Below are 72,089 nucleotides of genomic sequence, written 5' to 3' on the forward strand. Positions count from 1 at the left end.
ACCAGGTTGAGATTCATTGGGGGAGTCCTTCGAAAATGTAGTCCATCAACAAAGGAGGTAGCTTACAAAACACTCGTTCGACCTATACTTGAGTATTGCTCATCAGTGTGGGATCCGTAGCAGATCGGGTTGACGGAGGAGATAGAGAAGATCCAAAGAAGAGCGGCGCGTTTCGTCACAGGGTTATTTGGTAACCGTGATAGCGTTACGGAGATGTTTAACAAACTCAAGTGGCAGACTCTGCAAGAGAGGCGCTCTGCATCGCGGTGTAGCTTGCTGTCCAGGTTTCGAGAGGATGCGGTTCTGGATGAGGTATCGAATATATTGCTTCCCCCTACTTATACCTCCCGAGGAGATCACGAATGTAAAATTAGGGAGATTAGAGCGCGCACGGAGGCTTTCAGACAGTCGTTCTTCCCGTGAACCATACGCGACTGGAACAGGAAAGGGAGGTAATGACAGTGGCACGTAAAGTGCCCTCCGCCACACACCGTTGGGTGGCTTGCGGAGTATAAATGTAGATGTAGATGTAGATGTTCTTCCTATTTATTTCATTGCTCAGCGACCTGTATTTCTGTATTCCTGATTTTGCCGGAACATGTTTGTACTTCCTTCTTTCATCAATCAACTGAAGTATTTCTTCTGTTACCCATGGTTTCTTCGCAGCTACCTTCTTTGTACCTATGTTTTCCTTCCCAACTTCTGTGAAGGCCCTTTTTAGAGATGTCCATTCCTCTTCGACTGTACTGCCTACTGCGCTATTCCTTATTGCTGTATCTATAGCGTTAGAGAACTTCAAACGTATCTCGTCATTCCTTAGTACTTCCTCCCACTTCTTAGCGTATTGATTCTTCCTGACAAATGTCTTGAAATTCAGCCTACTCTTCATCACTACTATATTGTGATCTGAGTCTATATCTGCTCCTGGGTACGCCTTACAATCCAGTATCTGATTTCGGAATCTCTGTCTGACCATGATGTAATCTAACTGAAATCTTCCCGTATCTCCCGGCCTTTTCCAAGTATACCTCCTTCTCTTGTGATTCTTGAACAGGATATTCGCTATTACCAGCTGAAACTTGTTACAGAACTCAATTAGTCTTTCTCCTCTTTCATTCCTTGTCCCAAGCCCATATTCTCCTGTAACCTTTTCTTCTACTCCTTCCCCTACAACTGCATTCCAGTCGCCCATGACTATTAGATTTTCGTCCCCCTTTACATATGTAAGTAGGCTGTTTAGGTTTTTTTATTGGTAACGCCACCTCTGTATGAAAATCACTGGCTGTGCTGTGTGCAGTCTGTGGCTGCTTTGCATTGTTGTCTGCCATTGTAGTGTTGGGCAGCGGCAGCTGGATGTGAACAGCGCGTAGCGTTGGGCAGTTGGAGGTGAGCCGCCAGCAGTGGTGGATGTGGGAGAGAGATGGCGGAGTTTTGTAATTTGTCATGAACTGCTATATTTATATATGATGATATCAAGGTAAATACATTGTTTGTTCTCTATTAATATCTTTCATTTGCTAACTATCCCTATCAGTAGTTAGTGCCTTCCATAGTTTGAATCTTTTATTTAGCTGGCAGTAGTGGCGCTCGCTGTATTGCAGTAGCTTGAGCAGCGAAGATTTTTGTGAGGTAAGTGATTTGTGAAAGGTATAGTTTAATGTTAGTCAGGGCCATTCTTTTGTAGGGATTTCTGAAAGTCAGATTGCGTTGCGCTAAAAATATTGTGTGTCAGTTTAAGGACAGTCGTGTATAAATGTTCAAAGGGGACGTTTCATATGTCGATCCTTAGCCTAGGATACCTCACTGGAATCTTCTGATTTTTTTCTTGTAGTTTGTGTAATTAGTGCAGATTTTGTTTATTGCTAGCGCGTAACTGTAGAGAGAATCTCCTTTGTAGTTGCAGTCTTTCATTGTTGTACAGTAAAACAGTTGTGTCATGCATTTAGATTTGCACCAAGTATTTCGCAGCTGCAATTAACTAGATATTATTTTCAGTGCTATTTTAATGTGTTCTCTTATTTTTGATCTTCAAATTGTGTTTTTCTGTGTTGTCGTGTGAAATACTGTGACAATAATGGCGTGTGAAAAACGTAATACTAGGCTCCAAAGTAAACTGAGAAATGACAGTGAAAATGAAAGCAGTATGTTAGCGCCGCAGAGTAATGAATTAACTAATGTTCAAAGTAGTAATTTGGTAATTGCGCATAGGGAAATGGAGCGGGCGGCAAACAATGGTGTAGACAGTGAAACAGGTAGTGAACAGGGAAGCGTTATCGATCGATTGGTCGGCAACAGCTCGCCTCAGGAATCGGGAATGATAGAACACAATATTGCAAATACTGCAGACTCAGGTTTTGGGTTCTCACCGTTTTCTCAAATGAGTCAAGACACATTTTCCGCTTGTCAAAATGTGAATGTTGCCGGTGCAACTTCACTGCCGAAAAGCACTGAGGAACATTTTTCAGACACCAGTGCATTGTTATTACAATTAATGCAACAAATGGGACAAAAGCTTGAAAAGTTAGACACAATGGAACAACACCAGAGACAAACACAGCAACAGTTAGACACAGTGGAACAAAATCTCAAAAAGTTAGACACAATGGAACAAAATCAGAGACAAACACAGCAACAGCTTCAAAAGTTAGACTCATTGGAACAAACTCTTGAACAAACGCGTGAAGATTTAACTACTGAGTTACATAACATTGAATCGAAATGTCAAAAAGTCTGTAATGACGTAAAAACTCAAATTCGTGAGCATTTTCAACCTATTTTTTCGCGGCATGAAAATGCATTACAGAATCACGAAGCAGCCATAAAAGAACTGCAAATTATTGTTCATGAAAATCATGAGACCTTGCAAGCTAAATTTGACTCAGTTGCATCTACCGATTCGGTTACGCAACTTGCAAAAACTCAGGAAAACTTTAAGGACACAGTAGATACTCTGAAACTTGGTTCAGAAAAACACACTGAGGAAATAAGTACACTATCGGAGAAAGTAACCGAACTTTTGGATCAGTTCACTAATTTATCTACGAAGGTAGATGATAATCTGATTGACGCAAGACCGGTAGTCTTTAATGACACAGAAGAGTACGAACAAATTAGGAAATTCAAACTAAATCAGAATCAAATTAATACACAACACCAAAGAGAAATCCGGGAAGTACAAGATCAGCTGACACAGGTAATACAAGAATTACGTATTTCAGAGGACACTCGCGCTCCAACACGGGAAGAGGGACTTAGAAATACGGAAAAGCCGCAAAATAATAACACAGGGCATTTCGGAAGTTATGAAAGAAATTGGCAATGTGCACCGAATTTTGAGATGGAACGGCCGACACGACCTAACAACGATCGATATGCGACTCGCCGACATGATGATTTTGACTATAAGCTGTTCATTACTACACGTAAATTCAAAACATTTAAGAATTCTGCCAACGACATTCATCCACAAGCGTGGCTCCATCAATTCTCTCATTGTTTTCCTCCCAACTGGTCATTAGAGCACAGATTAGAATTTATGTGTGGCTACTTAGAGAATGAACCAGCTGTAAGAATGCGATCGGTAATTCACGATTGCCACAGTGAAGGAGAGTTTTACCATGCCTTCCTCTCAGCATATTGGTCTCAAGCCACACAGGACCGAGTAAAACATAGCATCATGATGATGAAACACTTTGAACAATCTGAATTTTCCAGTCTTGTCAAATATTTTGAAGACATGTTGCATAAGAATCAATATCTTTCAAACCCATACAGCCCTTCAGAACTCATCCGCATTTGCTTAATCAAATTACCTGAACATTTACGACATATTATTTTGGCAGGGCGTTGCAAAGACGACATTGAAGCTTTTCAGGGACTCCTACAAGAATTAGAAATTGACACAGACACTCGCCGGATGCGAAAACAGGAAAACAATCACTACAGGTCACATACGTCACAATTCTGTGACGACAGAAACAATAACTGGACACGACAAGGCTATTCTTACAACGCAAATCGTGACCAAAACAGACACCACCCATATGACAACCGCTGGCAGAGTAATAATAGTTACAGAGAAAGATCGCATTTCCGTAGTAATGACTATCACAGAGACAATCAGAGAAACAGACAATATGGGAACCAAAACAATTATTATCAAGGGAGACAGAATAACTTCAGACGCAACAGTTCAGCGCGCAGGTACGATTCAGGAAGAAATTCTCCACCACATGACCGACAAGAAAGAAATTATGAAATCTACCGACATGACGACAGACGAGATAATCATAACAACAGACCTGAATTGCGTCAGAACTGGCGGGACTCAAACAGGGCAGGGCCTTCTCGTCAGAGTGAATTTGTAGAAGTTAGGTCTCCTAATCCCAATAACGGCGCGCGCCAACAAAGAGACAGACAATGACTCGCACAGCAGGCAGCCGCGTGCGCCCGCTGGCTCCGAGAAAAATAACGTAAGACGCTAGCCTTGAGAAAAATTTTAGCATTCTTTACCGACGTATACCACATGATAATTGCGTTGAAGTTGAAACTCTTCGTACTAGGAAGAGTAAAGGTTTACACCACATTTCACATGTAAAACCGTTTATTGAAAGATAATCTACTTTTTAACTTTGTCTTTGCCATAAAACTTTTCACTTCACATTTCTAGTATGCTTTGTCAGACTTAGAATCTGTTAACATACAACAATGTTTGAAGTTAAATATCCAATCAAGAACCAAGAGAACTTATTTAAACAGAAATGACGAATGCATTGTTATAGTGAACAGACGCCGCAGTGTTATTGTGTGTGTACATTCTTGCTTGTTTGTTGCACGATTACGTAACGACTATAAGGCTCACATACTTAGAACATTTACCAGTACTGCTAATGAGATTTTAATGCAACATTTTGGTTTATTTGAAAATACATTCTGAATTTAAAGTGCTTTCTGAGAGATACCAGATGACACAGAGGTTAGTTTATGTGACAGCTACACGATTTTTATCACGACGCTACTAATGAGTGACAATTTACAATGTTGCTTTTGCGGTGTATCTGTTTTATATCTGCACGGTTTTCTGAATTCTTCTGGAAAGAAAAACATGTTTTAGTAGTAACTTTTGTGGTATAGCAACAATGAGACAGTTTTTTTCGTGGCACAACAATACGTTACTGTACAGTACTTTCTTCATCATTCCAATAAGCATAATAACTACGATATCTATATGCAAAGCATTTCACTTTTGTTTATCATGAGGTAAGTACATTGACTTCTGCAGAACTTAGCTTTCGGAGGACGATAACTACGACACTTCCACAGAGATTATGTTACAAGACGCACAGTTTAGCGCTACAGCACACGTATTTGAGTGATCAACTTTATACTTAAAACATTTATTTTTAAAGATTTTTGAATTACAAAGAAAGTTTTCCGTGATATATTTCATTCCATTGGTGTAATCTGTAACACCTGAGGGTATAATTACATTAATCCTCAGGGGGGTACACGCCTACTTTGTGTACCATGTGTTTGGCAAGCACAAGGAACCCTAGCTAATATGGTATTTGCTTATACAACTTTACAGATCGGTACCATATTTCTCTAACACACAAATTACACAGCTATCTGATCATTTAACTGAGAGTGACAAACATTTTTTTTACTACGTCAGTGACAGATGTTTACGCAATTACACAACTGGATAACTTCACACTTATGAAATTGTATTTTGTCTGTACTGTGTGAACCCTTCATATTTTTCGGACCCATTGTGATATTATGAGAGCTTTGAATCATGTATTTGGTATGAGATCATGATTTTTAAAGTACGTTTGAGGCAGATGACGCTTTTGACATGAGCAGAGAATTTTTTTAGGTTTTGACATTAATGCAGAAAGCTACGACGTTTTTGAGATTTAACTGAGGTGTTATGATGTTATTATTACGACGACGATGTGTACTATGCTGTTGAGATATGTTTATGATCAATAAGATGATGCTACTGTATATGAGGAATAAGAAGTATGTTGGAAACCAAGAATCGTACTTTAAGAGTTATGAAATGTGCGTAAATGCGTGACTGTATCACAATGCTGACGAATATTTTATTTGGACACTTATATTTATAGGATTTTCTTTCTACAGATTTGCAACGCTAATTCTTGACCTGTGAAATATTTTTATATGAGACTGTCACTGTAGCGGAAACTGTTGTCGTAAATATTTCCGTAAGAAAATTAAGTGACCACCTGCACGTAATGCGTCGTGGGCACCCAGCTGTGTCAGACGCCTGGAGAAAAAGCCATTAGTGCGTGCCTTTCAGAGCACAGGAAAAAAAAAAGGGAGGCCATTATCCTGGCCATTGTCATTCCTTTAGAGAAAGCATCGCAAATCCGACACGCTGATTACTTGGAAACATATCGTAGTTTCTGATATTTACTGAAATGCCTAATGAAATGACAAGAAATAGTTTGTCTACACACCTGACTATGACTACTGTCTTTCTAGATGAGAGATTTTTTTACTACTTATGAAATGCCACATGACTATTGAACGATGTTCTTATGCTTTGCTTTGTACATAGTTGCTTATTTCATTTGATATCTAGTTTCTAGCTGCATTTGATATCTAGTTTCTAGCTGCATTTGATATCTAGTTTCTAGCTGCACTGCAGCATTGGTTAAAATAAAATTTTATAGATGTACTAATATAAATATTTTCTGTCTACAGATCGAGTAAATAATAATTTTTTTACAAAAAGGAGGGAGCACAAAATGACATTTACCTTCACAGGAACTGCATTCATAATTTTCTTTTCAAGTAATTGGTAACTTTTTGGTAGAATAACTTCTTGTGGTGCACCACTTTAATTACTTGGACATTAAGATGTGATTATACATTTCCCTTATCTGCATTGTTGTTTTTACTGTAATATTTTTTCTGCTTGATCTATGTCATGTTTAAGTATAAGTTACTGCTGTTTGCCAGGCGTAGTGTTACTGAATTTCACTTTGTGTTACTCTGTTAAGCTAGTTTTACTACTGATTTATTTTTCTTGCACATTGGCTCATATTAGTTGTAATGTTGCATTGCTTGGTAATTTAGATTTACTGTAGCTTGCTTTGCAATTTTCCAATTTTTTGGTCATTGCTGTTTGTGTTACTTATTTTGTGCTGCTGCATTGCCTCGTCCCTTAGTTTAGCATCTGAGCTCAGTAGATTTAAGTTAGCTTAAGAGGGGGTAGACTATAGAAGAGAATGAGTTGCGATGAATTGGAAGAAATGCATTGAGAATCTATACGAAAAACGTACAGAAAGCAGGTAGAGGTAGGATTTTCTTGGAAATAAATAATGAGGTAAGAAATATGTGAAATAAATACAGAAAGCATGCTTGGATAGAATTTTTTTGGTGGGAACAAAGGATGAAATAAGAGGAAAGATGTATGAAGTTTTGGGTTGGACTGCAGCACCAAATGTTACACTGAAAACGAACCCTGTCCTTTCCTATTGGTGTTATCCCACTATATGTTTGTGTACCCTTGTGTATTTGTTTTCTTCCTGTCTCTGTGTAGTTTCATAGAATTTTTTCTTCTTTTAATATTAAGCTACATTCACTATGATGAGGAATACTGTTATCCTCAAATATAATTGGCATTAATAATATGTTATTTACCTTATAAATATGCTTACACATTATTTATTCTGTTTAATGCTCATGTGTGAAGTTGATGTTTCAAAAGTTATTGTGATCTTTTATGTATGTACTCATGTCATAATTCCACTGATGTATATGTTATTTCGATTCTGTTGTAAAGCCTGTACTACAAATGTTATCTGTATTGTTATGTTCTTTAATGATGTATTTGGAACCTTTGTAATTGTATTCTTATGTTATAAAATTGTAATTGACACCAGTTCATCTTATTATTAACTTGTAAGTTACATTTCACTGCACACGTTTCTGTTGGTCATAGTATATGGACAATATGTGAGAAGTAGGGATTGTTAGTGTTTGCACGTGTGTTAATAATTCAGCAAGGGACTGGATAACAGCATTGTTGGTTCTAAGGACAGTTCCGAAAACTTTGTGAGTGCACAAGTGGTGGTTTATGGACTTGCTATATTATCCGCAAGACTCTTCAATGGTGATTGTGCACCTGCACAGTCACAACATATGGCTGCTGGCTATCTCTACAAGGACTACAGTGGGTCTACAACTTTGATGATCCATCAATACCATTATTTCTACAAGGACTGTAGTGGGTCTGCACCTCTGGTGGCCCACCAATACCATACTCTCTACCAGGACTACAGTGGGTCTGCTCTGTGATGACCTACCTACCAATATTCTTCAAAACTTCGAATGACTCTGCTGTGGGTTTGCTCCATTGTGGCCCATTACCTGTCAGCATGTCAAGAGTCAGCACTGTCTTTCCGTTGGAAGGACAACACTACTTCTTCAAGACGGCATGGAAATCCACTACTTCTGTGTGCATTGTCTTTTACTGCTCAGACTTTGAGAAAAGAAACGGCAGTTTCACTGTGATGAATGATCAGGACTGTCTTTATAGACTGTGAGAAAATTTGAGCTTTTGACCAACATAATATCAATAAGTGTGTGCATTTGATTTCTTTGTTATTGTAATTATGAAAAATTTTATCAAATCATTATTGGCCACTGCCCAAAAAAATTTGTAAAATTTTTTTTGTGGGGAGCGTGGGGGCTATGTAAGTAGGCTGTTTAGGTTTTTTTATTGGTAACGCCACCTCTGTATGAAAATCACTGGCTGTGCTGTGTGCAGTCTGTGGCTGCTTTGCATTGTTGTCTGCCATTGTAGTGTTGGGCAGCAGCAGCTGGATGTGAACAGCGCGTAGCGTTGGGCAGTTGGAGGTGAGCCGCCAGCAGTGGTGGATGTGGGAGAGAGATGGCGGAGTTTTGTAATTTGTCATGAACTGCTATATTTATATATGATGATATCAAGGTAAATACATTGTTTGTTCTCTATTAATATCTTTCATTTGCTAACTATCCCTATCAGTAGTTAGTGCCTTCCATAGTTTGAATCTTTTATTTAGCTGGCAGTAGTGGCGCTCGCTGTATTGCAGTAGCTTCAGCAGCGAAGATTTTTGTGAGGTAAGTGATTTGTGAAAGGTATAGTTTAATGTTAGTCAGGGCCATTCTTTTGTAGGGATTTCTGAAAGTCAGATTGCGTTGCGCTAAAAATATTGTGTGTCAGTTTAAGGACAGTCGTGTATAAATGTTCAAAGGGGACGTTTCACATACTGCATTACCCTTTCAATATCCTCGTACACTTTCTCTATCTGTTCATCTTCAGCTTGCGACGTCGGCATGTATACCTGAACTATCATTGTCGGTGTTGGTCTGCTGTCGATTCTGATTAGAACAACCCGGTCACTGCCCTGCCTTCCTATTCACAACGAATCCTACACCTGTTATACCATTTTCTGCTGCTGTTGATATTACCCGATACTCATCTGACCAGAAATCCTTGTCTTCCTTCCACTTCACTTCACTGACCCCTACTATATCTAGATTGAGCCTTTGCATTTCCCTTTTCAGATTTTCTATTTTCCCTACCACGTTCAAGCTTCTGACATTCCACGCCCCGACTCGTAGAACCTTGTCACACAACAAACTTCTGCCACCGCTCAGCCAGCACACTGGCTAGTTTGCTATTCAGCAAACCAGAGTGATGCCACTGGCTCTTGTCCCCTTGTCTCCGGGGAAGGCCTGACTAGTCGGAATCTTTCTTTGTACCCGCCGGTCATGCGAGGCTAAGCAACGGCCTCTGGTTGACCCTAACTGATTGCACACTCCTGCCTTTGGTAGCGGTACACTGTGAAACAAGCAGGCGCGACTTGGACAATAGTTTTAACTGCAATCCCACCCCCGACAGACTCTCCAATTTAAAAAATATATTTTACCCAATCAGAAATGCGGATGTTGTTGTCGAGACACCTAGAATTTCTGACGCAAAATGTGTATTTCTCCCTGAGTCGTTGCGCTATCGGTATCTCGCTCCACACCACCTGGAACATAATCTTTGATATGAAGGGGGCGTGGCAGGTTTGTCGTGAATGCCGTTGAGGCCGGTTCTCTGCAATGGATAGTGCAGATCTGCGGGGCAATGGGCCGACTGTTTGTTATGCCGAACGAGTGACTTCCAACTTCGTCTGCCCGAGCATCTGTCGGGCACGAGGGGCGCGTGCACTGGAAACGGGAGAGGACACATTAATACTTTGGCCGACCAGGTCTGGAGTCGAGCGGTGGTCATCATCATCTTTACACCTGACGGTTTCAAATCTTTACACTGTTTGTCATCGTACAGTGGCTTTGTCCGCTCGGTGAGCTGTTTATAGTTCATTGTTTCGGTGCTGTGACTACACGTCATTCATAAAGTCTTATCTCGCTTCCTGCTGCGAGTGTTATGATTGTGACTGGTTCACTTCCTGCAAGTGCCTGTCCCCTTCTTCCTCTATATCAATCTCCGTTCATCCTCCTGTTGTTCTTACTCTCTGTTCCCGTGTTTGGCTAGGCGATTTGAGGAGCGTGTTACTTGTATCAAAACGTAATAGATTCAATTTGGTAACAGTGACAGAGTTGTCATTTCATTGTGTGTTTTAGATTTTTGCGGTTTTGTAAATTTCTTTATGTTAAATGTGTCATTATTTGTGATGTTAAAATATTTTTCTTGCCTAGTATTTTGCGCAGTAAATCGCCAAGCCGCTTTGTTTAGGTATTTGGAGCCCTCAAGCTTATGCGCCGTACCGCGGCAAATCTTGTTGCACGTATTTTGGTGGGTTATACTTCCAAGCCAAGCTTGAGTTTACGTAGATGAGGTTCATCAATCAACCACTCGCAAATTCCTTCCACCTTTGTCTGCATCCCACATCACAGTTACGAATGCATCGTGTCCGCCTCGTGGCGTGACCTGAAGCTGAAGTGTAAGTGGGAGTGGTTGCCATGGTCAGTTAGATTATTATCTTTTAGCAACTCTTCACAACTGTTTTGTCTATGCTGCCAGAACGTACTCTGATGACGTAAGTTCTTACTCGTTTTACTTAAAAATTACTTCCCTGTTTATCAGGCTTTCGTTGAATGTTTGTCCCTTTGGAATTGTTCCCACTAGCTGCTTAGGAAAGAAGGATTATAGTCAAAAGCGTCTTCGGCCTGCGATAAGAAATTTCGGGTCTGTTAGTCTGGAACACATTAACCAACATGTGGTGGTTTCGTAACAAGTAGCTTCAACTGTTTTTCTTTCCTTTTAGTGAACTTCTTTTTAGGTAAACCTGAGTTATTTATTGTACTTTAGTCAAAAGCACCCTACATATGATTGTGGCCTGCCTGTTTTGAAGTTGTTTTCCTAGAATAGTAAACAATAGCACGAAAATTTGTATATTTTTGGAAAACGAAAATCGTTTATTGTAAGTTTATGTTTTGGTACTTTATGTTCCCATGGATGACTTCTGGAGAGTTGAGAGCATGTGTTTGAAATGACACTATAAGTTTTTTGTTATTTGATCTTATTGATATGTTTTATAACATTTCTAATCGATTATTAGTAGTGCTCTTAAATTATTTTACCTAATTCAAGGTCTAGTTGCCCTAATTAGTAAAATTATTTTTCATATATATATATATGTATATGTATATATGTATATGTATATGTATATGTATATATGTAGGGTGTCCCAGCTATCTTGTCCACCCAAAATATCTCTGGAACAATAACAGCTATTGGAAAACGACTTTCACCGGTATCAATGTAGGGCTGGGGCCCATGAATGTACATATTTGGAGACATTCTAAAACGAAAGCATATGTGTTTTTTAACACAAACTTATGTTTTTTTTTAATGGACCTCCTATATTTTTTCTTCAGCAATCCATAGCATGACAAGGCACATACACAATGGCTTTGATTGCATCGCAATATTCCCATTACATCCCGAGATATTAAGACTCGAAGTTTACGCTTGAAACAACCGACATGCGCTGCTAGCGCACGTCCTGAGGCTCAGGCGTGAACCCCATGCTGCCCGTAATCGCGATGTGATTGACATGCGTAATCACACTTCCATACTTATCAAGAGGTCCGAAACGAATAATACGGACTGCTGCCATCCTGCATTAACGTCGTACGTTCCAGCAGGTATTTATCCCATAGGCTAGGGGTGAGCGGTTCTGTAACATATCTGTGTACCGCAACGTTAGTCACAAAGTTAACTTCGCTTATCGTTAATCCGCTACTAAAAAGGTAATGCCGTTCAACGTTAAAACTTGACATTACTGTAGATCTAGCGCAAGTGACAGTTAATCATTCATTCGTAATAGTAAAATTCATGTTGATGGTTTTAGTGAAACGAGCAAGTGGACTAAAAGTTGTACCGTTGTTTAGGTAACAATGTTTTGATTTGGGAAGTTCAGGTAGGACATAGAAGATGAATGTAAACATGTTTAACCAATTAGTTTTCCTGTCACATAATTATCAATGTTATGTTTATCTAATGCGTTAAATGACAAATTGTTGCAGACAAATGTTTCTTAACGTCACTGGGTAAAATGGCCCTTTGTAGAAACTTCCACTGTGATACCAGCACTACATACTAAACGTAGTGTTCACATCTCATGCTCAAGTGATGCCCATTGGCTTGCATACATAGGGTCACTCTGCGGATGAAGGATGCCCTACTTCGTTTCCTCTTTGATGGCTGTATAAGCATCAATAATGCGTTGCTTCATGTCCTCTGGTGTTGTTGGTTCATGTTGGTTCACTGCTCCCCAAAGAAAATAATCTAGCGGTGTAAGGTCCGGAGATCCGGCAGGCCACCTAACTGGGTCACCTCGTCCAATCCACCTACCAGTGAACTTACGGTTCAGAAGTCCTCGTGCTCGTAAGGCGTTATGTGCAGGGCATCCGTCATGCTGATACCACATGACCATTCTCCGGTTCAGAGGCACGGTGTCCAAGAGAACAGGAAGATTGTGTCGTATAAATCTGGAGTATTGTCTGCCATTTTGGATGCCATTTATAAAGAAAGGTCCGATAATGGTATCTCCAATAATCCCACACCAAACATTAACTTTCCACGGACGTTCATACTCTACCTGACGGAGCCATTTTGGATTGTCTGCGGACCAATAATGCATATTCCTCATATTGACAATTCCTTTGTTGGAGAATGATGCCTCGTCGGTAAAGATAACATTTGCAAAAAAATTTGGATTAGCCGGTAGTTTTTGCTGAGCCCACCGACAAAATGTTACCCTATTGCGGAAGTCATTTTCATGAAGATCCAAGTGTAAATGAACATGGTAAGGATGAAATTTATGACGTTTAAGAATACGCTGTGCACTTGATTTCGACACACCAACTTCACGTTCAATTTGACGTGTGCTGATTTGAGGATTCACAGCTATGGTAGCGAGCACAGCAACTTCAGCACGTTCATCTGTGCGTGTTCTAGGACGATGTCGAGGTCTTGGATTTAAGCTTCCCGTTTCACGTAGACGAGATGTGAGACGACCAAACATCCGGTGCGAAGGCGATGGCTTGTCAGGGAATCGTCTTCTGTACAGTCGTTCTGCCTGAACAGCATTTCGTCCACCTACAACAGGGTACAGTACAGGTATGTAGAGTAGGGTAGAAAACAGACATATTAACTTAATAATCATAATGTTCGCTAACAGTACTATCAACAAACAAGCAATCTCATAACGTATTTCCCATCAACGTACATTCTCCATAGATCAGCAGCATTTCTACCATATCTTCATGTGTGTACGGTATACTGTATAGTATAAGTTCCACAACACAACGTTTATTCACAATGTGTACTACCCCCGTGCTGTCACTAGATTACTCTGATGCACGACTTCACTGGCAAGCGGTGTACTGCACGCCAAAGCAACAACAAATGGGATGCTCGGAGGGTGGTGGAGTACAGGAGTTTGCATGGATCGCAAATCATAAACAAGGCGAAGTGGTAACTGTGGCAGTAGTGGGAACTACGTTGGACACTTGACTAGGTAGAGCCAGGCCCTGCGCGACAGGCACAATGGGTCATATAACGCATTAGATAAACCTTATTTTGGGTGTGCAGGATAAATAAGACAACCTGACGGGTGTATACCGATCGGTACAGGTTCATATGGCGTACGTAGATACGTAAAACGTGCAAGAGGGAAACCATTATGTGCTTATGAGAGTTGATGACAGCAGACCGTATTATTCGTTTCGGACCTCTTGATAAGTATGGAGGTGTGATTACACATGTCAATCACATCGCGATTACGAGCAGCATTGGGTTCACGTCTGAGACTCAGGACGTGCGCTAGCAGCGCATGTCGGGTGTTTCAAGCGTCAACTTCGCGTCTCAATATCTCGGGATATAATGGGAATATTGCGATGCAATCAACGCCATTGTGTATGTGCTTTGTCATGCTATGGATTGCTGAAGAAAAAATATAGGAGGTCCATTAAAAAAACATAAGTTTGTGTTAAAAAACACATATGCTTCCGTTTTAGAATGTTTTCAAATATGTACATTCATGGGACCCAGCCCTACATTGATACCAGTGAAAGTCGTTTTCCAATAGCTGTTATTGTTCCAGAGATATTTTGGTGGACAAGATAGCTGGGACACCCTGTATATATATACTTGTATTGCGACTGGCTAGGCACAGTCTGTTGCGTTTTGGCTTTGTGTTTCTGGTGCATTCGTCTGTTTTGGAGACTCGAGTGCTGATGGTCCCTTCCGAAGGACCAGTTGAGATACGATAATAGAATCCGAGGATTGGCAGAGGATGGGAACATTGCAGAGCTACCGGCGCGTCTTCACGCAGCTATGGAGGCTCCGGTGCAGGTGACAGCGGAGTGCATTGGCCAAGTGACGGCGTTCATCGAGCACAGAATCGCTTCTCTGTCAGAGATAGAACATACCTTGAAATTTCTTTGGTTTAAACCCCTTCGCGCGCTCAGCTGTACCGCATGCAGACGCAAATTACACACTGGTTGCTTAGAGTTGACACCTTGCTTCTGTAGTCTCAGTTCAAACCTGAGGTCGATCACGTACAGGGCATAACAGAGTGACGCCTTTGCAAATTAATTTGAGTGCCTCAGAGAGGGAGAGTGATCAGGGACTATGCGAATGGCAAAATTCGGTGTTTACCGAAAACGGAACAATTTCTCTGGGCCCAGAAGTGGCGAAGTAGAGAACCCATAGTCGATATTCTTCACGGGTTTACAGCCGACCATGTCGTCGTTCAGACACAATATTTCGGCGGACCACCTGGCCGCCATCTTCAGGTGAGTTACTGCTAGTGACTACCTCGCCTGAACTGAATTCTAGCCACTACGACGGAAACCTTTATATACCATGAACAGAGCACCGCGCGTGCGTAAGATGATGGGCAGCGCCTCCAGGCGGCAAGTAGACACGCAGCGCGCCGGTGGGAGAAGACGGCAGAAACGATAAATCTCAACAGCACTAGCTGGAAGAATGCAATGATCGAAAAGAAGACCGTTGTTGTTTAATGTCGGACAAAATCGGATTCCATATGTTACTTAGAGGAAAGCCTTTATCCCTGTTAATAATATTACTGGATAATCTAATTTCAATGGATTCTTTAAGACCACATTCCCAATAGCGAGAAGCAGGAGAGATCAATTGTGTCTTGTCATACATCATCCTGTGTCCTTCGTTAAGGCAATGTTCCGCCACTGACGACTTCTCCGGCTGGAACAACCGAGTGTGCCGATGATGTTCCACGCACCGGTCCTGAATGGTTCGAAAAACACTTTTAATATTGTATTTTCTTATTTCTATTTTAATATTATGTTTTCTTATTTCTATTTTCATATTATATTTTAAGAAAATATAATATTAAAAGTGTTTTTACGCCGGTGGCCAAGACTAGAGCCCTTCTTGGCTCAGTTAAAGATAATTTGGGCTTGAGGAGAAGCGGGGTTTATGAAATGCAGTGTCACTGTGGAAAGAAGTATATTGGTCAAACTATTCGAACCATTCAGGACCGGTGCGTAGAACATCATCGGCACACTCGGTTGTTCCAGCCGGAGAAGTCGTCAGTGGCGGAATATTGCCTTAAAGAAGGACACAGGATGATGTATGACAAGACACAATTGATCTCTCCTGCTTCTCGCTATCGGGAATGTGTTCTTAAAGAATCCACTGAAATTAGATTATCCAGTAATATTATTAACAGGGATAAAGGTTTTCCTCTAAGTAACATATGGAATCCGACTTTGTCCGAGATTAAACAACAACGGTCTTCTTTTCGATCATTGGATTCTTCCAACTAGTGCTATTGCGATTTATCGTTTCTGCCGTCTTCTCCCACTGGCGCACTGCGTGTCTACTTGCCGCCTGAAGGCGCTGCCCATCATCTCACGCACGCGCGGTGCTCTGTCCGTGGTGTATAAAGGTTTCCGTCGTTGTGACTGGAAGCGGCTAAGAAACGCCGGGACTGGCGACAGACATGCACCCGTTTAAATGCTACCGTACCTATCAACGCGTCCAAGTTCTGGTCAACCTTCCGTCGCCTTACCGGAACTAAACCCTCCCCCTACTATCCTCTTCTCCATGATGATCACCCCTTCCCTGACTCCCTTAATAAGGTCAATCACTTTGCCTCTTACCTCTCCGATGTCTTTTCCATCCCCGATGATCCCCAGTTCGATTACTCCCTCTTCCAAGATGTCCGCGATCGAACTGATACCTCTGTCCCTCCCCTCGCTCCTGGTTTCCAGTACTTGGACAACATTGCACACACGGAACTCAGTGCCCCTATCACTACATAGGATCTCATTGCTACACTCCGCACCAAACGCAACACCACTCCTGGTCACGATCGTGTCACCTACCGTAACCTTCGTGAAGCTCCTGTCTCTTTCCTCTCCACACTGGCCAGGCTCTACGATGTAGTCCTGTCCACCAGTTACTTCCCCGACCTGTGGAAAACCTCCCGTATCCTGATGTTCCTTAAACCTGGTAAACCGCCGTCCGCCGTCTCCTCCTACCGTCCCATCAGCCTTACCTTGACCTTCAGCAAGGTCCTGGAATCTATCCTCACCCGACGCATCCACCAGCATCTCCGCCAGCACCGCCTCCTTCCCGTTACCCAGTGTGGCTTTCGGCCGTCCTTCTCTTCCGACGATCTTCTCCTCCACCTCACTCATCTCCTTTCCGACCAGCTTAATTCCCGTCGCTCCGCAATCTTCCTCTCCCTGGACCTCGAACGAGTTTATGACCGCGTATGGCGTTCCGGTCTCCTCTTCAAGCTCCAAACCTTCGCACTTCCCATTAACTACGTCCGTCTGATCGGCTCCTTTCTCTCCCACCGTCCTTCCTACGTCACCATCCATAACACCGACTCCTACACCTTTTTCCCCTCCACTGGTGTGCCCCAAGGCTCCGTCCTCTCCCCTCTTCTGTACCTTTTGTATACGGCGGACATGCCGCCGCCGTCACCCCCCGTCCACCTCCTCCAGTTTACCGATGACACCGCCTTCCGTGCCATTGCCCCAACCCTACAGCACTCCCAACACCTTCTCCAATCCCATCTTGACCGGTTCACCACTTGGTGCAACCAGTGGTAGCTCAAGGTCAATCCCTCCAAAACCCAGGCGATCATTGTAGGCAAAACCACCCCTTCCTTCCGCCTCATTGATTTCTATCTCAACATCTATGGCCATCCTATCGCCCTCACTCCCACCCTTAAGTACCTTGGCATCACCCTCGACCGTCGCCTCTCCTGGACTCCCCATCTCCGGACAATCCAAGCCAAGGCACGCTCCTGACTCCATCTCCTCAAGCTCCTTTCCGGCCGTACGTGGGGTCTGGACCCCTCCACCATCCTCCACACCTGTAAATCCCTCATCTGCCCTATCCCTTGTTACGCCCATGCGGCCTGGATCTCCGCCCCCCCTTCCTTTTATAAATCCCTCCAAATCCTTGAACGCCATGCTCTCCACCTCGCCTATCGCATCCATCTCCCCTCCCCCACGTGGATCCTGTATGATCTCATCCCCTTCCTCCGCCTCCTCCTCTTCCTTGAAAGAATACCGATCCTGTACACCTACCGCAAACACGATCCTCCTCTTCCGCTTGTCTCACCAATCCTCTCCCACCCCCGCCCACTGCCGCGCCTGTATTCCTACGTCCCACCCAGTCTCCACCCCTCCTTACCCTCTCCCGAAGTGGCTTCCGCCAGCTCCCCCTCCCTGATGACGTCCTCCTCCCCTCCATCTACCCATCCTATCAACTTTGATCCTCCCCCTCCACTTCCTGTGTCCTTTCCTTTAGGCACCCTCCCTCCCTTCTCTTCCCTTCCCTTCTCTTCCCTTCCCTTCTCTTTCCTTTTCCCCCCGTCCCCTCCCTCCTCCCCTCTTCCCCCGGGCTTCCCCTTCCTCCCTCCCCCTCTCTCCTTTGCCCATGGCATCTCTGCTCTCCCCTCTCCCTCTCCCATTCCCCTTCCTCATCCTCTCTTGGCAGGTCCACGGACTCGCACACGCTCAGTGAACATTCGCGCGCCGGAGATCACTGCTATCAGTGTTTCGTGTGTGTGCCTTCGTTTGTGTGTAGTGTTGTTCGCCGTCACGCCACCACCGTTCACGTGCCGTTGCCATCATCCATGTTATGTGCACCGTGTCACCTAGTGTTAGTGCTGTTTCTCGTCCAGCGTGAACGGCTCCATCTTTTTTCGATTTTTAGTGTCTACATTTTTGCCCACCGTTTTGACTGTCTTCTCTGTGCCACCTTTATGTACTACCTGTTGTCAAACTCAAGGCTGAAGAGCGGCTTTGCATAAGGTGTTTAAAATCACAATAAAGAAAAAAAAAAGTGACTGGAATTCAGTTCCGGCGAGGCAGTGCACTAGCATTAACTCACCCGATGATGGCGGCCAGGTGGTCCGCCGAAATATTGTGTCTGGACGACGACATGATCCGGCTGAAAACCCGTGAAGAATATGAGAAGTTATTACGCCGGGAAAGTCTACGAAATCACAAACCCACAGTCGAGTTTTGCTAAATTACCTAATCCCTTTTTGAATGAGTTGCGCGAGATAGAATGCCTTCCTATCGATACTCAAGAGGAACGGGTTAAATTTTTGTGCTTTACTGTTACTTTAGAAGAACATGTTAACATTTTTGAAATATCATGGGCATCTATTTTTAGTTGATTTATCCTTTGTGTCAAGGGTCCTTGGCCGAAATGGTTAGTGAGTTTCTAGCGAGGAAGGGCTGTTTAAGGGGATTGCTTACCAGTGCTAAGGGATCGCCAGTCTGCCAGAGTTAAGAGCGACCTCATTGATCAATATTTTTTTCGTTTACAACACGATTACAAGAACCTAGTTGAGTTTATTGGTGAAGTACGCATGACAGCTGTGGATTTTGATCTAGAGTTGGCTGAGCACAAGATTGTTGCCACTGTTTTGCACGAGATTTAGCCGGAGGTTCGTTCCAGGGTCTTATTTCTCAAGACTACCTATCGTTTGTTGGGTAACTTATGACAGTCTTGTGGTGGGGGTTATACAAGCCAATCAAAGGAGAGGCTGACAGAAGGCGTTAACTCAATCTTATGCCAAATCCACCACAGGCGCCATTTTCACTAACAGCTGACGCCATAGGCAGGGAGAGCGTGGAACCTTCTCACGTTACCGAATGCATGTGGTAAAGTAAAAGGGATGACACACAACCGCCTTCTGTTTGTGTGCATGTACGTCAATCGTGAGCTGCTCTGTGCGGTATCGGATTCCGGCAGCAGTCTTTCCTTTATGAGTCGTAGGTGGTTCTCCCTATATTGGATCATTTATAAGTTTCCCAACTGAAAGTCCGTGTATAGCCTTGTAGAACTTTTGATAGCTAAGCTCTTTCTTAGGATCCATGCGCATTTCTTGTCATGTCGGAGAATTTTCTTGGTCCATGGAGGTTTAGGTGATAGAGGCTTTAAGTACCAATCTCCTCCTGTGGTGTGGTTTTCTACGTAAAATGGGATTAGTTTTGGATTATGACCTTGGGAAATTTTGTTTTGGATTTCAGCCTGAGGTGAAGTTTCGCTTCCGTTGAGATTCTAGAAGGGTCGGTCTCTGTGATACTAACGTTAGCGAGGAGCCGTTGAACGTTGCGCACCTACCTCGTTCAGATGTTGCATGGCTTCCTGCAACTGTTGACAGATAAATTAGATGTGGCTAACCTTACTGAACATCGGATTTTACTTTCCGACGATCTTCCAGTCAGTCAAACACCCCACGAGCTATCTCCGCCTAGGATGAAGGGATTGCGTGTGTTGGTAGACAAAATGCTCGCTCAGGGGGTGATAAAGCCGTCCACCTCGCCGTATGCATCACCGATATTTTTAGTGCCTAGGAATAATCATAAAGTAATCTTGAATTCTGTCCCTCTTCCTATTCTACACACGCGATTTTCGTGGTTTTCCGGGATTCACTATCTTTTGTCTTCGATTTTAGTCAGGCATATTACCAGATTCCTCTTGCAAAGAGTCCACATGGTTACTGCCTTTTGCACTGACTGGAACATACATGAATTCTACCAGGTGCCGTACGGCTTTTCTACCGAGACGGTAGATCATTCTAGGTTACTCATTTCTATGACCTGAGATCTGGAGTTCAAGTACGTGTATGTGTGTAACTACTTGGACAACATTGTCATTTACAGTGCCACCTTCTCCAACAATGTGGGTCATTTGTGACTGGTTTTGGGACATCTGAGGCAAATGGGGCTAACTATTAAATGATCTAATGTACCTTAGCTCTTTACTGGGCGAGATGACGCATTGATTACCACACTGGACTCGCTTTCTGGAGGACGACGGTTCAAACTCGCATCTGGACATCCTGATTTGGGTTTTTCGTGATTTCCCCAAGTCGCTTCCGGCAAATGATACAATAGTTCCTTTAAAAGGTGACGGCCGACATCCTTCCCCATCCATCCCTAATCCAGTGGGATCTGTCACCTTCCTGTTTGGATCCCTCCCCTAAATAAACTAATCAACCAACCTTAGCTCATTCTGTAATATCTTTTCTCAGGCATCTACTCATGGCTGAGTAGGTCAGGATACGCCAGCCTAAGACCCAAGCCGTTTACAGTTTCCGCCCCCCTAAGACCAAGAAAGGGATAGATTTCTTTGGAATGATAAACTTCTTTCGAAAATTCGTTCCACAGTTTGCTGAGCTAGTTGCTCTGTCAAACCAGTTGTGAAAGAAGGTCGAGCCGTCTGATGTGCTTCAGACTACTTTGAGTAATATCCCTCTTCTGGCCAATCCTGACATCAGTCAACTCTATGTGGTCCAAACTAACGCCTCTAATTAATGGGTTGCCACTGTGTTGCTTCGAGAGCAAGGTGGCGAATGGAAGTCCGTGGCCTACGACTTGAAGTGCCTGTCTCTCGTTGAGAAGAAATACTGTACTAATGAACTGGAAGCGCTGGCATTTCTCTCCGTGCTAGAGAAGTTTAAATACTCCCTCTAATACCGGGAATTTACCCTGGGGATGGAAACCAGGCTCCTACTTGTCCTGGCTCGTCAACGTAAATCTGGGCGTATTACGAGGTGGTGTGTCCAAATTTCGGCCTTAATCCTCAATGTGAGCCACATTAGGGTCTGTGATGACGTTGTAGCGGACACTTTGAGCAGAATGTTTGAAGAGGAGGAGAATTCTTCCTCCACGATGCCTATGGGGGGGGGGGGGGGGGAGGGGGGGAGGTGTTGTTAATTCAGTGCTTACTGAGGTTCCGGTACTGTTCGCTGACCTTGCACAACAACAAGAGCAGGATCCCAACTTGGGATCCAATAGGCACCAGTTGAGAGCCAGTCAGTTAGTTCCTGGGTTTGAACTGCAGAAGGACATTCTCTCATCGCGGGTGCCGGTATGAGCAGCTTACAATCTATCTTCCTGTTGCCCCTGTTCTATTTGTGTTCAAATATTATCATGATTGTGTTGTGTGGGGTATATAAAACCATTCACAACATCCATGAGTTCCTCACCTGGACCACACTGGATAGTGATTTCAGAAAAACGGTTAGTCAGTTCCGGGAATGCAAGATGGCTAAACCGAATTCTGGTGGATATAGAGGATCTCTTCAATCCATTTGGTCAGAGGTTACCATGGAGCATCGCTTTATCGATTACGTCGGTCGTCTTCTGTGGACCCAAGGTGGCCTGTGCTATTTAGGCATTTGAACAAGATTTTCTCTTGGTCTGGTCAGCAATAATACACCTTGCTTCTCTTCGAGAGAGTTTCGGAAATTCTGTTTCCAACCTTCATTCACGGAACGGGTTAATCGTAACCTTAAGTCCCCTCTGATTGTTTTTGTTTTCTGCTCTGAGGCTCAAATTGACTGGGATCTTTCTTTACCATGGCTGAACCTAGCCTTTAATAGTGCCAGACACAAAGTGCACAGAGTTACCCCCGCTTCTCTCATGTTTGTCTATGACCTTAATTCACCTATTTCAAATATATGGCCATAAGTGATTTATTGCTCATTGATATCAGCACTGAGTTGTTCAAGGATAATTGACCTAGAGCCTGGGTAAATATTCAGAGTGCCGCTCCGGCGGCATGGTACAACTAGGGCTGACATGCAGAGAACATTCAGGTCGATATACAGTTTTTGTGAGAAATTTTGAGGGTAGATATTCTGCGAGTAAGCTGTTCAGAAAGCTGTCAACCCACTGTGTGGGTCTGTGTGAGGTGTTGGCAGTAACAACTCCGATAATGCTTAGGCTCTGTAATGAAGAGAGCAGAAATGAGTTACAAGGGCACCTTAGCCAAGTTAGGTGAGGTAGTATAAATTATGTTTCTTTTCTGAGCTCTGTCACGCCTCCCAGGATTCTTATTTTGGTAGGGAGTCTGAACCATTGTGCGATTGATAGCTCACAACACATCTCCTGGAACTCAAGCTTTGGAGCGAAGGCGATGTTGTACATTTCCTGCGAGTGTGAGTGCTGTTGATGTTGTTTTTCCATGAGGGAAGCTGAACAGACAGTGTAGGTCTGTAGGGCAATGAGCAGGCTGTTTGTTCTACAACCTATGTTAGTCAGACTGACCATATGCCGGTCATGAGAGACGTGCACTGCAAATGAGACTGGACACATTATTCCTTTGGCCAACCTGGTCTGGAGTTGAGTGGTGGGCCATCATCATCCTCACATCTCCTGGTGGCTCCAAGTGTTTCCATTGTTTTTCATAACACAGCAGCTTTATATGCTCGGTGAGCTACTTTTAAGTTCCTTACTTTGGTGCTGAGACCATGTGGCATTTATAATGGCTGATCTTGCTCCCTGCTGTGAGCATGATAACTATGACAGGCTGACTTCCTGCAAATGGCCAGGGTAGGTTTTGAAGATGGCTTCACCAACGTTATAGCCAGGATAGGTTTCCAAACCACCTGTGATATATCTGGGGTGGTGTCTGAAGTTTGATAGCATCACAAGATCAACACAATGAGACGTCTTGTTGACGTGGTCTGGAACACGAGTAATTGAGTAAACTGCATTGAAATCAGGGAAAATCTGGTAATATTAGGAAAATTGATGGAAAATACGTAAAACTGATGAAAACATGACACAAATGTCGTGGTATCACAGTACTTACATGCTCGCCTGGTTGTATGAAAATCATTCCATTCCTCCACAGGTGGGTTTCACAACTGAAGGTGCATGGTTTCCATTTTCCATCAGTTAAAGTCCTGCAGAATGACCATTGTCACACATGCAGTTATGCATTGTAAGCCACAAAAAAGAAAGAAGCTGTGTTCAAAAGTTTGGAAGTCAGGATGGCCACCACCAAGGATACCAAAACAGTGATCATATACGTGGGTGGAATATGCACCACAAATCAATGTTCTTGATCTCTTTGAAAACAGAGCACTGAGACAAGTGTAAAGTCCTTCAGAGAGCTGTTTGGAAACTTTCCACAATTCTGCAGACTCGTCCAGTCTCCATGTGTAGCGATGTCTTCCACATTTATCTCAATAAGAAACACCATCCTAGGTATTGAGGGAGCAGCTTATCTTACACCATGCGATAGTCAGCCTTCTGTCAGAGCCAATGGATCTAAACGTGTTAATGTCAGTTTAGCACCTAACTCAGACCTCAAAGCTATGGTAGAACAACGGAATGTGTAACAGTGCACAAAGCTGTAGTCATACATTTCTTTGAGATGTTGAAGCAAAAGATGTGTGTGCCAAAATGCTTGTGAAATAAGAACACAAGAGCAGTCTACTGTGCGTGTCTGTGGGGTATGTTTGCCTCCAGTATAGGTGACAAGACTTTCTGGAGGTCCATGGACTTCGATCACTGGGTGCCTGCTACAATGGACCAATACTTGTATATGTAATGGGATTACCATATAGTCCTGATGTAAGCAAGCAGACGGTACTTGTTTTCTATGTACTGGGAGAGATTTGGGGATATGTTGTGGAGCTCTCTGTCGGCTGACATTAGCAAAGTTTTTACAGTTCGTAGTTTTACTTAGTTGAATGTTTTAAAAATAACGAGGACAGGGAGAGAGGGAGAGACACTGTGATGTCACTGAAAATTCTGACACCATTGCACTGTCATGTTTCTGGCGTAGTAATCATAGAAATACGATAAAAGAAGTTTCGACATGTACAGGGGTTGGGAGGGGGGGATATTTCTAGACGCTCATTCGGTATCACGTAATTGTAGGTGACATGCTTCACAATTTCTTTGAGCAGTACATGTACACTCTGCATGTGTGAATTTCCTCCTGTAAGTTAGTGTGCTATTTTTCTCGTTTTGACAACCTCTACCCGGCTAGTGATAGTTGGAGGATTGAACAGTCTTCTAAGTAATGAAACAGTGCTGTCGGAATGTGATAGGATTTCGAGAGAATTGATAGTGGTCCGTGACTTGATGGGGTACATCACGCACTCGTCGAAATCAGGTGGATTTAAATGGCAAGTATCGAATCCTGGAGGGTTCATAAGAATAAGCTACGTAAGCGGTACTCTGACGAAAAGGGAGTGGAGAGGTGAACTCTGTACCTTTTTTTCTAAGTATTGTGGACAAACATATTGCAACCCCTCACATCGTCTCACAAAGTGACTGCAATGAGAAAATTAGGTGCTAGAAAAATGGTGTTTACCGAGAGACAATCAGCAGCAGGAGTTTTGTCTTTTGTTTTCTCGATAAATAAGAGAAAACGTTTTTCCCTGTGTTAAAAGGTACACTAAACGTACATCTATATCCCTACCTTGCAAGTCCTTGTATGGATCTGAAACAGGTATTATCACGGCGCACCATAAAACGCCCAAAGGACTAGGCGGAAGGACTGCATCTTAGGGCAGGGAGAGCATTCACCTTTTATTGGTCACAATATTTATTAAATTCAATCAACAGATAACAATTGTCATAAGCTTCAAGTGAGATAACTTTTGTACATCAAACCCATCAGTTAGCTTTCGATAGCACAGCAAGTATAACAACTTTTCAGATGAGAAAGATAATACCTTTTGATATTAAAAAAAATTAGGATACACTGAATGCCTAAAGGGCTACAATAAGTTCACTTACAGTTTTAAAACCTTGCCCAAATATGCTCATTTAAAAGGAAGAGTAACCGCCGCAGCATAAAACTTTACTGAGTGGTAGATAAAATATAAAAGACAAAATACTTTGACATCTGGGCAAACATCATCACTGAACATATTTCTTCAGGTCCTTTTGGCGATAATAAAACATCTGGCATGGTTCTAGAATGAGATTTTCACTCTGCAGCGGAGTGTGCGCTGATATGAAACTTCCTGGCAGATTAAAACCGTGTGCCCGACCGAGACTCGAACTCGGGACCTTTGCCTTTCGCGGCCAATTGCTCTACCATCTGAGCTACCGAAGCACGACTCACGCCCGGTACTCACAGCTTCACTTCTGCCAGATGGTAGAGCACTTGCCCGCGAAAGGCAAAGGTCCCGAGTTCGAGTCTCGGTCGGGCACACAGTTTTAATCTGCCAGGAAGTTTCATATCAGCGCACACTCCGCTGCAGAGTGAAAATCTCATTCTGGAAACATCCCCCAGGCTGTGGCTAAGCCATGTCTCCGCTATATCCATTCTTTCAGGAGTGCTAGTTCTGCTAGGTTCGCAGGAGAGCTTCTGTAAAGTTTGGAAGGTAGGAGACGAGATACTGGCAGAAGTAAAGCTGTGAGTACCGGGCGTGAGTCGTGCTTCGGTAGCTCAGATGGTAGAGCACTTGCCCACGAAAGGCAAAGGTCCCGAGTTCGAGTCTCGGTCGGGCACACAGTTTTAATCTGCCAGGAAGTTTCTGGCATGGTTCTTACCGGAACAATTATTTTGTTGATTGATCAGGCATCAAGAACAAGGCGCAACCCAGCACCTTCCTTGCCCACATCTAATAATGGGCTGCTGCATAACGAAGGGGAAGGCTCTATAATACGCCACTGTATCGTTTTCTGAAGCTCGTGTTTGACAGCCTCCCTTTTGGATCACGGGACAGAATAGGTTGTTTCCCAGCAATTTTTATGCCGTACGACTTCCATCCGGTAAACACAATTCTTAATAACACCAGGCTTTAATAAAAATACCTGCACATAAATCTCCAGTAGCATACATAAATCCGTTTTCTGTTCGTCCGATAAGGTTTTCCCCTCATCGGATTTGCATCGTATGAGCGGAGAGCCTATTTCGTTTTGCCGACTGTTCTTTAGTTCAGGTGCAAGCTTCGTGTACTGTGAATGGTCTTGCACACACGACATTGTATTCTTAATACACACATCAAAAAAGTTTTGCGTCACCTCGGTTCCGAGAGCTACGGAACCAGTACAGGAAACTGGAATAGAGATCAACATAAACATCATTTCCGCCGATTTTATTGATCATGAGTACCTCACATTGCATGTTATACCACCATACAGCGAGACATTCAGAGGTGGTGGTCCTGATTGCTGTACACACCGGTACCTCTAATACCCAGTAGCAAGTCCTCTAGGATTCATGCATGCCTGTATTGGTCGTGGCATGCTATCCACAAGTTCATGAAGGCACTCTTGGTCCAGATTGTCCCACTCCTCAACGGCGATTTACCATAGATCCCTCAGAGTGGCTGGTGGGTCACGTCGTCCTTAAACAGCCCCTTTAATCTATCCCAGGCATGTTCGATAGGGTTCATGTCTGGAAAACATGCTGGCCACTCTAGTCGAGCGATGTCGTTATCCTGAAGGAAGTCATTCACAAGATGTGCACGATGGGGGCGCGAATTTTCGTCCATGAAGACGAATGCCTGGCCAATATGCTGCCGATATGGTTGCACTATCGGTCGGAGGATGGCATTCACGTATCGTACAGCCGTAACGGCACCTTCCATGAACACCAACGGCGTATGTCGGCCCCACATAATGCCACCCCAAAACAGCAGGGAACCTCCACCTTGCTGCACTCGCAGGACAGTGTGTCTAAGGTGTTCAGCCTGACCAGGTTGCCTCCAATCACGTCTCCGACGATTGTCTGGTTGAAGGCATAGGCGAAACTCATCGGTAAAGAGAACGTGAAGCCAGTCCTGTGCGGTCCATTCGGTATGTTGTCGGGCCCATCTGTACCGCGTTGCTCAGTGTCGTGGTTGCAAAGATTTACCTCTCCACGGACGTCGGGAGAGAAGTTGCGCATCATGCAGCCTATTGCACGCGGTTTGAGTAGTAGCACGACGTCCTGTGGCAGACGAAAAAAATTATTGAACATGGTGGCGTTGCTGTTAGGGTTCCTCCGTAGGTACCGGTCATCCATTGCAGTAGTAGCCCTTGGGCGGCCTGAGCGAGGCATGCCATCGACAGTTCCTGTCTCTCTGTGTCTCCTCCATGTCCGAACAACATCGCTTTGGTTCACTCCGACACTTCCCTTGTTGAGAGCCCTTCCTGGCACAAAGTAACAATGCAGACGCGATCGGACCGCGGTATTGACCGTCGAGGCATGGTTGAACTACAGAGAACATGAGCCATGCACTTTATTCCTGGTGTAATGACTGGAACTGATCGGCTGTCTGACCCCTTCCGTCTATAGGCGCTGCCCATGCATGGTTGTCTACATCTTTGGGCGGGTTTAGTGACATCTCTGAACAGTCAAACGGACTGTGTCTGTGATACAATATCCGTAGTCAACGTCTATCTTCAGGAGTTCTGGGAACCAGGGTGAATGGTGTTGAAATACTTTTTTTGATGTGTGTAATTTTATCTTATATCCCTTGGCATAATCCATTATGTTTCGCTTTTGTCTTTACCAAATTCCATACAAACTCTTCACCTCCTAACATCTCCTAACTTCATATGGCATTTCCCAAGCGGAAGGTCCATTTTTACGTCCCTTTCCTGCATGAATTCCATACCTACGAGACAGAACACGATTAAATTTTTCACTACGAGAATCGTGCAGTGATCCGCTCCGTTCTCAAATTCTACACTTTGTAACGTAACAAGAAAATGGTTCAAATGGTCCTCAGCACTATGGGACTTTACTTCTGAGGTCATCAGTTCCCTAGAAGTTAGAACTACTTAAACCTAACTAACCTAAAGACATCACACGCATCCAAGCCCGAGGCAGGATTCGAACCTGCGACCGTAGCGGTCGCGTGGTTCCAGACTGTAGCGCCTAGAACCGCTCGGCCATTCCGGCCATCTGTAACGTAACAGTCTTGCCTCTGCCGCCAACAGCGTAAAATTCCACGCAGTTTTCAACTGGCAAAGTCGGAATCCTTACGGCCTGCGATATTTTCTTAAAGAAATAAGCTTCTGTGATGTTTACTCTTGCACCGGCATATAATACCTCCCACAACTGCTTGAACGGCGGCTTGTACGTACTCTGAGGTAAGTTCAGTATTGTTACGTACCTCATTAAATAACTTGACGGATGCTAGTCCCATCCTTAAATCAGAGAATATTTATCTGTTCATTTAAACTATTGCCCCCATTCCCGGCCACGACGGCTACCAGGGATCTCTATACAGTCGCTTTTAGATTGACTTCCCGGACGACGTCGTCGGTGACGCTTCAGCCACCACGAGTATATACTTCTTTCTGTTTTGGTTTACAGGCGTACCTTGCCCTTAATTATTTTGCAACCACTGATTATTGTGGCCTTGATTCCTGTTGTTGTTTTTCCGGTTCCCATTTCGATTATTTTGTTAACCGGGATGGTACCTATTATTATTTCGTCTCTGCTTTTGAAAGAATGCCTGTCCGCTTTGTGCACCACTGTTGTTGTTGTTCTGATTTGCGTGTACAGTTTGCGATGTGCCGCCGTTATTCCGCGACACGCCGTTATGACTTTGCTGTGGCCGCGGCCGTTCTTACTCGCGGACTGCGAGCCATTGTTGCTAGTGCTGCTTTTCGCATCTTCTTGTGTTAGGTCTGTGGTATCGAGCACTGACAAAAAGTGTTTAAGGTCAAATTCAAATGTGTGTGAAATTTTATGGGACTTAACTGCTAAGATCATCAGTCCCTAAGCTTGCACACTACTTAACCTAAATTATCCTAAGGACAAACACACACACCCATGCCCGAGGGAGGACTCGAACCTCCGCCGAGACCAGCCGCACAGTCCATGACTGCAGCGCCTCAGACCGCTCTGCTAATCCCGCGCGGCTTTCAAGGTCAAAATCAGGGACTGTTATTATTTTTTCCCTTAAGTTCACAAGAAACTTTGCCTCCAAGATGCGTAATACATCTTTGTGCGTGACCGGATTGTCCAAATAACTCGTTAAATTAATGTGTTTTTCGCAGTTCTTCCTAAGTGCATCCTACTTTGGGTTGTAAATTTCTGGGCCGAAGACCTGTTTTCTAAAGTGTTCTTGTATGCCCAATGACTAGTACTTATCAAGAAAATCCTTTTCAAATTGTTCATGATGTATACAGTTCTCTGCGGCTTCGGCAGCCCATAAAGCACCATCTTCTTGTATTTCATGTGAGGCAACGAATTGTATTCTCTGCCTCTCATTCCATGACCTGGGCAGTACGTTGCGGGATGAATGTATCAAAACTACGGGATGGACTAGTCTATTGTCTGAGATAAATATCTGAAATTGCCTACGTTGTAAGTGGCTTTCCTCCTGAAACACCTCTGTTAAGGTTGTACCTGTCCCCATCTAATTATGTTATTGTTGTGCTGCGAGGTTTACAAGCTCATACCGTTCAGAGTATGGCTCTGCGCTTTGTGGATTTGCATTGCGTATATCTAGCATTTGCGTATCGATAGTCGGTACTTGGTGTGACGGCTATGGTATTGTTTCACCTCACGGCACACTTCTTTCACTACGACGGATGTTCGTCTTGCGACTGTGGAAGGTCGCGATGTATCATGTGCTTGTTGTGGTCTATATTCGAGAAGCACATTCGTATTGCCACGCCGAGCTCGGCCATCGTTTCGCTCCCAGCGCGTCGTCTTGTGCCTTTCCACTCTGAATTTATTTTATCGGTGAGCGTTTTGTTTTTCTGCTCAAGCCACTTGGTGAATTCGATATTTAATTTTTCAACTTGCTCATCTAGCCGGGTTTTCAACACAACTCCTGGTTCTACAGACAAGCAGTCGACACTTTGGGCAGCCTGTCTTCCATAGCCTTCTGTGCTGATTTCCCCATCTTTTGATAGTTGGGAAACGGTTCGGGGTAAATACTTACAAGCCTCATTTAGGTTGGTAAGTTCGGATGCTATTGTTCTTAAACCAGTGTTCAATTTTTTAATAATTGCTCATTTACCTGAGTGGAAATTTTAGTGACCAACTATTTGTTGCGTTCAGTCAAGGTATTATTTATTTTAGACGTCAATGATACATCTCTCTTAGCAAGACTAGTACCGACTTGCCTAGAAATCTCATAAAAGGTGTTATTTATGAGCGAAGCAAGCGCTTCATCGCGAGAGTTAATCTTCTTGGCAATTTTATTGAATGTTAGAGGAAAGGGATCTACAGCGGGAGGAGGTATTTGCTCGACAGTTCCTATTGTTTGCGCCTGCGTATTAGCTTCTGCCTCCACAATTTGAGCACCGGATTCTACCATCGTCGGATAGGTACTATTGTTAAGGGCACCAACGTTATTTTTAGAAACACTATTAATTGCAGTATCTAGGTTTTCAAATTTATCCATCTCTGTTATAACACAAACTGAAAATATACAATCCGCGCGTAGTAGCCTCGCGGTCTAAGGCGCCCTGTCACGGTTCGCTCGGCTCCCCGCGTCGAAGTTCCGAGTCCTCCCTCGGGCATGGGTTTGTGTGTTGTACTTAGTGTAAGTTAGTGTAAGATACATTCATTAGTGTTAAACCTAGGGACCGATGACCACAGCTGTTTGCTCCAATAGAACCTTACCACAAATTTCCTCAATTTGAAAATATCCTTAGAAATAAAATCTCTTGACAGTACACTGAATAATTAAAGTAAATTGACCAGAAACTTATTGTAGGATCACTAAAATGACAAGACGGATGCTTCAAACTAAAACAATATATTGTCAATAGTTCTCATCTTGCTTACGCGCAGCGCAATAGTAGCCATTTTAGTGTAGCGTTTAGCAACAATGCCTACTGCAATTACTATGTTGCAAACTACGCAAAATGCAGAAAATCCAAAATGGACCATGAATTAAATGAGCTACTCGTTACAGAACACAAAAGCAAAGGCGATTGGTAACAAATTGATAACCATACCTTTTCTTCCGTGTTGCTGATTGGATTCTGCTTTAGGTCCCGTTACACCAGCTAATTTCATTTACGCTTCTTGTAGCCTTCATCAGTTTTCTCTTGACACAGTAATATAGTTGATTGAAAAATAGAACAATCAAGCATCAATTAAAATCATACATTTTTTTGTTCGAGCAACACATTGGCAGGTATTTGAAAATAGAGTATTACATAAAGTTTTTAATCACGTCTGCTGGTGTCCAAGCTTCTGAAGTGGTAAAATGGCCCATAGAAAGTTTTTGCTTGTTTAAAAGTGTGCCTGTATTCCACCCTACAGCATCAGATTCTCATCAGATCGACGAGAACGTTGAGCGACGGTATTGCCCAGAGGCCAGTGGCCAATCTCAAAATTACACAATTTGCGTAATTACATTGCCCGGACACTGATAGAAAAGATCGGTAACAGAGATCTCTGGGACGCTGAAATAAGAGTTTGATAAAGTAAATGCTGACTGAACACTCGTAGCTCTGAGCTGTGGCCACCGAACAATTCGTCGGCAACTGTCCTTCGCTGCAACCTGAAAAACTTCTGAAATGCGAGAAAATAAATTGAAATGTGACGTTAATGGAAGAGGAAACAAGGTTTCTTGATTAAAACACGGGTTGTTTTTATTAAATTATCGTAATTATGTAACCAAAAGTTACTGACACCAGAGCGACACTTACAATTTTATGTGACAGCAGTCAAAAACAAAAGAGAGAGAAAAGAGAGAAGGAGCGCAGTTCCTGCTTCTGTACAGTCAAAACAAATTACGGCGACTACCTTCAACTTCTTTTACAGAGCGTCTTTTATGAAGTTTCGATTTATAAACATTTCTTTGGAACATTCTTTATATGAAATATATAAAAATATATTTTTATATTAAATTATGACCTTTCATTGTTGCATTATAGATTTATTTACACAACGAAAATTTAGTCTCAATGCCTTGCAACATTAATTAAACGTTAGGGGCATATTTTATTAATTATTCGAAGAAGCAACATTTCACACTTATAGTTATTTCATTTCCTATTCCTCTAGCAGATAAAGCGAGGGGGAGAAATACCGTCTATATGCCTCTGTATGAGCACAATTTCTCCAACCTTAACATTGTGGGCCGTACGCGAAATGTATGTTGGCGGCAGTAGAATTTTCGTGCAGTCAGCTTCAAATGGCGGTTCTCAGCAGTGTTCCTTGAAAAGAAACGAAGTCTCTAGACTCATACACGTTTGACGGTGGAGGTGGCAGTGGTGGTTGTTGTTCGCACACGAGCCGGTGGCTGCGGCGCGGACTGTGGCAGAGGGGTCGCAGGGACTGAGAAGAGGGTTGGAAAAGCCTACTGCCCCCATAGACAGACAGATATCAGGAGGATTAGTTCTGGAGCAGTATGCCGGACTTGTAAGTGACTTACCTCCACCTGCATAGTGCTGGATATCTTCAGGAATTTGACGACGGTTACCATCCAATTTGGTATAGGAGGAAGTGACTACGTAGCCTGTGGGAAGCCCCTAGCGACGTCAGAGAGGCGTCTGTATCGGTTACCTGGCGAGTGTCAGGCGACTGCAGGAAAAAATTACCCGCCATGCAAAGGGGAGTGTCAAGATCAATTTCATTATTTGGTCACTCAATTTGAACTCAGTGATTTGCACCCCAGCAGTGGCAGTGAGGGCGAGAACGCCACAGATACGATTCGCCCATTGAAGTGGTAATGAGGCGCTTTTTCGTTGCAGCGACGTCTTTTCACGAAATTTCAGTCTCCCACTTACACAGGGAGGGACGAGCATCGTAATAAAACCAGCTACATAACCGAATTTGTAATGTTATATGTAGTATTAACCTGATATTTACAACTGCTGTGTGCAGCTATCTCAAGAGACTTCATGGGTGAAGGGACATATGGCTATCTTAAGAGAGTTCGTAGGCGAGGAAGCATCCTGTGACAGAGGAAGAGAATGCTCTTAGCATCCTTACATGAGCAAAAAATTAGTTTAATACTCTAGTCTCTTATGCAGGACGTAGCAGATAGTATGCTGATAAGAACGGTTTTTTCCATAATGAGAAAATATTTAGAGGGAATATAGCCTATGCCATACAAGTGTACACGATTTTCAGAAGAAGTAACGATACTTTAGCAACATGAAAATGCGTGTATGCTCCGATTTCTTCTGTCTTCGAAAATAACTCATACGGAAGGGGGAAATCTATACTTCGCATGAGAAATCAGAAGTGTATGGGCTACAACATCCCCATTTCGGATTGAGTAAAGTAAATTTTTGAAACTGGCCGATGGAAATGCAGTTGGAACTACACGTCCAAATAGTGCCCGCTTGTGCCGTAGTATGCCATGCCCAGTGGCAGGAACGGGCACCAGGTTTTGGCTGTTCGAAAGCTGCGCCTAAGCCCTGCAAGACCAGCGAGTACAAAGATAGAGTCTGGCTAGTCGGATCTTGCACACGGCCGCTGGGGCATGTCCCGGCGGCTCCACTCGCGGTGCATCTCGGTGGCTAAATTGCGAACTGGCCAGTATGCTGGCTGAGTAGCTGTAGAAGTGGACATGAGTGTTGTATGAGACGATTCAATATGGCGAGTGTTTCCTTTGGACGATTACTCCCACACGTAAAGGGATCAATTGATCAGTGACAGCCGGCCAGGGTGTCCGAACGGTTCTAGGCGCTACAGTCTGGAACTGCGCGTCCGCTACGGTCGCAGGTTCGAATCTTGCTTCGGGTATAGATGTGTGTGATGTCCTTAGGTTAGTTAGGTTTAAGTAGTTCTAGCGGACTCAAGACCTCAGAAGTCAAGTTCCTTAGTGCTCAGAGCCATTTGAACCACTTTTTGATCAGTGACAGCCTCTCTGACCTCGGAGCGTCGGGTACAGTTGGTGTGTGGAAACCTGCACACAACTGCCAGTGTGGACTACGCTTGTCCTTTAGTCGGTGCGGCCGTGGCTCCCTGGCATTCAGTGAAGGGTGTGAGCTTCGAGATCGAGAGTCTGTGCAGGCAGAGGGACTTTTTGGCCATGTATGTTTAGTGTAAGGGGGAAATGTTGTGGTGGAGTAGGATGCTTGTGTTCTCAAACATCGGTACACACAAGGCCTAGGATATATTTAGTACTACGATCTATTAATCTGTTAATTACTTGATTCACCAAATATTTGTGTGAGTGTCTTAAGTCTTGAAAATGAATTGTATAACGAAGAAGAATCATCGTAAGGTTATGGTGAGCGATTTAATTGATCTATTTGGCTCTTGTAAACTGTTAGGGTTGTGCAAATGGACTATTTCCTTCCATTTTTGATTTCGCAGTTATGACAGGTCTTCCATAGTCCCCCTCATTATCCAATAGGAGCACTGTATTCTAAGATGAAAATCACTGTCTGTGTATTTGTACAAGTTGATTCTTATTTGTGTTCACACAAGGAGGAAGTAACCACTTGAGAGAGACGGAGACAGGAAGCAAGTCTGGAATTTCCCATTCAAAAGAAGCTGTCACCGGATGTTTTGTTCAGGGACCATGAGATCATATGGAAGTCCCTCAGATGGGTGGGTATGTCACTTCGTTCTACAGGTTGGAGGCACAGGTGTCATCTGATTGAGTGAGGTGGCGCTCTGGCTAGCACAATGGAATTGCATGCAGGAGGACGATGCTTCAAACCAGCATCCAGCCATCCAGATTAAGGTTTTCCATGATTTCCCTACATCACTCCAGGCAAATGCTGGGATATTACTTTGAAAGGGCTAGGACGATTTCCTTCCCTTTCCCTGAAACAATCCGAGATTTTGCTTCATCTCTAATGACCTCAATGTCAGCAGGACATTAAACTGAATCTTCATTTCTTCTTCCAACTTCTGGTGTGTGGCTGGTGGTATTTAGTATCATGATCTCTAATTAGGACATTGGGCAGTTTTCGAACTCTTTGGTGTAGATATCCCCACCGAGATGACATGCATCCATGTGGGTGACCCAAAACAATGGCTAATATACCGAACTTCATTCCATTCCTTGATACTTACAGTTATTACATCCCTGGAAGTGGTGGCAGGGATTGTAGATGTGAGTGGGGGAGCCCTTTCTTCGAGAAACTGATTAAATAAAGAATATGCAAACTGAAGTGAACAGTATATTTTGGCTTTGATTTGAATTCCTTCTCATGAGATCCTTCAGCAAACGTTTTCCCTCATATTTCCAGATGTGGAGGCTAGGGTAAAACTTGGGAAGGGGAGGGCTGAGAGATTTCACAGGAGGGGGAAATGTAGTTCAGAACTGAAGTGGGGAGAGGGTGACAAAAATGTGTCCCTTTTTGCACAGGAATGGGGAGGAGGGGAGGGAGGGGAGGGATGAAGGGGCTTTTCAGAAGGATGTTTTATTCCCAACCAGTCATAAATTAACCTCTAGGGGGTCATAAACCACTTAGCAGAAGAATAGGTTAAAGGGTGGATTGATCAATTGAATTAATTAGCATATCAATCTGATATCAAAAGTGCACCAGGACCTACTTTGCCCCAATATTGATAGGTTAGCTTTAGAAGTTGGAAGAATGTTTTCTCAAAAATTTCGATTCAAATGAGGTGGTGTGTATGATTCCAGGTCACTGAATTTCTCGCTAATATCTCAAAATAGTTTATCCTCATTACTAGATTACCATTGCAAGACATATTACGGTGCTAGTAATAATCTGTCTCTACTTTATTTATACTCCGACAGCCACGTAATAGTGTGTGCTAATGTCGCTTCCCACTCTCCTGTTCCTGTCGCGAAAAGTCCATGCGAACAATTGTTTGTGAGCTTCTTTGCGATGTCTAATCCCTCCAATTTTACCTTCGTACCCAGATAAACGTACAAGGAAGCATAAAACATTTGTTAACTCTTATACAATTGAGTAGTGAGTGGTGAATGATTGTCCAGTTAATTGACTGTAATTTTGGATGGGTAATGGTGCTCCACTTGATTATACAGTTAACAGATTGTAGTATTGAGTGGACCACATTTGACATTCGGCAATACAATATAACAATTTTTGAACGAAATTTTCATTACAGTCTACAGTTTTGATTTTATCCACAAATTACCCCTATGAAGTTGTACTAGTCCGTGACTGGCAGTACCCAAGATCGATTGACAATGACAAGGGATCGTACTGTACCACCGTCTCTGTGCCGTTACTGCAGAGTATCCTGTTGCGCAAAGTACTTAGGCCAAGAGTCGACCACCACACCTTTAATTAGGTACAGTTCTTTATTTTAAAATAGATGTTAAGACTGCAGAACGCTATCTAATTGCAGAAGATTCCAGTTGGAGAGGAGCCTCTGATGACGACAAGAAACCTAGCCCGCGCCGCAATCACACTGGCAATGAACTAATCGGACACGAAATCAGCCTTAGTACAATTAATATTGCAGCCACCTCAACCGCTGACCATACAAACATCCTGTCTACCAAATAATGGGAACAACACCCTGCCTAGACAGCACCTGATTATCTTGTGTGATGACATAAACTAGGAATTGTTATCTTTCGCAAAGAGCTTTTCAGAACGCAGTACGTACTCTCTGACATAGACTCGGAACTAATTTATTACTTGTACTAAAATACCAATCTGTCTGCCGTCTTGAAATGATTATTCTGTTTATGGACACTTCCATGACTACTGTTAGGAATTAAAACATTTTTAATTCTCCCTTAAATATTTTTCCAACTCGAAGCAGCGATATATGTAAGTGATGAGACTTCGCATGCGTCACAGAATAACGAATCTTTGTTAGTTGCAAAATCTTTGGCCTTTCCGTAAATAATTCAATTACTTCAATTAAACTTATTCATCATTTAGAAAACTTTTTCCCTTAATTGAAATCTTTTCTTTAATATTGAGAAGATCTACTTTCAGTAGATTATTTATAATTTCATTCGTTCAAGAACCTTTTACCAAGCACATTTAAAAACACCACATTATACGTGATATCGACTCCACTGTATCAATATCTCTGAATTACACTCTTTTATACTTCCGAAAATGATATACATATATTCACACTAGATACCAATTTAAATAGACTGGAAGGTTTCCTTTAACCCCACTAAAATTGGATTTATTTTCCTTCTAGGTATCTCAATACACGTTGGTTATCACCACTGAATGAGCGCCAGCAAATATATCATCATTCCCCACAATGCGGAAACAAGTAATAAAAAAATCAAACAAAAATCCTAACCTTAAGTTACAGTTTAAAAGCAAATCTTGACTTCTTCAGGCGTAGAATACAAGCGACCCGTTAAGTTCCCTAACATCGGCCACTCGTCATCTTGAAGAATCAAGTTTTGGTTTGGCTACGTGTAGCTCGTTAAATGGTTCCTTCAATTTACTATCGCTTGTCTACTCAGTGATACGTGCACAGCATCACCGTATAGTGAAACAGTTTGTCGTGTTATGAGCCAATTCGCTGTCTGCTGCAAGCTAGTGGTCTTGAAAAGACAAGTACCAACACGTGTTCGAGGCTTTCCCTTCTCGATACACACACGCACAATACCCAAACCACCTCAATAAAAACGACAAGCAACCCAATTACCTCTGGGCGCGTCGCGACCACTCAACATACAATGCAGTCAGGATATCGGTCACACCGATTCCACAAAACTCAGCACCTAACAAATCAATCTCTCAATTAAATCAGGCTCACGCGGGACTCACCCCAGAAAATTTAACGAACGAAACTGTTCCCACAACTATAATCAACAAAATTCCGTGCACTCTTCCAAGACTTAGGTGTCAACTGAGTAGCCTCACTACACCATGCATTGAAACGCTATAAGAACAGACCTAATATACACCACTACCATCACTTGGTCTATGAGAGGTCTATCCAGAAACTAACTAACCCTTTTCGTTGTACAATAGGAACCATTTAAAACGAACAAACACGCAACGCCACGCCAACTTTTAACAATTAATGTAATAATCATCGATGCTGTCGATTCTTCGCAATAACGGCCAGCTGCAGCGTGTCAGTCAGGCGGCATCTCTGGACGCAGCGAGGGCGATATGGTATATCACTGCAGTCGTGCATGCTCGCCACCTGCTATTCCGTAGACGCTCTCATGTCATCTAGAACACAATTTGATTTTGGTTTTACCACATCACACACGTATATTATCGTGACCACCAGGTGTTATCATTGATTTATCATGCAGGACGCTCAGCACCAGTAAGGGCGAACGTACCCCATGCTTTTTGACACAGCACAAAGTGCTCAATTTTTCATCTCACCCTTCATCGTACGTGCATCACCCAAGAATCTCATTACTCTATAGTAACTATCACCATCAAGTTTTCCCTTTTTCTGTGTAGAGTTAAACATATTTCCACAGATTTAATTTCCCTTTTCTTTCCTTTATTGTGCTTTAATGCCCCTGCCCCATGGGCAGAGGAGGGCTGGCAGCGGCACAGTCCACTGCTCTTCAGCTAAGTCACTTTACAAAACTACATGTAAAGGGGAACTCTTACATAAAAAGGGCGATAAAAGGGGGACATAAAAAACGCAGTAAACACAGTTATATGGGAATATGCACTGGGGGACAGTTAAAAAGTTGACATAAAGTTAAAAAAACATAGCTGGCAATTCGTTGCCCACTTAAAATACCCTGGAGTCAAACACAAGTTAAAAGTTGGTTGCAGTATAAAAATCACACAGAGTGAGAACTTAAAAAAAAAACTGGAAACGATGGATCACTCATGAATAAATACCACTGTTAGGGACCTGCCGAGGGACTGGAGGCCAGAGAGGAGGGAAATGAGTGGAGGAAGGTGTCGCAGAGGGGGGGAGGGGGGGAGGGGGGGGACTGGTGTGCGGGAGGAAGAGGAAGAAAGGGTGGCAGGGGATGCACCAAGTGGCAGGAGATGGGTGGGGCGGTAGATGAAGAGGGAAGGTAATGTAGGAGGGAGTGCAGAGACACAGAAAGGGGTCACAGGAGAGGGACGGGTTGTAGGTGGGGAAAAACCGCTGAGGAGGAGGGAAGGGGATGGCAAAGGGAGCTCTGAGGAGTACGAGGGAGAGTTAATTTGCAAGTTTCTCCGCTTTTATATCGAACTTTTACATCACTAGGACAAAGGGATGGTGATAAATTGTTTAGTGTAATTCTCTTCACAGTCAACAAAACGGTGCTTGTCCTGATGAAGTGGTTAAATACTGTACATGGGAGTTCAATATTCATTAATAATTCTTAGCTTGTGCCGACAATAGATGTCAGAATACTCGACAAGTTCGAGGACACCATGATTAGAACACTGCTGGCTCCACTACTGCAATTCAACGGGCCTCACAGAAGGCACGATTCTTATGCCACTGCACCTAGCTGAGCAGTGGAGTTCCGGCTCGCCCGGGTCTGTTTGCTGTAGAGCTGTCTACGTTGTCGATTCTTGAAAGCCACGATTTGGGGCAGCATTATGAGGTGTGTGAGTTCGTGTGTTATACTCTGATTCCCTAAACTACTGCTGCAAGTGTTGTTAATTGTCTCCCCATTGTGTCACGTGCTGTGCTCATAGGACGGAGCAGATTTATTTCTGTGTACTTGCGGTTCTAGTCAGTTATGGAGCTATTAATAATTGTTGCATGTATGTTCAGTCCTGCTATGCAACTATTCCTGTTTCTAAGTACAGCAATTTATTGATGTAGTGCAGTTACATCATAGCACTCAGCATGGTACAGTATCTTTTGCAGGTCATGTAGGCATGTATAATATTGAAACAAACCCTTGGAATATTTTCTTTTAGCATTCTTGTATTACAACTCTGTTTTGATTTGCAAAAATAGGTACAAGTCTAGTCGTTTCTTGTTAGTGTGGGTTGCAGGTTTTTGATTTTCTGAAAGTATTGCCTCATTCTGTTGTGATTTATCACGTTTGTTAATATTGCCAGGCCATTGTAAATACGTTATCTACCAGACTATGCGCACATTTATTTAGAGGAAGCTGTCATGTAAGAACTCTAACGGTTATAGCTTCCGTTTGGTGCCCTGGCCTAGTCTGTTATGATTTTTGAACATTTTATTGCACATATTTTTGTTCACAACCCTCTGTAATTTCATTATTCCAGGTATTTTAACATTATGTAGCTATCTGTGGGGTCTTTTACGTGTGAGCTGTGCTGTGAGTCGATCGGTCGCTTCCGTCTCGTGAGTAGGCGTGTGTCTGACCAGAGGGCGCGTGCACGTGATGAACTGAGCCTCTGGCGGGCGACCTCTAGAAACAGAACCAGCAAGGAGTGAGTGAGGTTGGGGTAGCAGGAAGAGAGTGGCTCACTGTTCCCTGTGGCTGGATACATGACTCAGGCTCATGTTGGCCTTTCTTGAAATCCTCAGTTCGTAGCTGTATTGGTCCGTTGTGTTTTGGCGAAAGATGGAGGAGAGTACGTCAAAGAATCAATTCGTCGGAGCCACACGGAGCCAGAAGACGTCCGTGGGTAGCAGGCAAACCACTGGATTCTGAGGGGCACATTATGCAAAGGGCCTCCATTTACAGGGGCAACAGTACTTGACATCTTAACGACAGAATCAGTCTCCTGACGTCAGCCAGGTTTATGAGTGACTCAATTATCCAACACTGTGGGAGAAACTGTTACCTGAATATATACGGGAGGTATGAATGAATGTTCAGCTGTCAGAGTCTGAGCTGGCAGCCACTACTGCTCAAGACATGAAGCTGGAGGATTCCTCTCATCTATTATCTGTTGAGAGGCAGGCCGCTTACAATGACCTAGACCGTTTGGTGATTAGCATTGAGAGCATGATGCAAGCTGATATCAGAAGTGGGCGCGAAGAGGTTGCCATTCAGTTGAATGACAACGGCACTAGTAAATGCAGCGCCTCTGGTAACGCCAGTGGCGCTAAGGGGTGCTGCGGCGGCGCGGTTCGTTTTTGTCCCTTCACCTGCACGTACCTGTGAACTCATTGCAGCAGATCGTCGGTAGGAAAGCCGAGCAGAAACCTACCGTACTGCAACTCGTATCGGGCCACATGCAACATAACTATTCTAAGAATCGGGAAAAGGTCTTAATTTTGAATGATAAGTGAAAAAACTGGCAAAACTTCGTTATATTCTGAAGTCGAGAATTTTACGTTCTCTGCCAATCCCATGCTAATCTTAACACAGTGATGCACAAATCCTTTCATTTACGTTAGCAAGTTTGCCGTAATGTATTTCCCGAAATCTGAACAGCCACTAAGCACAGATTGTTCTTAAATGGAAATGCTCGCCACGCTCTTAACTTTATCAGTGTCTAATGCACTCATGTTTTTTGTCACCGATCTGCTCAATATGCCACGCGGAATTACTGTCCTTTTTTGTATACAAAATTACTTAAAAAATCCGTACTTTCTAAAAACACACCGGAACAAAATACGCCTTCACTTTAAAACACTTTTGGAACCTGTAGCACAACTAAAACCTCCTTCGGAGCTCTACCACACACGACCGTACCATTGAACAACTGGGTTCCGACTACTTAGACTGCTGTGAACATTCTAGGCATTCTATGTCTCCAAGAGAAAAGACGCGTGAAGAATACTCTGTTCTGATTCTTCAGTTTTCTTTAAGACCAATAGAAGAACATTATTCTCCCACGTTAGTCTGCGCTTTTCATGACTAACCAATCGACAAATAACACACTTTCGAACTGTACTTTTTCCGAAAGTAAATATTTAACGTTCTTATATTTTGTTTATACTTTACTTTATTGACTATTTTCATTTGCATTCGAATTAGCTTTCCTTTTACGATAAACTTAATTAACATATTATGGTACAAAATTCCCCATCGGCTGCGTTCACACTGTCTTAAAATTTTCTCACCCTAGGTCGTACCCCGTTTATCAGTAGAACAATGATCTTCATATTTACGTTAGACCACATTCATGCATCATTTAACCGAGCGAGGCGGCGCAGTGGTTAGACACTGGACTCGCATTCTGGAGGATGACGGTTCAATCCCGCGTCCGGCCATCCTGATTTAGGTTTTCCGTAATTTCCCTAAATCACTCCAGGCAAATGCCGGGATGGTTCCTCTAAAAGGGCACGGCCGACTTCCTTCCCCATCCTTCCCTAATCCGATGAGACCGATGACCTCGCTGCCTGGTCTCCTTCCCCAAAACAACCCAACCCAACCCAACCCCATGCATCATTCACATTACTAAAAGCATATACAAAACTGAACAAACATAAATAAACCAAAAAGCCTTCATGAAATAAGCAGGATAGTTCACAGAAACATTCTCTTAACCTGTTTCTTGAATGTCTCTGTACACTACTGTACTCTAGTGGAAGAAAGTTAGAACTACGTACTCAATTGAACCCTCTTCAGACCGGCCATCTGTCACTGTGCTTGCATGAGTCGTTCTCCCAATACACAGGCTCTAGACACCCCCTATGATTATAAAGCTTTTTTCCCAAAAATTTTAGAATTATAAAAATTATCCGATCTGCGTTAAAATTTTAAAACTTTGTAAAAGTTCTTGTACTTATAAACTAAAATTACTTATTTCTTACTCTGGACTTGGCAGTCTACAACCAACTTAGCCTAGTCTTTTAATTTCTTTATGAAAAATCATTTCTTATTTGACAAAATTAATGCAAATTTTCAAAACAAATATTCAATTTTTTACAGACATTGCGATTTGTTTCATTTAATTTTAATTATTTAATTAATTTTAATTAATAACATGTAATGATATTTTACTTAGAACCAGCACATCACTATAGTCTTTTCATCACCTACATTTCCCTGGTTTTTGATTATGGCGCCTTTGCATTGAAGCATCCTTAAAATTCCTCCATTCTCCAAGTATATGTCCTTCCAGGGTTTACACACAACATAGTCCCTGAAACCATACATCCATCTTAGACTACTTTCTTTACATACACCCTAATACAAAATGACTTATTAGTACAAGAAGTTATTTACAAATTCTATATTTCATTTAACTTGACTTCAAATTAAAGTAAATTAACACAGTATTGCTTCTTTTTTTTACTTTAATCAGCAAGATCAAACCTACTAGAAAATTTTTTCAAGGTTTTCTTAAACTAATTGCTATTGAAAGCAAAACTTAAACTTTTATCTTACTTTAACTCAACTTGAGAACATTTAATTGTGAAAAAACACATTTCATACAAAGCAATTATTTACAGACATTTTATAATACATAGTTCCCACTTTTCTGCAGTGTCACTTTGCATCACTTCTTCTTCATATACTTCATATTTTTTACCGCTATTGAACAGAAATCAAAATTTTTTATTTTAGATTTACATATAGTCTTCACATTAATTCATATTCATTTCATAATAAATTTTCTTGAGCTTTATCCAGGTATATTTTCCATCATATTCGTTAAATTTCCTTTAACTATGTGGCCACTGTATATCCCTTTCCATCATTACAACATACCTTTTCCTGAACCCAACACTTTAGTGTTTATCATCAAAATCTCCTTTATTAATTGCACTTGTCAGAACTAGTTACTTTCATTTCGCTACATTTCACTCAGGCCCCAAATTTTTTTTATATATTCCAACAGCATATTCGTCCCTATCTGCCATTATTTTAACTGAGACATTAATGCTTCATACACTTTCACATACCACGGAATAACTTCTGATATTACTGAAGTCAATACTTACTGTCAGCTTTCAGCAGCATAATGCAGCCCTTATCTGTTTTCCCCATCACCACCTTTGTACTTTAATTATTATCCCACCTCAACATATTTACGTTGTCACTTCACTCCATTACAATTTTATCCCCATTTCTCTCACTGTAAAACTTATTTTGTCACAGGACACCATAATGGCCTCTGAGGCTCTCAAACACTTTACCTTCACCGATAGAGAAGAAAATTAAAGATGATAGATTCAGCTCAGAATGACAGAAGAGAACGATTGACAATATGAAAAGAAACTGAAATGCCATTGTCGATAACTTGAGCACTTGGTGTTTCTCAAACACCTAGCATTGCATAGGTTGCAACGCCCTCTGAGGCCTCAAAGCTTAACTCACATCTAACTCTGGACTAATGTATCTTTTCAAATCGATAACATTTCTTACTTGACAAAATTCTTGTACCATCTTCATTTCCTCAGGGTCCATCCCCCACTTTATCCTCATACTCATTGTAGCCCTCTAAATTTTCCATCCTTCTACAGTACCTAATTGGTATACTGGCTACTTCTTCTTTGGTTAAATTATTTTTTCGAAAAAATGGTAGAACCAAATCTTTCCAATTTACTTCAAAATTTACTACGTTTTCATTAAAATTTAATCTCCCTTCGTACTGGTTAAAGAAATCTACGCCAGTTAGCATTTTTATATATAGATCATATTTTCAGTAGCAACAGAACTTCGTGTTTAACATGTTTGTTAACTTTTCCTGTAACTAAAATTATCTGCACCCCCATTAAGGGCATTATTATAGGTTCATTTCTATTTGTCAACGATTCCAACCAACTTGTACTCACAGCACATAAATCAATGCCAGTATCTGCTAAACACAGTACTTCTTTGTTACACGTAGACTATTTACTGGGTGACTCAGTACCTTCCTTTCATTGTTAGTGTCAGAACCCTGCTCTAACAAATCTCTCACAACTTCCCTTCTATCGAAACTTTCCCTGTTTCCCGAAACTGCACAGATTTTTTTACCCCAATCGCTTTTCTTTCCCAAACTAACTATTCTGTCCACAAATGACAGATCAAATTTTTTCCGGCGGTTCGCCATCTCCCTTTCCTCTCTCTCTTCCATTTTTTCACAATTAGTGGGCTGCCCCCATTTTGGTCACCATTTTCCTGCCTCTCCCTTATGGACTCACAAATATCGTCATTTATAGACACTAGTATTTCTTCTACATTTACATCACTAATTTCCCGTAATTCTGCAGCTTCTGTACTTCCTCCTTTCCCAGCGATCTACATATTTACTTTAGACCACATTCATACATCATTCACACTACTAAAAGCGTATACAAAACTGTAAAAATATAAATAAACAAAAAAGCCTTCAAGAAATAAACAGAAAAATTTACAAAAACTTTCTCTTGACCTTCTTGAATGTCTCTGTGCACCACTGTATTCTGGTGGTGAAAATTAGAACTACGTACTCCTCAGGGAGTCACACCTAGTGATACGTGGATGGCGACCACGGGGCCCTGAGCTGAGTCCTGGTATTGCTTCCACTTACTTATGCCAGGCTCCTCACTTTTATCTTTCCTATCTGGCCACCCTTGGCCAGCTCTTGTTCTTTTCCGACCCTGACGCTATTAGGTTTCGAGGGCTATACTTCTCATGCAGCGTCTGACCCGGAGCGGGCGGCTGCAAAAGGCGTCTGTATCCCATGTTAGGGGCGGCCTCCAGAACTGCGGAAGGCAACGGAATACCACCGCAGATTATCTTCCCTGCATAATGCAGTCTCCATTTTATGAACAAAAAATGGCTTTCTCTCATGTTAAATCAGTGTCCGGAGGAAAAATAGTCCCCCATTTGGATCTCCGGGGGGGGGGGGGGGGGGGGGGGGGACAACTTGAAAGGAGGTAAAAAATGAAAACGAGAATTGGTACCTGGAATGTCAGAACTCTGCTACAAGCAGGAAAACTAGAAAACCTTAAAAGAGATATGGAAAAGAATCATATGGACCTCGTAGGAGTTGCTGAGGTAAGATGGAATGGACATGGAGAGTTAGATGAATATGTATTCTACTACTCAGGAGGAGAAGTGAAAGGAATTAATGGAGTAGGAATGATTATGACAAAAGAATTGGCTAAATGTGTGGAATATGTAGACTATGCAAATGACCGGGTTATTGGTCTAAGGCTGAAAGGAGCACAAAAAGATTTACTGATTGTCCAGGTGTATATGCCAACTTCAGAACATAATGACCAAATTGTAGAGGAAACGTACAATGTAATAGAGAGAATAGTGGACGAAAATAAAAAATGCTGCAAAATAGTAATGGGAGACTGGAACGCCATTGTGGGAGAAGGGAAAGAGGGAAACATAGTAGGCAGTCATGGTCTTGGAAAGAGAAATGACAGAGGTGAATGGTTAATTGACTTCTGCAGGGAAAGGCAGCTGATAGCGGCAAACACATGGTTCAAGAACCATAAGAGGAGGCTTTACACTTTGAAATCACCAGCGGATAAACACAGAAACCAAATTGATTTTATACTGGTGTAACCTCCCCACCGCAATTTTGAAAGAAATTAAAGCAATACTTAATAGAAATGGGAGCCAAGTGTAACCTCGCCCACAAAAATTTTAAAAGAAAGGACGATACTAATTACAAATGCTGATGGACATTGCTCTAAGCGTAACCTGCCCACAATGAAATGTACTGACAATGGCAACAAAAATGTGAAATACGCAATCTGACTCAAATATAAATCCTTCAAAAAATTAAAGTCCATTCAGTGACAAGAAAATTCAATAAAACCGAAATATCGGTCTTTGGCCCTGTGTAAAACAATCAGAATTAAAGTCTTACCTCAGAATAAATGGATGTCACATATCTGCTCTTGTTGTTGCGCACCGCTTGGAGGAACTGCATTGCAAATAATAATATTCTCTTTTTTTTGTGATTTTAGTGGAATTTTTCTTCAAAAGAAGTGGAATGAAATGGGAAGTGCAACGAAATCTTGAGTTCAATAAAAAATTAAATTTTTGAGAAAATGCTTTTGAAATAAAAAAAATTATTATTGGGAGACTTGTTGGAGAATAATTACAATAAATAAAATTTTTCATTATCTAATGATTATATTAATTAACAGTATACCTTATTCCTCATCTTGACCAGTGTTGCCGACCGCCTACATCACACAACCGCACTGGGATGCTACTACTGACCGACCGCTCTGCATGACGACTACAGACTGAGTACTGCTCTCAACTAGACAGAGCTACAGACTCGCAACGACTGACTGCTAACTCGACTCGCAACGACTACTACTGACAGACTGAGCAACGACCGACTGACAGACTGAGAACCGCTCGCAACACTCGCGCGGTCAAGCGCATACTCTCTGGTCACAGATGCTACAATGCCTCGCCATCGCTGCTGCGTTACATACGTACGTGTTTCATAACCCTCCACTGGGGGGGCAAAAATTTGGCAGCGATGGTGAGTCATTTGGACTTGCCAATCGCGGCAAAATTTTTCTTTAATTAACAAAATCCTACAACTTACAGAATATTTAAATGTTGTGCACACGCACTAAGTACAAAATATATCAGACAAAGACAAAGACAAAATGTGAATACTAAACATAGTAGCAAATCAGAAAAAAGTAAATACAAATTTTTTGACAGATAAAGTGCACAGGCACTGAAAAAATTCTTTAGCATATTCAGAACAAATAAACAGATTGGCAAAAAATATTATGTTGACAAGTGACATAAGTGTACTCGCATTGGAGTTCAGCGAATCGAAAAATGTATAACCTATGAATATAAATGATGTTACCAAAAAATTTTTTTCTTTATGTGACAAGAATCAGGATAGGAAAGGGAAGGATTGCATCATGGTTGTAGCACTTTAGATTGCACACAGCTGCTCTGAAAGTCCATATCTTTCCACAGAAGTACAACACCAAGTGACACAACTTGAAGTTCTTTTCCCATCAGAATTTATCAGTGTAGCCAAGATACTGAACTGTCGTAGTAATGTTCCATGTTTTCATTTTGGCAGTACATTACGTACACCAAACAGTGGGACCATAATAATGTCTTCATCGCTCACGGTGGTGGACAGCATGTCGTGTCAACACCACGCTCTTACAAGGCACACCAACGTAGAATTAGTGCAAAACCAAATATAGTGCTCCATGATCACTGGGATAAACAGGACAAATGGACATTGCAGTAATTCAGGGTAGTTAGCTTATGAGGATAAGCACATTATGTCACATAATATTGACAATTACAGACTTAATTAGTAGTTTGTGGCATTCATAGCCCAGTTATTGAACATTTCTGTACCAAGTATGTAGTGTTACAGAAAAATGTTCATTAATTGTTTTACAAAATGTAGCATGGTTAATTAATCATTTGTCATTCCAATATAGTAAGAATCATTAGCCTTCTCCTGATTACAAAGCATTATGAAACAATCACATTCTTTTCCAGTTACAGAGTATAATTAAGAATCATTAGCCTTTTCCTAATTACAGTTAATTAATTATTTGTCATTAATTAATCATTTGTCTAATTACAGTTAATTAATCATTTGTATAATTACAATTAATTAATCATTTGTCGTTAATTAATCATTTGTCATTCTAATATAGTAAGAATCATTAGTATTCTCCTAATTACAAAGCATTACTAAACAGTACCATAGCTAATTAATTGTGTCATTCCAATGTAGTAAGAATTATTACCCTTCTCCTAATTACAAAGCATTATTAAACAGTAATTAAGATTCATTAGCCTTCTAATTACAAAACATCCTAATGACAGTTAATTAATCATTTGTCATTCCAATCTATTAAGAATCATTAGCCTTCTTCTAATTACAAAGCATTATTAAACAGTCACATTCTTTTCTGGTTACAAAGTATCAACATTGGAAACAAGAGCTAATCAATGGCATAATTAATCACAATTCGTGGAGTGACATTAATTATTGGCACTCAGTGGCCAGCAAGTATTGAATAGAATCATCATTCAGTATTATTCAGATTATTACGAAGTCCTTATTAAAAATCAGTTAATTACAGTCAAATCATTAATAATCACAGGCATTATAAGTGGTAACATTACAATAAACAGTGTTCCTCCTTCAGTAGTATTCAGACCATTACAAAGTCATTATTAAAATCAGTTAATTACAGTCAAATCATTAATAATCACAGGCATTATAAGTGGTATCATTACAATAAACAGTGGCAGTTATTAGCTAGTGACAAAGCATTATTTTGAATATAGTCTCATTAAGAGGTCATTACTCAAGTGACATGCTATTCAGAGTTGATCAGTATTATTCAGAATTTTCTCAAACTGGTATCACTATTTGGGACTGTTAATACATTTTATATTTTTTTTTTTTTTTTTTTTTTTTTTAGCAATGCATTGCGTTGGGATCGATAATTAATTGCTGAAACATAACACTATTTGCTTTTGACCTATTGCAGCAAATGAGGATAGGTAACGTCATTCGTCATGAGTCAGCTGTAGCAAGATTATGTAACAAGGCAGTACATGTGATCACATTTAGAAGTGATAAACACAAATGGGTAAAAAATAAAAATGCAAGTACTAGAACAGGTATAATAACTAACAGGTTTAGTAAGTGTCATGAAAAACTTCTCCTGGAAAAAATACAAAAACGGATTATTGACCTGAAAGAAGAAACGCACACCATGCTGAAAAGTAGTGAACTTCGAATTAACAGGTAGTGAAATGTGTATAAAATGTGTTCCATAGCTGTCCTTTCCAAAACTTTCTGTCATCCTACTATGCAATGTAACACCTGCTGTCAAAGCAAACTGCAACAAATACTTAAATAACTACATAACATAAATACATAACTTCAACATTATCCTCATCTGTAAAGAAAAAACTTCATTATCAATACCATCATAACTTCACTATTATCATCATCTGTAAAGAAAAACTTCGTTATTCATAATACCATTTCCTTCATCATTATTCATCAGTATTCACTATCATCTGCAAAAAATCACTTCATTACTCATTACATAACTATTCCTTATCTCTAGCATATTTCATCACTAAAACTAAGATGTGTAGTTCTCTCTGACAGCCTGCATCAATCACCTTGTATTCTGAAAGAAAAAATTAGTTAAGACTGCTATTCTGTGATGAGTATAGTATATTCTTGTTAATGTTTGTTAATCCTGATCCATTTACTCTTCCTCATAAAGTTATTGCATCTCCTTTCGTTTATCCCGTAGGTGAAATTCCCATTTCTGTTGAATTTATTTCTTACATGCATCATTTCTTTCTGAAATTGATGAACAAAGATTAATGTCCTGCATTTAAATCATATACCCTCTAGATAATGACTGGTTTATGGTAACATAATTAACCCTACAGCATAACATGACAGAAAACGTAATATGTCAAAAACATTGACAGTGTTCAAAAACTAAAATATACACAGAATAATACAATGCAGCAGCAAAAAAAAATGTGAAACAGTCACGATGTTGAGATGTCATAAGGCAAAAAAAATGTCAAAGTCGACTGGTGTGTGTTATATCTTAACTATTTCACAGTGCATATAAACAAAACTGGAATACAATCATACATAAAAAGACAAAACGTGACGTTCGTTGTGTTCAGCTTGTATGTAGTGTAGTTAATCGAGGCGAGAATTAAAGACTTTAATGAAAAAATGTAATGAAATTAACACGTCATTAGCTAATATTGCATAATTAGTCATAAAGTACGTAAGTTCATCTGGAAAAATATGCACGGTCTGATGTGTAACTACAAGAAAAGCGACCTGCTAACCTTACCTTGCCGGGCACTTGCCAAGAAAAAATACGATAATCATCAGTAATTAGTCACGTGAATTAATTGCATTAGTAAATGACATCATAGTGTGTTGAATCATACAGTGGTTTCATTCAATAAACGGTTTAATGTTTGAGATATGGTGATTGCCTTTCGATTTTCTGGTTCTCAAAGTTTCGACGTGTACAACATTGGGGTGAGGGATGCTGCGAATCCGATATGGACCTGCGTATAGAAGTTCAAATTTACTGCACTTACCTTTTAATTTACTGGATAAATAGTGTGTACGTATCAATATCTTCTGTCCAACGTGAAAGACGCGGCGTGTACAAACCTGTTTTTGCTGTCTTCTCCGGCGCTCTGCGGCACGTTTGATGTTGTTCAGCGCAATGTCAATTATTTCGTGGTGTCGTAGGCGACGACTTTTGGGAAATTCTATTAGTTCTTTAATTTTGTTCGGTGGTTCAACGTTTTTGAGTATAACAGACGGAGATAGCATAGTGGATTCATTTGAAATGGAATTAATTACGTCTTGGAATGAGAGTATGTGTGTATCCCAATCAATATGTCTTTTGTGGCAGTATATTCTACACAGTTTACCAATTTCTTTCATTAACCGTTCACAGGGGTTCGAAGAAGCGTGGTACTTGGATATATATAGATCGGAGAAATGTTTCTGGCTCGTAACATGCGTGTCCATGTAGCTTGCTGTAAAAGAATTTTGCGTAGTTGCGTGCGTTCGTCGTCTGTATTTGCACTGCTTTGTTTAACCTTATCGGAAATCATCTACATTACGTCGTAGTCAGTTTCGTCTGGAGTATTATAGTTGTGTACGTACGTATCCGTGAACAATGCAGAATTACAGTCTATGTTGCGTGTTGCGGAAATGACCTTTGTGCGGTTAATTGTTTGTTCTTCCACAGATAGTGAGTGGTAAAATTCTAAAGCCAATTGTACATTTTCATCCTTTAACATTAAATAAGAATTTTGAAAATCGATAACTGCGTCGTGTTGTACCAGAAAATTCGTACCTAAAATTACGTCTGTTGTCAATAAAGGAACAATCCAAAAATTTGAGTGGAAGGTATGACCTGCAATACAAAATGATAAATGCGTCTGTAATTTGACGTCTACTCCTTTACTCGATACTGCTCCTTTTACTTTCATTTTGCCTAATGGTAGTGTAGGATACGTATTCTTTTTGTTACACTCGTTAAAAGTTTCTTCATTTATTACTGATATCGGTGAGCCGCAATCAATTACTGCTGAGAATTTCGATGAACCAATTTTAATTTCGATAACAGGATGTGAAATAGTTTTCTGAACAAATGGTCTTTCCTGTAAAAGAGTGTGTCTGATGTCGTCAAAAGTAATTACATTTTCGTGAATAACATTTTGCGTGTCTGAAGTAGTGCTTGTATTATTGGAATATGCAATCTGTACTGTGTCTGGTCAAATTCTGTCGTACGTGCTATTATTTACCGGAGGATGCTGTGGCATATCCACTATATGAACTGCTCTGTTATTTCTTACTGACCTGTTACGCTATGGATGACACCTATTGTCTGTTTCATTCATGATTATTTGTTGTTGCTGATGTTGTTGCTGCTCATAAGATCGACTGTTATTAAATGTACGCCGAGAATTGTGCTCATTATTTTTACGTCTGTCGTGATAGTCATTCCTATACGGTGTATTGCGATACGAGTTGAAATAGTGTTGTCTGTACGTAGTTATTTCTTTGCTGCCATGCGTTACCATTTGTTGGAGCTGGGACTATACGTGCACGCGGCGAAACATTGAAGTTTGGTTGACCTTGTAGACTGCATTGTTGGTTACGTATGCTAAGCGGCTGACTTTCATGCTATTGTGGTGAAAAACGTCTATTGTTACCAAAAAATGCGTTTGCTGTTAATTTTACACATACTGATGATTACGATTTTTATCTGTTATTTAAGTTCTCGTGATTCTGGAGTGCCTAATGAAAATTGTCACATTCGCTAAAAATTTGTCACATCGGGTTTTCTTTACATATTCTTAATCCTAGATAGAGCAATAGTTGAAGAGCAGTTTTGATAGATATAAAGGATAGTAGAAGAGAAGGCAGCAGTGCAGAAAACTAAAGATGAAATAGCACTACTACAGCTCGGGGCCCTATGCTCGCTACGGCACATATTCATTAAAGCGTAATGAATCCCCTGAGGTCAATTACGCACTGCAACTAAATTTTAGCTTTTGCGTTGCACGCAATAGCGGTAAAATTCCAAAAGCAAATCGCTGAATTCTTGCTAATTCTAGTTTCTGCATAATACGTAATGCTGATGAAAATACAATAGCAAATTGTCGCATCAGGTTCAAAACTAGTTTCTGCATTACAGGTAATAGCGGTGAATGTACAAAGATAAATTGTCGTATACAGTGCAAAGCGTGTACCTGTACGCTGTCATTATTAAATTCTTTACATTTTCTTACAAATACAAATTGCTTATTATCAACGCACTCGTCACTGAATTTGAGAACACGTTCAGGTTTGTGTGAAAGTCTGTTCGTCTGTGTAATTACGGATTTCAAGTTGCGTAGCTTTTCATATTTTAAGTCGCGTAGTCTCTGTAAATTGCTCACATTATACGTGTTGCGCGAGTCTGACGGATGTTCGCGAAGTGGCGTCTGCTGTGATATGTTATTAACTGAAATGTTTTTCATCTCTGTTACTCCTTGTTGTAAATTTGATAACTTCCTACGTAACGTGTTGTTAGATGAATCGATCTCATTAATTGTCTGCTGTAAATTTTGAAATTCAGGTGTTTGGATAAATGAAACCGGTGCAGTATCGTCTGATTTATTGTCATTAGCATTTTCGATAACATCAATACGACTGGCCAATTCATCACATCTTTCAGTCAGTATTTTAACCTGATCATCGGTTTTAGAGTCGGACGCATTAATCTGTCTTTGCAACTTGCGCGTAGTTTCGCTCATTTTTTTAACATCAGCTTTGATGACATCGCAATCCTGTGTTAGATCTAGTTGTTCGAATCTATCTGTCACTGTTTGAATATTTACTGTGTGTGTATCTGTTTTTGCTTTAAGATCAGAAATTTCATCCCGTAATTCCGCGTTCAATTGTTCTATGGTATTAATTTTGTCGGACACTGTAGTAATATTATTGTCTACATACGTCTTCGCTTTCGCGAATATTTTACGTTTGTCCTCTTGTCTTTGTGCAGTGATTGTTTCTATAACCTGACGTTTGACTTTATTTTGATCCTGAATAAATTTGCGGAAACGCGTATCACTGTTCTGTATGTGCTGATTAAAGCGCTCGTTAATCTGAGTGTTCTGCTGTTCGAATTTCGCGTCTATCTTTGCGTCCATTGTGCGCGAAAGTTCTACCGTCATTGCTTTAAACTCGTCCCGTAATTGTGCAGCTTTTTCAGAGCACTGTTTAGCGACTCCGCTAATTTCGTCTCTGAGTGTTTCTGTTGCGGCTGTCTGCATTTCCCTTAATTCTTGCGCAACAGTCTTAATTTCTTCGCTATTTTTTTGAGAACAAGCCTCAATTTCCACGCGCAACTGTTCCTTAGTGTCCTGGCACTGCGCGGCAACAGCTTTAATTTGTTCACTAAGCTGTCTGTTCTGTTCCCTAAGTTGTTTAAAATCTTCACTCTGTTGTCTGAAATTGTTGTCTGTTTTCTCACTCTGTTGTTTGATATCTGCACTAAGTTGTTGTTTGAGATCTTTATTACTGTTGTCTATTTTCTCACTTTGCTGTTGTAGCAAACTTCTCATAATTCGTACCAAGTCAGAATTAACGTATATACTATCTGTACTGTTTAGTGGTGGATCTGGAATTGTCTCGCTTTCCGTGACCATTTGGTCATTCTGTAATTTACAAAAACGTTTATCAGTCGGATGTGCACCATCAGACACTGTTCCGGAATTAAATAAATCCGTTGTACTTTGTGTACCCTGTTCATTTTCATTAGACAAATTTGTCTGTACGTTATTTGAATTTTCCAAATCGGGTGTGTTAAGCTCTGCAGCGCTCATTACAATAGAGCGCTCCTCGTCATCAATTGTCGTCAAGTTAACAGACGAGACAATTGAGTTCATTTGTTCATTATCAAGGTAAAAGTCATCATTAGTGGTTGTAATGCACTGATTGTTAGTGAACGCAGGAATGTCATGATTACACTGCGTGTCACATGTCCTATCGGTAAAATTGTTTAAATCGGTAGTTTCGTTCGTAATACCTCGCGATACACTATTCATAGTCTTTCGCGGCATTTTTGCAATGGTCACAATTATTCACAAAACAAATGAGCACAATGCAAAAGCAACACACAAATACAACAAAGCAACAAATTGCCGTTGACCTGTAGAGAGAAAGTCACAAGATTAATAAAAGCGTAGCGCCAAATCCTAATTATACTTAAGCAAATAAGAGCAGATATCTGACTGTTGCTCAAAAGACTCTCAACGAAATACGATCCTGGCAGGGTCGCCAAGTGTAACCTCCCCACCGCAATTTTGAAAGAAATTATAGCAATACTTAATAGAAATGGGAGCCAAGTGTAACCTCGCCCACAAAAATTTTAAAAGAAAGGACGATACTAATTACAAATGCTGATGGACATTGCTCTAAGCGTAACCTGCCCACAATGAAATGTACTGACAATGGCAACAAAAATGTGAAATACGCAATCTGACTCAAATATAAATCCTTCAAAAAATTAAAGTCCATTCAGTGACAAGAAAATTCAATAAAACCGAAATATCGGTCTTTGGCCCTGTGTAAAACAATCAGAATTAAAGTCTTACCTCAGAATAAATGGATGTCACATATCTGCTCTTGTTGTTGCGCACCGCTTGGAGGAACTGCATTGCAAATAATAATATTCTCTTTTTTTTGTGATTTTAGTGGAATTTTTCTTCAAAAGAAGTGGAATGAAATGGGAAGTGCAACGAAATCTTGAGTTCAATAAAAAATTAAATTTTTGAGAAAATGCTTTTGAAATAAAAAAAATTATTATTGGGAGACTTGTTGGAGAATAATTACAATAAATAAAATTTTTCATTATCTAATGATTATATTAATTAACAGTATACCTTATTCCTCATCTTGACCAGTGTTGCCGACCGCCTACATCACACAACCGCACTGGGCTGCTACTACTGACCGACCGCTCTGCATGACGACTACAGACTGAGTACTGCTCTCAACTAGACAGAGCTACAGACTCGCAACGACTGACTGCTAACTCGACTCGCAACGACTACTACTGACAGACTGAGCAACGACCGACTGACAGACTGAGAACCGCTCGCAACACTCGCGCGGTCAAGCGCATACTCTCTGGTCACAGATGCTACAATGCCTCGCCATCGCTGCTGCGTTACATACGTACGTTTTTCACTGGTAGAAGAAAGATACAGGAATGGAATCAAGAAGGTGCACACATTACCAGGTGCAGATATTAATAGTGACCACAACTTACTTATGGCAGAAATAGAAATAAGAATGAAAAAACTGAAAAAGGCGACAATGGTGAAGAAGTGGGATCTAGAGAAGATAAGGTCCAACAAAGAACAAATTACAGAAATGTTGTCTTGGGACTTTCTAAACACATTACGAGACAAAGAAGCACCTGATAATGCCAACGAGTACTGGAATATGGCGAAAGAAGGAATCATTAAAGCAGGACAGCAAAATATAGGATATGTAAAAGGGAAAAGGTCAAAAAAACCATGGGTCACACAAGAAATGATTTCCAAGATGGAGGAGAGAAGAAAATTGAAAAATAAGAACACTGAAGATGCAAGAAAGATATACCGAAGGTTAAATAACGAACTGCGAAGAGAAACAGAGCAGGCTAGGAAAAAATGGCTAAAAGAGGAATGTGATGAAATTGAAGAACTGGAAAGGAAGGGTAGATACGACTTACTGTACAACAGAGTGAAGACTATGACATGGGAACAAAACAGAGCAGGAAGTGCTCCTATGGAAATTTTGAGTAAAGACGAAGAGGTAGTGTACAAAGATCGTGACGATGTCCTCCAGAGATGGGAAGAATATATAAAAGAGCTATATGACACAAACAGCGAACCAGAAACTCTGGAACTTGAATCACACAACAGTGTAAGTGATGAAGAGAAAGGACCGCTCATCATAATGGAAGATGTAAAGTCTGCCATTGCTGCAATGAAAAATGGCAAAGCAGTAGGTACAGATACAATACCGTGAGAAATACTAAAATGCTTGAACCACAATGGAATAAGAGAAATATTGAGGTTATGTAATAAAATATATGACAATGGTGAATGGCCTGAGGACTTTTTGACAACAGTAATGATTCCATTACCGAAAAAACAAGGAACCAAGAAATGCAGCGAGCACAGGACAATCAGCCTCATTTCACATGCAGCCAAAGTGATGTTAAGAATAATTAATAAAAGACTTGAAAAAGTAACAGAGGAGAATCTCGGCGAGGAGCAGTTTGGCTTTAGACGGAATACGGGCACCAGAGATGCAATAGGGCTCCTACGAATCTTGGGAGAAAGGTTTATTGAAAAAGGAAGAGACCTGTATATGTACTTCATCGATTTAGAAAAGGCATTTGACAATGTGGTTTGGGACAAGCTGGCGACTATTATGAGGGAAAAGAGAGTGGACTGGAAAACCAGAAGACTTATAAACTCATTATACCTTAATCAAAAAGTTTCAGTTAAAGTGAGAGGAGAAAGTACAAACTGGATCAGACTAGGGAAAGGAGTAAGACAGGGATACTGTTTATCACCTACTCTTTTCAACCTGTACTTGGAAAATATGATTGACCAATGCTCATTAGATGACAAAGGAGTAGAAATTGGAGGAAGAAGAGTAGAGTGCTTCAGATTTGCTGATGACATGGTCCTTTTAGCCACAGGGGAAAAAGAATTACAGGATTTGGTGGACACCATTGCAACTAACGGAAAAAAATATGGAATGAAAATTAACACAAATAAAACAAAAGTATTGGCAATAGGAGGAAATAAGGAAATAAAAATTGTGCTGAATGGAGAAACACTAGAACAGGTGCAAAATTTTAAGTATCTTGCAAGCAGGATAGACACCGACTGGAATTGCACCACAGAAATTAAAACAAGGATAGCAATGGCAAAAGAGGCGTTTTATAAGAAAAGGAGAATCTTCTGCAGCGGTCTGGACAGAGAACTCAGAAAGAGACTCATAAAATGTCTTGTATGGAGTGTTCTTCTATATGGCGCTGAAACATGGACTATGAGGAAAAAAGACAGAGAAAGGCTGGAGGCTTTTGAGATCTGGACATGGCGGAAGATCGAAAGAATAAGTTGGATGGACAGAGTAAAAAATGAAGAGGTACTGAGAAGAGTGGGAGAGAAAAGACAGTTACTAGGTGTAATAAAGAGAAGAAAAAGAAATTGGATTGGGCATATATTAAGAAAGAATGACGGACTGATAAAAACAGTTTTAGAAGGTTATGTAGAAGGGAAAAGGAAGCGAGGAAGGAAGAGATTCCAGATACTGGATGACATGATGGACGGTACAACATACAGCAGCCTTAAGAAGGAAGCAATGGATCGCAGAAAATGGAGAGGCAAAGGACCTGATAATATAGCAGATAACTGATGATGATGACTAGACTGAACCCGCTTCAGACCATTTGTGACTGTGCATGCATGAGTCATTCTCCCGATACACAGCCTCTAGACAGGAACGGTATAAGGTGCCAACCCTGTGCTGCTACTGATGCTGTGAGCCAGTTTACCTTGCCAGCGTTTGTCTTGTTGGACAGGACAAACAGTCGAATATAAGACGTCAAAAGGGGCGCAGACGATTTCTGTCTTGTGTTTCGCCGAATGCTTGCAACAGGGTCATGGCGGTGACTGACAATTCGCTAATGTCTGTGAGCATTTAATTACATGCCAGAATGAGCCTTCTTAGACTCAGCTAGCAGTATTTTTTTATCTAACTACAATTAATTATACTTCGTGTATCGTACTATTTGCAAATTTTCTGAATTATAACTCGTCACACTGTCATGTAGGGGCGCTAACGGTCAAAATCTTGCTCTGACTGGGATTTTGCATGTTTACTGTAGGATTGGTGACTTTTCTTGGCCCTGGGAAGTAATGGTGGCGAAAGGTAGGAACTGAGACTGCTATTAGGATCCGATTTCGCCAATAGGAGTGGATTTGTTTTCAAGTATTAAAGGGAGTTTTATATTTTAAGTTCTGTTCGTCTGTGAGGTTCAGTTTGTCATCGCATGTTCAGGTGTTTGCTCGGTAGCAGCCAATCACTTGGCAACGAAGCAATCCCAAGAGTTGCTCGAAGTGTTGTAGGAGTTCCCAGAGGTTTTGGCAGATAGGTTACGTGTGCCTGACAAAACTGAATATCGGGTTGACGACGGGCACAGGTGTTTTGCCTAGGCTCCTTGATTCCGCGCTGGGCGTCGGTAAGTACCGATGTGGTGATCTACCTTCGATCTTTTCCTGAACATTTGTAACACCTCTGTCCGGTCCTGTCGGGATTAGATGAGGCAGGACTGAACAGTAAAAACCTCCAAAGTTAATTTGGAGCGTTTTTCCTCGGGCATCTGATCTCGGCAGATGGGGTGAAGATTGATCATTCGCAAACTCGGATTGTATAAAACTTTCGTCCAACTAAAACTAAAACGGTGGTAGCCTGACCATAGGACGGTTAATTTTTTTCGGAAATTGGGCCCCATTTCGCGGAACTGGTGGCGCCTTTAAATTTGATGCGTCAAAGGGGGAACCTTCCAAATGAATCGAGAGCCAGCGTGGGGCCTTTGAATGGTTGAAGACTGCGTTAAACAATGCTTTGTTGTTAGCCGTTCGAGTCTTCGACCTACCTTTCTTCTTACAAACGGATGCATTCAACTCAGGTGTAGCGTCAGCTTTGTTGAAGGTGCAGTACAGGGAATGCAGGCCAGTGGAGTACATGACTCCCACTGAAGGTAGATATTCGGCTTATGAACTCGAGTCGATCGCCGGTCTGTTTGCCACTGAGATTCAAGTAATGTTTGGAGCATCAGAAATTTATGCCTAAAACGGACAACCAAGCTCACTTGGGTGTGGGTGCTCCCTCGTAAAACTGGGCGCATTGCTCGCAGGGCAATGAAGACCTTCACCTTCAACTTTTGCAGTAAGCACATGAAGGGATAGGAGTACGTGGTGGCCGACGCCGTCAATCGAAGTTTAGAGGTGGAGGGTGGGTGATCTTCCTCCAAGGATCAAGGATTCGGCGGGGAGGGGGGGGGGGGGGGGGAGGAAGGGCGGGGGAGATGTTAATAGCGCAGTTCACACAGAGGTGCTAGACTTGTTCGCTGATCCAGGCGACCAACAGGAACAGGCTTCGGAGTCGTGGCTTATCAAGTATCGTTTTGAATCCTGTGAAAGCGTCCTGGGATGTGAGCTAAAAAGAGGTATAGGCAATTAAAAAGCTCCCTGCCCAGTGTATTGGTACCGGCTGTTTTACGATAAGATGAAGGGTCGGTCATGAGAGGGTATCTGGGCATCTATAGACCGATTTACACGATTAAGTAGTCCTTGACATGGCTTTCATTATATAAGGACGAAAGGAAAGTGGTAGGTCAGTGCCAGGGGCGTAAGGTTTCCAAATTCAACTCTGATGGACGTAGGGGGCTGCTCCAGTCCGCCTGTACTGAGCACCCAATGGACCATTTGTTCATTCACTACGCAGGACCACTAACTGGGCAGGTCACAAGTATACGTTTGAGCTGTCGATGTATTCTCCCGCTTTGTGTGGTTAGCACTGAGTGGAGATTCGACAGTCAGTGTTAATACTAAACATCTGAGAAAAATATTTTCCCCTATTGGGCCTCCCAAGACAAATATAAGTGACAATGCTCTGACATTTGTTTCGTGGGAGTATCATAAATTTTGTTTTCAACATGGGATCACACATGTCACCAGAATAACTCCAGCCATCCTTTGCAGGAAGATTTAATAGCAACCTTAAAGCTTTGTTGATTACATACAATACGGAAGCCCCAACTAAATTGGATAAAGCCTTTGGCGTTAACACCATAAGGCAAGCAGTCCATTAGGAGATTTCAGCGTCTCTTATGTTTGCTTATCTTATGAACTCCCCTCCGTCTAACCTGTGGTCAGTTGTGGAATTGTTACCTGAAGCGATCTCTCTTGAACTTATTAGGGACAACTGGTCTGCAGCTAAGATAAACATAGGTAAGCCCAACAAATGAGAAGCAGCGCGGTGCAGGCTGTGGCCTGTCCCCTGGAAGCTTCAAGACGGGGGACTGGTTTTCGTGAGAAACTTTGGGGGACAAGATGGCAGAAGCATGACCTCGGGCAAATTAATGTCACAGTTAGAGGGTCTGTTGGGCTGACACCCATAACTCTCCAGTGAAACATGGGAGCACCTGAGCAAGGTAAAGGCTGGTGTTTCTGACTAGATAATTTTTAAAATGTTTGTAACCTCTACCTATAGGATTAAGGGGGCGGGAGGAGGGAGGGTGGGGAGGAGGCAGAGCCATACCGCAAGCTGATAGCTCGCTTCCGGCTTGAGAGTAAGCATTTCTTTTGCCAGAGGATGTTCTCTAGAGATAAAACTAGCAAGGAGTAAGTGAGATGATGGTAGGGGGAAGCAAATAAGCCCTGTGGCTGATATGCGGCAGGGGTCCTTGTTGGCCTTTCCTGGAGTCCTGAGTTCGTAGCTATGCTGGCCCGTCGGGCATGCGGGGAGGGTTTTGCCGTAAGTTTGGGGAGAGCAGTTAATGGGTCAGTTCGGCAGGAGGCGCGGAGCCTAGAGACACCGTCGGCAGCGGCCGGACCGTTCTGGTCTGAGCGGCTCCTTCTGCAGATCAGGCCTCCAGTTCCAGGAGCTACGGTAGTTAACACCTTCTAGGGTCGAAGCGGTCTCCTGACGAACCTCCATCAAAGATACAGGGTGAGCAAGTTATGGAATGATTCAGTTCCCGCGTCCGGCAATCCTGATTTAGGTTTTCCGTGATTTCCCTAAATCGCTCCAGGCAAATGCCGGGATGGTTCCTTTGAAAGGGCACGGCCGGCTTCCTTCCCCGTCCTTTCCTAATCCGATGAGACCGATGACCTTGCTGTCAGGTCTCCTCCCCCAAAACAATTCAATCCAATCCAATGATTCAGTAGAATTCCGCTGTCATGCGGTGTCCTTCCCAGTGCTGTTTCCGCGTCGTACAATTCCGCCTGAGCATTTCCGGCTGTGTATCTAGCTAGTGCGTGCTTGCTAGGTTATCGCGTTTGCCGAGTGAAACTTTCTGGCGCCAAGCTGTCACTATTGCGATCGTAAGCTATCTCCTTTTGCCTAAGCATAGTATCCCATAAGGAAAGTCCTTCTGGTGTGTTTGTCCGTTGTTTATTTAACGTCTTCGTATTGATATATGTGTTTATTAATGTGTTCGAAGGTAATAAATTTAACGTACTTTTGAATTTCATTACTTGCTTGTGGCCGGTTTTACTTTGTTAAATGGCTTTATTAAGGTATTAGGTGGTTTACAAATTAGATGAGTGTTACTGACGGCTTTCGCACCTAGCTTTTGAAATTCACTATTTCCTTGTGACCAACTTTATCTTGATGTAGCTATTTATTGATTATTTGGTGGTTTATAATTTGAATGAGTGCTACTGACGGCCTTTGCACCTAGCTTTTTTGATTTCACTACTTGCTTGTTTGTGACTGCTTGCGCGGGGGGTATTTACTGAGTAAATACAAGGAGCCGTTACTTGCCTTACATACTTACAAAACAGCTGACGCAGTGCGGTGGGCGAACTGTGAGCAGGACTGGCCGTTAGTTACGCGGCAACTGTTCGCAGGAGCGTCACAGCACAACGACTGCCTCATTACTCCCTCGTCAAGACTAGGACTCGAAGCGACAGCTGGTTTGCTGTATCGGCGCCGCTGCCTCTAGACGTTCGTCGATTTCAGCAGTTGCTAGCGAAGTGCAGTTATCCTCGTCTTTTTAACTGATATTGCAGCAAGTCTTCCGCCACTTGTTTCACTTTGCGTCACAGTAGGTGAAATGTACAAACTACTGATAAGTAAACGCTATTCCTCTTGCAGAGAATTCAACTAACTGTAGCAAGCTCTGAATGATAAGGTACGAGGCCAAAAAAACACAGCAAGTCATCCTGAAATATAAATGAATCATATTTTTAAAAAATCATTAAAGAAATAATTTTTTCTGTTTCTTTGAAAGACGTAAAATTTAAAATTGCAGAATAATTCAGGAAGAACACGAAGTATTCAGTATTTGAAAAAGGAGAAACTTTCAATTGATTTTCGAAAATGTGAGCTTGCTTAGAGCTTGTATCAAAATAATAACAATAAAGCACAGTATCAAAGTCACATTTACTAGAACAAACAGAAAGAAATTTCAGTTCTTGTAATAAGGAACAGTATGAAATTTACGTTGGCTAAAGAGTATGTCAAGGCCAGTAGCGTTCGCGGCAGCGTTTCTCTATTGCTTATAGGTTCAAATTTCGGGTAGCCAATGGCATGTTACATTCGCGTCACCAATGTCAGGCGAGAAAACAAGCAATGAATTTATTGCTCCGAAAATGAAGCGATTATCCAGTCTTACATTTTTCCGTGTTTGTACTGGCGATTTTCGTTTCGTATTTTCGTTTGATTACACTGAGGTGACAAAAGCCATGAGATACCTCCTAATTTCATGTCGCAATCCGTTTTGCCGGGCGTAGTGCAACAACTCGATGTAGCACGGACTGAACAAGTTGTTGGAAGTCCCCTGCAGAAATGTTAAGCCGTGCTGCCTCTAAAACCATCAATAATTGCCACTGCTTGACTTTGTGTACTAACTGACCTATGTTGTATGGGATTCTTGGCGGGCACTCGGGGTCGCCGAATCATTCGCTCGAAGTTGTTCACAATGTTCTTCAAACCAATTGCGAACAGTTGTGGCCCCTGTGAAACGGCATCTTTGTTTAGGAACTTGAAGTCCATGAATGGCTGCACATGGTCTCCAAGTGACCGAACGTAACCATGCGCAGTCAATGATCGGCTCAGTTGGATCAGAGGACCCAGTCCATTCCATGGATACACAGCCCACACAATCATGGAGCCACCACCTGCTTGTACAGCGCCTTTTTGACAACTTGGGTCCATCGCTTCGTGGGGTCTGCGCCACACTCGAACCCTACCATCGGCCCTTGCCTACTGCAATCGGGACTCATCCCACCAGGTCACGTTTTTCAAGTCATCAAGGGTCCAACCGATATGGTTACGATCCTAGGAGAGGCGCTGCAGGCGATGTCGTGCTGCTAGCAAAGGCTCTGACGTAGGTCACCTGCTACCATAGTCCATTAACAAAAAATTTCGACGCCCTGTCCAAACCAATACATTTGTCATATTGCCATACTAATTTCTGCGGTTATATCACACAGCGTTGCTTCTCTGTTAGCACTGAAAACTCTACACAAACGCCGCTGCTCTCGCTCGTTAAGTGAAGGCCGTCGGAATCTGCGCTGTCTGTGTTGAATGGTAAATCATGAACTTTCGTATTCTACACAATTTCTTGACATTGTGGATCTCTGAATGTTGAATTCGTTAACGATTTCCGAAACAGAATATCCCCTTTGTCTAGCTCCAACTAGAACACACGTACAAAGTCTCTTAATTCCTGCCGTGCAGCCACGATCACGTCGGAAACCGTTTCATATGAGTCACCTGAGTATAAACGACAGCTCAGCCAAAGCAATGCCCTTTTATACCTTATGCACGGGATACCACCAGCATTTGTATATGTGCATATCAATATTCAAAGTCTTTTCTCTCGTCAGTATTTGTAGTCATGCGGGAACTTAACGAGAACAGCTTAAACTGCTACGAACGAGCGACAACCATATTTACACTGTTGCTTGGCAAAATCCATTTGTGCTTCCTAGGAACATGTCACGATTTTCAAGCATGTGGTTATGCGGGAACCTAAGAGTACAACTTAAATTTCTGCGAGTGAAACGAGCAGCAATCATATTCATAACCTGGCTTGTTACTACTTTCGACGTGTTGGTACATTCACGTCAGTATCTCATATTTCTTCCGGTGTGTCTGCTGCTCCCTTACTGATCGCATATAACAAACTGGTGACATACTGTGTTTACCTCCCTTCATATAATAGCGCTGACAACTTCCCTGCATCAAATACGTAAATATTATCCGTTCTAGACTTTTACCATTCAGGCATTGTTAACAAAGGACAACTAGGAAAATTTCCGTTTACTCTTCTCCCAAAGGAGGAAAATTATTAGTCACCTAATCAAGTAGTGAATAGGAACTTGTAATCCCAACAACCGACGGCAGCCAAAGGACAAATGTTAAATGATAAGCGCAATCGACTTTACCTAAGACAGAAAACTTACATGAATTGTCGGCCTAGTTCTGTAAAATAATTTATAATTAAAATTTAACAACAGAAAGACAGAAATATTTAAAATGTGCGAATAAAATCTAAGCAGTTACGCCCACAAGGCTTCGATTAAAACAACTAGGAATAAAACTAATCGTAAGTGCAAAATTTACATAAGGGAGCACTACTAACATTCGTATTATAGAAAGCGGGCTCAAAACCGATAGACACGCGTTACTGTGACATAATCAGACAGAAACGTTTATCAACGTAATATCACAGCTAAACCAATGAAATAAAGTCGGATTTAGCTTGGGTCGAAGATACATAATGTAAGGATCTCCGCGACACTTTGGTAGCTCAAATAACAGCTCACACATTTTACACGCAATATGCTCACCCGGCGAGTCCAACCACCGCACAGCAATACTCTCCTCTCGTGAATTCTGCAGCAACAAATAGCAAATATAATTCCATGGCCGTTTTCCACCAAATCCGAGCAACGTGCTCCCGGCCATGTGGGTTGGTATCATAGACCGTCATACAGCCGCTTCAAATGATATCCAGTCTTGGCAAATGCTCACGACGTCCATGTCCCAAATAACTGCTAGCACTTGACCTTAGAAGGAAATAATCCGGTAGTGGCGGTCGACGACTGAGATTGAGCTGAATCCGGCCACGATTTAGTCAGCGTGGCAGGGCGGTCGGGTGGCCCTGGCGAGACACGATGCAGGTCGTTACTTAGCTACAAGCAAGTGTTACATCGCGCTTAAGTATCGAGGCAGCGCGAGAGTCAACAGCCACCGATGTTTTGGGTCGTATTTTACTATTATTTATCTTATTCTAAGTGCGAGTAAATGTTAACAGACTGAAACACACTGAAGAGCCAAAGAAACTGGTACACCTGACTACTACTGTGTACGGCCCTCGCCAGCACGTACAAGTGCCGCAACACGTCGTGGCGGGGACTCGACTAATGTAATTCGCTGACCACAAAGTTCTTACCTAATATGACTGTCTGCTGCCTGTTAATTCAATGTAGGTATAACAGTAAGTAATCGTTGCCTAAATGCTATTAAATGTGTGTTATTACAGAAGACCGTTCGGATTTTCACAATCAAATGTCTAAACTTAGGCTACAACGTGTCATACAAAAATTATGGTATTTGATTGGTCCCCGGAGAGGTGTTTTCGTATGGAAATGAACTGGATTTTTTTATTTATGGCTTATTCAGTTGCAGAAAGTGTTATACTATTTACTTAACGAAAATGGGTGTTAACAGAAATTTTGTACCGACTCAAATCATGGTATATATTGTACACATTTTTATCTCTGAAAATCATCAAAAAAATGTTTTTTGAGGGGTACCAGTACTTGCGTTACACAGACAAAGGAAGGTAGAAGGCTTGAAATAAAATTTTCTTTTTGCCGCCGACCGGAAAGTAATAAAAAAATCTGAAAGTCTGAAAAGACTGTGTAGGAATACAAGTAAAGGAAAATGTATGGTTTAGAAATTCGAGATATTGGCCACCATTTCTCTGAGAGACAATTACGGGCATCTAGGTGGAAATTTCATAACCTCGCAAACAAATATATTTTTATATTATGGCGAAAGCAAGTAAAACTTTTGAAGAGAGCGTTGTTTTTAACGCGCAGTGAGGGATATCTTTCATTAAGTGCTTCTCGGAAATATCTAAACATTCCGCAGTTTCTGTTATTGAAATAAATTGTTGAAAATCGCACGGTAGGTTGAAAAATATCGGTCGGCTGCTCTCTCGGTTTTCGCCGGCCCACACGGGCAGCAGAAATATTTCAGAGCCCTCCCGACGGCAGTCCCACGGAAACGAGAAAATACTGGTCCACGGTTAATTGGAAACCACGGTCGCGCGAGTAATTGGGATAATGAAATTTACACATGCTGGAACAGATATAATGGCATCGACCGCAGAGCGGCCGCTCTCCTTGAAAAACCGCCCGCCGGTGCTGGCCGGCACATAACGTCCAACTCCTCCACAAAGCGAACGGCGCTAAGCCAAGCCGTTCTGCTGCTCCGAATGGGCGTGCGCTACAGAAATTTTTTATGAACCAGTCGCGACAAAATGAATGCAGAACATTTGACACTGAAAGCGACAACTCATGTTTTCTGTGGGCTAGCCGTAAACTGAGGCTTTACAAACGTGTGTATTATCACAGTACATAGCATCAAACGAGATAATTCTAAGCGAAGAAATTGTCACCAGCAAATAACGCCTCTTCTGAAAGCTTTCATACTATTCAATTTGGAAAGGACACGCATTGAGAGGTTCAGTCTGTTATCTTCTGCAGTAAAATTGTAAAACAGGACAAGTGCGACTGGGAATTGCGCTCTGAGGATTCCGTACTAGCTTACTTACGTATATAGATAATTCATCTGTAGCAGTGGTGTATATAGGTAATTCATCTGTAGCAGTGGTGTGTTGTATACATGGAAGAATCCTGGAGATACTAGAAGGTATCAGATAGATTATATAATGGTAAGACAGAGATTTGGGAACCAGGTTTTAAATTGTAAGACATTTCCAGGGGCAGATGTGGACTCTGACCACAATCTATTGGTTATGAACTGTAGATTAAAACTGAAGAAACTGCAAAAAGGTGGGAATTTAGGGAGATGGGACCTGGATAAACTGACTAAACCAGAGGTTGTACAGACCTTCAGGGAGAGCATACGGGAACAATTGACAGGAATGGGGGAAAGAAATACAGTAGAAGAAGAATGGGTAGCTCTGAGGGATGAAGTAGTGAAGGCAGCAGAGGATCAAGTAGGTAAAAAGACGAGGGCTAGTAGAAATCCTTGGGTAATAGAAGAAATATTGAATTTAATTGATGAAAGGAGAAAATATAAAAACGCAGTAAATGAAGCAGGCAAATGGGAATACAAACGTCTCAAAAATGAGATCGACAGGAAGTGCAAGATGGCTAAGCAGGGATGGCTAGAGGACAAATGTAAGGATATAGAGGCTTATCTCACTAGGGGTAAGATAGATACTGCCTACAGGAAAGTTAAAGAGACCTTTGGAGAAAAGAGAGCCACTTGTATGAATATCAAGAGCTCAGGTGGAAACCCAGTTCTAAGCAAAGAAGGGAAAGCAGTAAGGTGGAAGGAGTATATAGAGGGTCTATACAAGGGCGATGTACTTGAGGATAATGTTATGGAAATGGAAGAGGATGTAGATGAAGATGAAATGGGAGATACGATCCTGCGTGAAGAGTTTGACAGAGCACTGAAAGACCTGAGTCGAAACAAGGCCCCGAGAGTAGACAACATTCCATTGGAACTACTGACGGCCTTGGGAGAGCCAGTCCTGACAAAACTCTACCATCTGGTGAGCAAGATGTATGAGACAGGCGAAATACCTTCAGACTTCAAGAAGAATATAATAATTCCAATCCCAAAGAAAGCAGGTGTTGACACATGTGAAAATTACCGAACTATCAGTTTAATAAGTCATAGCTGCAAAATACTAACGCGAATTCTTTACAGACGAATGGAAAAACTGGTAGAAGCCGACCTCGGCGAGGATCAATTTGGATTCCGCAGAAATGTTCGAACACGTGAGGCAATACTGAACCTACGACTTATCTTAGAGAATAGATTAAGGAAAGGCAAACCTTCATTTATAGCTTTTGTGGACTTAGAGAAAGCTTTTGACAATGTTGACTGGCATACTCTCTTTCAAATTCTAAAGGTGGCAGGGGTAAAATACAGGGAGAGAACGGCTATTTACAATTTGTACAGAAACCAGATGGCAGTTATAAGAGTCGAGGGGCATGAAAAGGAAGCAGCTGTTTGGAAGGGAGTGAGACAGGGTTGTAGCCTCTCCCCGATGTTACTCAATCTGTATACTGAGCAAACAGTAAAGGAAACAAAAGAAAAATTCGGAGTACGTATTAAAGTCCATGGAGAAGAAATAAAAACGTTGAGGTTCGCCGATGACATTGTAATTCTGTCAGAGACAGCAAAGGACTTGGAAGAGCAGTTGAATGGAATGGACAGTGTCTTGAAAGGAGGATATAAGGTGAACATCAAGAAAAGCAAAACAAGGATAATGGAATGTAGTCAAATTATGTCGGGTGATGCTGACGGAATTAGATTATGAAATGAGACACTTAAAGTAGTAAAGGAGTTTTGCTATTTGGGGAGCAAAATAACTGATGATGGTCGAAGTAGAGAGGATATAAAATGTAGAGTGGCAATGGCAAGGAAAGCTTTTCTGAAGAAGAGAAATTTGTTAACATCGAGTATAGATTTAAGTGTCAGGAAGTTGTTTCTGAAAGTATTTGTATGGAGTGTAGCCATGTATGGAAGTGAAACATGGACGATAAATAGTTTGGACAAGAAGAGAATAGAAGCATCCGAAATGTGGTGCTACACAAGAATGCTGAAGATTAGATGGGTAGATCACATAACTAATGTGGAGGTATTGAATAGAATTGGGGAGAAGAGGAGTTTGTGGCACAACTTGACAAGAAGAAGGGACCGGTTGGTAGGACATGTTCTTTGGCATCAAGGGATCACCAATGTAGCATTGGAGGGCAGCGTGGAGGGTAAAAATCGTAGAGGGAGACCAAGAGATGAATTCACTAAGCAGATTCAGAAGGATGTAGGTTGCAGTAAGTACTGGGAGATGAAGAAGCTTACACAGGATAGAGTAGCATGGAGAGCTGCATGAAACCAGTCTCCGACCTGAAGACAACAACAACAACAGTGGTGTCCAACCTGCGGCCCACATGTTGCCCAAGCGGGTGTCAATGCAGCCCAAGAAGTTAGTATTTACCACACGATCGGAAAAAAAAATTATTTAAAATTCCATTCATGTAAAGTTGAGTATTTTCAATTGAAACTCCCGCCTCAACATGCCATTGTCTCATTGGTCCGTCCCATTGTTAACGTTGCCGAGTGTGTTGTTCAGGAATCTGCAGAGGTCGATACTTTCTTATAAGAGGCCGATCCCTCAGACTCGTTGGTATGTTTGTATGTAGTCTGTGTAGGTTTTTATGTTGGTAACACCATGTAACGCTCGGTATGAAAATCACTGTCTGTGCTGTGTGGAGTCTGTGGCTGGTTGGCATTGTTGGAATATTCGCTATTGTAGTGTTGGGCAGTTGTATGTGAACAGCGCGTAGCGTTGCGCATTTGGAGATAAGCCGCCAGCAGTGGTGGATGGGGGGGAGAGAGATGGCGTAATTTTGAGAGCGGACGATCTGGACGTGGTTCCTTGAGAAAGAGTAAATTTGTAATACTGTATATCACGAACTGATATATATATATATATATATATATGATGCAATTTGAATATTATTAAGGTATTTGTTCTCTATCAATATCTTTCATTTGCTAACTACGCTTATCAGTATTTAGTGCCTTCAGTAGTTAGAATCTTTTATTTAGCTAGCAATATTGGCGCTCGCTGTATTGCAGTAATTCGAGTAACGAAGATTTTTGTGAGGTAAGTGATTCATGAAAGGTATAGGTTATTGTTAGTCAGGGCCATTCTTTTGTATAGTTTATTGAAAGTCAGATAGCGTTGCGCTAAGAATATTGTGTGTTAGTTTAGTGTTGATCAGAATATGTAAAGAGAGAAATGTCTGTGTACGTTCAGCTCTGCTCAGCTGTTTGAAAATCAAATAACGTAGTGGTTTATTAGCACAGTAATTCATAAATTTTTCTAAGGGGACGTTTCGTGTTATCTTATGGCTATTCCACTTGCAAACGCTAAACTAGAGATTTAGAGACGTGTAATTAAATTAATTTATGGAAATACCAGGAAATTCTGTGTTATTTCTGCACACTTGTGAGGAAGAACCTTAGTCATCGTAGGTCTCGTCATTACAAATTGGTAGAAGCTGGAAATCTTTATGGACTGCAATTACTACCATTGTTTGCTATCTAACAGTTGGTGTAACAGTAATTCTGTTGTAACAGATTTCATTTGATATCATATCCATTTCTACTAATAAGAACGATAATTGGCCATTAATGGATTTTCGTGAATTCTTTTACATTAGTGTGCAATTTCTGCCAAAGCAAATGATCCGTCAAATAAAACTGTGTTAGTACTACACTTCTTAGCGGAAGCTGCTTCCTTTGCCGTTCGTTGCCCCACAGCGGTCATCATGCTCATTCCACTCACATTGCATCGACAGTGCATAAAGGTCTTACAACGTCACTGTACTGCACTGTCTGGTCGCAACAACTTTGCCCCCGTCCCTGGTCGCTACTTGTCGGTAGATGTAGGAAATCGTCATTTTGGAACTGCGGACAACCGACGCGAACTAACAGTAGACAGCGGTGTATTATTACCAGCGTGTTTGATACTGTGACTGCAGATGAGACACCACATTGCCAGAAGATTTTCATATGGAATGCATAGAACT

This window comes from Schistocerca serialis, chromosome 6, assembly GCF_023864345.2.
Source record: "Schistocerca serialis cubense isolate TAMUIC-IGC-003099 chromosome 6, iqSchSeri2.2, whole genome shotgun sequence".
NCBI classification, from domain to species: Eukaryota; Metazoa; Arthropoda; class Insecta; order Orthoptera; family Acrididae; genus Schistocerca; species Schistocerca serialis.